The sequence below is a fragment of the Xenopus laevis genome, chromosome 6S (assembly GCF_017654675.1).
Source record: "Xenopus laevis strain J_2021 chromosome 6S, Xenopus_laevis_v10.1, whole genome shotgun sequence".
Classification (NCBI taxonomy): domain Eukaryota; kingdom Metazoa; phylum Chordata; class Amphibia; order Anura; family Pipidae; genus Xenopus; species Xenopus laevis.
In genome coordinates this window covers 38,117,980-38,178,927 of record NC_054382.1, presented here as the reverse complement: position 1 = coordinate 38,178,927, position 60,948 = coordinate 38,117,980, and the positions used below count along the sequence as shown (strand labels likewise).

At 38.4% G+C, this 60,948-nt stretch overlaps 1 protein-coding gene across 4 annotated transcripts; it reads right to left on the bottom strand.

The window, feature by feature from the left end:
• Positions 1-564: 564 nt before the first annotated feature.
• Positions 565-31,437, bottom strand: rab5a.S (RAB5A, member RAS oncogene family S homeolog). 4 transcript variants are annotated; one of them, XM_041567524.1, is made up of 7 exons: positions 31,271-31,437; positions 17,417-17,608; positions 16,568-16,827; positions 11,196-11,347; positions 7,152-7,274; positions 3,010-3,103; positions 565-1,887 (listed from the first exon to the last, which is right to left on the bottom strand). In XM_041567524.1, exons 3-7 carry the CDS (start codon positions 16,731-16,733, stop codon positions 1,772-1,774), a joined length of 651 nt encoding a protein of 216 aa, XP_041423458.1. In that variant the 5' UTR covers positions 16,734-16,827; positions 17,417-17,608; positions 31,271-31,437; the 3' UTR covers positions 565-1,771. The 4 variants fall into 4 exon arrangements, with proteins under 4 accessions (XP_041423458.1, XP_041423459.1, XP_018124763.1 ...); XM_041567525.1 differs by lacking the exon at positions 17,417-17,608 and having other exon boundaries at positions 31,258-31,437; XM_018269274.2 differs by lacking the exon at positions 17,417-17,608.
• Positions 31,438-60,948: the final 29,511 nt, after the last annotated feature.

Sequence of the window (60,948 nt, the reverse complement as noted above, 5' to 3'; positions counted from 1 at the left end):
TCAATTATAGCAGGTGGAGAAAAGCAAAGACAGGTTTCAGTTCCCTATCAGGTCAGCCTATCTGCTGATTGGTTCCTATCCTACAGTGCAGTGAACGGAGTGCCACAGCCAGAGAATTTAGGGTGCAGGAAGTAGAAGAGAAGGGAGGGATTATTAGGGTTTTGTGCAGTAACATTCATTTTACACACCTGAAACCCAACTTTTTAAAGCAAAATTCTTCTAAGGGAGTATAATGCACTGGCACATTCTTGTGTTTTACACAAAATGTCTCCTTTTAAGTCACATGATATCAATATATATTTTTTTTTAAATTCATTAGTATAGAACGGAAAAAAAAAACCACAAAGATAAATCCAACTTTTAAATCGTTAAGTCTTTATTAAGAAATAACTTACCGAAACTCCGCTTGCGCTCCTCTTCCATATAGGAGATAGCCAGGGAGGAGAAATCGAGAGCGCTAGCGGAGTTAAAGTAAGTTAATTCTTAAAGAAAAATGCAAAGAAACTCAAAGTTTAATATAACAAAAAGAAAATGCTGCAGTAAAAAGCAACGTTACACACGCAATTTCTGGTTTAAATTACCACGGTTTGATTTATTGAGTGTCAATCACCAAAGAGCACTTAACTGTAATACCTTTTAAAGGTTTCAAAGCTAAAATAATTGTATAACAAATCTTAACATATTAAAACCCAATGCTCAAATGTTTCACCATGCTTTAATACATACAGGGAGTGAATTGTTACAGTGGTAAAAGAAACACCATAAGCCACATAGGAGGAAATCAGGATAGAGGGGAAAAAAAAAAGTACATTAGCTTTTTATTTTTATCATTTTAGTAACTGTACAATTTTAACCAAATCTTACAAGTAACAGAACATATTAAACAAATGTAGACTACAGTACCCTATTTACATTACAATTTTACCATCCAATTTTAAGATAGCTAAATGGAGGATACATAATTGCATTTTGTTTTGTATTTGTATTGGGTAAAACTGCATACAAAAATAAAAAAGGAAGGAAAAAAATAGCAAAAATTAGAAGCAGAATTGTGAGAGTTTGGGGTACTCTGAAGATGGCAAGAGATGAAAATAAAAATCACCTTGGTGTTAAACATGATTCTCGGTAATGGTTTATTAAATAAAAACCAAGAATATCCCCCTAAACATCAATGGGTTATTGGTGTACTTATCGTTTGAAAGCAGCAACATTAGTGGCTAACAAGTTATAAATTAATAAACGGAATGTAGATCTGGATTTTGGAGAAGGTGATTTTGAGCAAACACTGTAAAGAAGAGATGAAATAGATTTTATACCCTGCTTGTATTATCTTAAAAAAAAAAAAAAAAAGTTAAAAGTTCCACTTTGGGCTAATTGTCACCATCATAATATAATATAACCATTTCTACGTTGCACCCAGAAGTTTGCAATGCATTGCAGATACAAATATTGTTCTTAACAAGGTCCTGAGTCTTTACAATACACCAGTCTATTCCTCCACACCGAGAACGGCTTGTAGAACATAATGCATGCATATTGAAAAAAAGAAATCAGAATTAGCAGTAAACAAACTCTGTATTATGTATGAGACCACACTGCAAGTCTCTCTTTATTAGTTTTCTCAGGGCCTAGTTGAACATACTGCCATGGAGGCTTGCAATGCATCTGAAGGGCTGGCACTAAGGCCAAGACAGGATTAAACACTAAATTGTTATTAACAATTAGGAAGCAAGATAATATCCATACAGTTTAAAGAACAAAAAGCCTTTATTTAGTTACTACAGCATTGGCTTTTGGTAGGTTGTGCTGTTTCAGTTAGGTCTACTCCTCTTCCTCTGATGGTGTTGCTTCCACCAGCCTGTGGTTCCGTCTTGGGAAGCTTTTTAGCTTTAAAGAAAAAAAAAAAATTGCAGTGACAATAATGGGCAGAATTATCAAAGTTCAAATTTCAAATTCATGTGAATTTTCTTTTTACTGTAATAAATTTTAATATACTCACAACTCGAATGGGAGGTTATTTAAGAAAAAATTCAAAAAGTCTATTATTTGGTCGAAAAGGAACGATCCGAAAATTAGATTCATATTCAATTGGAGTTTTCCCTCCTAAAAAAACTCGAATGTCAGGAAGGCTATGAATATCTCCAAATGGCTCAACGGACTTGTGCTATTGACTTGTACATGAACTCAGCAGGTTTTAGGTTGCGAATATTCAAATTAGGACTGTTTCCATGGTCGAGTTGTGATAAATCTCACATTTAAATTTACATTCGAATAGGGGGGTTTAAAATTCGAATTTACTAATCAAACCCATAAAGGAAAATGATACCCCCTGAACAATGTAGGTCTCTATAAAAAGATATTGCATAAAACAACTCATATGTAAAACCCTGATCGATGTAAAACTATTTTCTTAATAATATACTTTTTTAGTAGTGTGTTTTATTGGGTAATCCCCGATAGAAAATTGCCATTTTAAAAAAAATAAGGGCCGCCCCCCCTGGGATCGTATGATTTACTGTGCACACAAACATACCAAACAAACTATACAAGTTAGGTCAGATGAGCCAATTAAAAGACAGTCTTTTGCTTCCACACATCTTCCTGTTACAGTTAGAGCTGTAGTATTTCTGGTCAGGTGATCTCTGAGGCAGCACACAGACCATCACAAAATGGCGGTTAAAGGCCAGAGATGTAAAAGGGCAATATTTCCTTAAATATATATATCAGTTTGGTACGATTCTTTAATATGCCACTTAATATGTTTATTAACTATCTGTTGCTTAAATATTCCTATTGGGGCTAAAGGTTTCCTTTAATAAATCTGCCTCTAAATGTACCCATAACATTTATGGAATATGTCGGCATTAGTGATGTGCAGGTCAGAAAAAAACGCAACCTGCACTCTCTGTATCCTTCTTCTGCATGGACCTCTGGATCCAAAACAGGAGAGGGGGGGGGGGAGTACTAAGTTAGGGTGATATAAAGCACAAGAATATAAACTGTTATTACCTATGGCCATGAATATCTCATTCACATTCACTGATGTCTTTGCAGAAGTCTCCATGAACAATAAGCTGTTGTCATCTGCATAAGCTTGAGCTTCCTAAAAGCAAGAACATTGTGTAAGGACTCAACTAAACCAGCACTATTTATAAGATTAAGAATTCAATATAATTCTAAATATTCTGCATAATTCTGCTTTAATTAAAAAAAATGCAAACTGCTAGAAAATAAATCCTTTGTTTAGGATTATTTTTAAAACACACAAAAAAAACCCCAATATTCATTTGCCATTAATAAAATATTAAAATTGGAAACTGATGCTGTACTTTTCTCCTTGTGCCTTCTCTACCTGGAAACCACTGTATGCGCAGTAGAAAGAAAAGAAGAAAGCAATCTGACCATGTGATAATGGTCTTGGAATTAATTAAAGTAATTACAGCAAATGCATGGGTTACAATTTGTCAAGTTAATTGACCCAGCATTCAAACTTGGCCTTTTGCACAACTGCTTTACAAAAAAGCTTGGATTAATAGATACTGGCACCCAAAGAAAGATTGATGTACAGTCCAGTCCTGTTCTTTGAAATCCATCATGAAGATGGTTTCAAAGAGAACAAAGCATGAGCAATATCAAAGGCACGTGCAAGTCCATATGCAGCATTTTTCTCCAGAATTCCACCTTAATATTAGGCTCTACTATTAACACACAATCAGTGGCGGAACTACAGGGGGAGCAGGGGGTGCGAGCAGGCCACGGCCCACACCCCCTCAGGGCCCCCGGCAGCGCCGCACACCACTGAAATCCCCAATAAAAATCGGCCGTCCGGAGGGGGACAGGGCCCGGCTGCACGTCACGCAACAGGGCCCGCCCCCCTCTAGGAACGTTACTGCACACAATGTTTATTCTTTGGCACTAATTTGTGGCTTTATTGGTAAATCATGCATAAGCTGTGATACCACTGTCTATTAGCATAGGTGCATTATTTTTCTGTTCCGCTGCTCTGAAAAAACGGAAGTTTCTAGGAACAAAGGCTCGACCGCAGGAATAATTTTTTGCATACGTTTGTCTTTATGTGCCAATCAACAAAATATGCTACAAACGTACATTTGGTATATACCAAAGTATGGCACAAACTTGCTCCACTGATGTACATGGTACTATAAACATCATTAGCTTGGGATTTATAAGGAACAAACATTAAAGTGGACCTGTCACCCAGACACAAAAATCTGTATAATAAAAGTCCTTTTCAAATTAAACATGAAATCGAATTTCTATTTTTATTAAAGCATTCATAGCTGTTGTAAGCTCATTTAAAAATCTCAGCTGTCAATCAAATATTGTCTGGCACTACTCTATGCCCTGGGCATAGAGGTGGGGCAGACAATTACTTTCACTTTCCATTCAGCACTTCCTAGATGTCACTGCTCTCCCCACATTCCCCCCTTCTCTTTATCATTTAATTGTGTAGCCAGGGCATGTGGATGGACATCAGGTCCCCCATTCTGGTGCACAAACAACATTCTGTGATGATGCAAGGCTTGCCTTAATAACAGTGTCCACAAAATGGCTCCTGCCTGCTTGCTATAATTTTGAAATCCCAGACTGAAGGAAGCAAGATTCAAATAATTTATACAGTGTAATTAAAGTTAATTTTGCCTAATGTGATAAAATAGGATTTTGAATACATTTTTTTGGGTGACGGGTCCCCTTTAAAGTGTTTGGAGGAGAGAAAGAGGACATAAAGCATCAAAGACAGCAGAAAAAGCAAAGAAAAGGAGGAAGCAAAGCTGCTAGTTAAAATGCAGATTCCTGTGATTTACAGAAAGTGATCAGCAATAGCAAAATTATTTTCAGATTCATGAAAACCTGTGCTACCAAGTGGATTTGGGGAATGGAACGTTAATGAGAGCATCTTATAGGAAGTGAGAAAGGCCAGTTTATAAAATCGAATGTGTAAAATGTGTCGGTTAAAATGATCTTTTGGTGAAGGAGAACCAGGCCGACAAAATACACATGCTAAATATGGGCATAGTAGTGAAATGACTGGTGTGAACGCGTGGGAAGAAATGAGGAACTAAAAACAAGCAGCTCTCCTCACACAAGAATGAGCTGGAATGTTGGAGATCTTGCATTCTCAGCTAGATTCATGCAGCACTGAAAACTACACAGTTATCTATTTTGAGAAAGGATGTCGTTTTGGTGAGCCGCCCAACGGATTACATTTTGCGTACATCAGATACCATGATATAAAATGGCAGTCTCAATTAGGTACATGATGCGGATATAGCCAATGAGGTTGTTAGAAGGACTCTAGGGCATTTAGCTTAATGAATATGGTCTCACAGATCTCTATAAATACACCAATATAGCCAAAATAAAATTGCTGATCTGCACTACTAACTTTCAATGTGATTACATAACTAAAGTAATTATAGGTTAACGCAAGTTGGGTGTGTTCGGGCTGACCAATTGCCCCACAAGCAGGTTGCCGAGATGTAGAGAATGGAATTCACTGCTAGCCCGACAATTTCCCAACCTCTCTACGTGGTTCCAGGCCCCACTGTGGCGATTATTTATGTAATCACGATTAGCCCACCCCTCTGATGATGCCAGACAAGGGGCAGGTTGGACACAATGTTGATTGTAGGTGGAATTTTTTTTCGAACCACACCATTGTTATTCAGGTACAGAATTAAATTAGGTGTTCAACCAAACAGGCCCAAAAAAAAAAAAATCCTTATCCAGAATATCCAAAAAAAAAATCCTTATCCAGAATAACCTGATCCCAAAAATACATGATGACGAGTGAGAAATCTGTTTTCACTGACCTTCACAGTGATTCTGATACTCACCCAAAAACTTAAAGTAAGGCTGCATTCAGATTAGGACAGACAAGTCTGAACAGTAACATTTAAAGGCAAAATTCTGCCAAAATGAAAAAATATGAGCTATATCTGTTTAAAATAAAAACTTTATATCTCAATTAAAGGGGATGTAAAGGTAAAAAAAAAAAAATCCCACGTCTACTTTCTTTAATGAAAAAGAAATCCATCTCCAATATAGTTTAATTAAAAAATGTGTACTGTTTTTATAATAAATATAGTATGCAGTGAAATTCCCCCTTTGGTTTACTTGCTCTGACAGCTAGATAGGAAAATTCATTCGGTCCTTAACTGCTCTGCAGGGAAACAATCATACTTTCAAACGGCAGGACTTCCCAGAACTCAAGCAGCTTTGCTTGTTTCCCTATAAAGCAGCCGGTGACTGTGTAGAGATTGGTATCCGCAGACCCAGTGCAGTCTGCATATTCAGATTATTAATCAGTCTTGCTGTATCGGCTTCTATGGCAGATATGATTTGACTTGTGCTGTTTGATAATTTATGACAATACCTAAGCTGAAGCCCAGACCACACTGAGCATGTGCATGGTCTTGCAAAGATGTTTAACAAAGTTACAAGATGACATCCTCCTGCAGCCAACTTTGAAAGCATAAATCATTTGTTTAATTAGGCTTCTGCTGCAGTAAGTTCATGTTTATGTTTAGTATGCAAAATAAAGCATTTCTAGCATTATTCTATTTTAGACTTTAGTTCCCCTTTAAAAATGAATGTTTTGATAGGAGAAAAATATCATATTTAGAAGCCCCTCTCAACAACTGGTCTCTCTGTGTGTAGGAGTTAGGTCAGCTTTTGATTAGCAGTTAGTTTAAATCCATTGGCATGCAGTTCCTGGCAATAAGGCTCATTTCCCAGAAGTATTTTGTTTTGCACCCTGCCATTATCCCACAATGAACTCTGCTGCAGGTCTCTACACTTCATTTCAGAGCATAGAGACCCGTAGCTGACCTTATTAATGCAGTGCTGCCTGAGTTTTGCCATGCTGTATTCTTGATGTAAGGAAAAAAAAAATGCTTTTCTGTAATAACTGTAAGACATTACCCTGAGACGGTACCCAGAGTCTCAGCTGCATAAATCCATATTGGTAGCATTGCAGGTAACCAATCCCATACTTGTTTCTTATTTTCATAAAACATAATCTTAATATTAAATTTCCATATTTGCAATAGTCCCTACCATCAACAGTCAAGCTGGGGTTGAATTAATTTTCATCATGCAATTAAGAATTAGAAAAAGCCTTTACTTACTTGAAAATCCACAGCTCTCTTTGTGGCCAGATCAGCTTTGTTACCAGATAAAGCTATCACAATATTGGGGCTTGCCTGTCTCTGCAGCTCTTTTACCCAGTTCTTTGCTCTTGCAAATGATTCCTGTAAATAAAAATATAAAAAGAGAGTCTCGTTGGCTAGCATAAGCCTGCTCCAGGAAAAAAAAAAAACGTAATCTTCGTAAATGATAAAAATCTTCATTTTACGGCTCATACACACAAGCAAAAAATCAATGGATTTAAAGGACAAGAAAAGTGCATTTTCATATTAATAACATTGGGATCAAGCTTAATTTTTACCGGCCGGTAAAATACCGGGCAGGTGGCAACCCTAAGGCCAGCACATAAATTGTAGTGCACACAAAGAAATCTGTGTGAAAATACTACATTTTGCATTTATTCTGACCTGCCAGCGTGATGTCATTTCATTACTTCGCCGATTTACTAATGGGCGCTGTCGTAAATCCGCTAGCGAAGGAGATAGACTTTAGCGCTACTTCGCACTCTTACGCCAGGCGAAACTTCGCTCTGGCGAAAGAGCGTTACTTTGCAAATTCACTAAAATGTGCATTTTACTGAAAGTTACCTGTTCCGCCAGACTTGCCTTCGCCACATCAGACCAGGCGAAGTGCAATAGCGTAGATAGGACTTCCCCAAAAAATAGTTGCAAAATAGACCCAAAAACCACTGGCGACTTTTCATTTTTCAGGGAGATAGGCTGCAAAAGATCGTAAATTTTTTCTGGAGTACCCGGCTTCCCCCATACATTTCCTAACATATGGCACATAAACTATACACTGGGCTCATGTGTAGGGCAATATAACAACTCTATTTTATTAAAGTTTCCCGGGCTTGAGTAATATAATGTATTTGCTGCAACATACACGTCCATTGAACTTTGACTTCCCGTTGTATGCAAATTAGCCAACGCTAGCGCAACTTCGCCTCGCTTGCCGCAGTAACGCTATCGCTACTTCGCCACCATTCAGCGCCCTGGATGCAAATTCGTATTTTAGTGAATTAGCATTGTCCTGGCGAATCTATGCCTGGCAAAGTGCTGCCATGTGAGCGAAGCCGTCACTGGCGAATTTTCAGAGGTTAGAAGTGGAGATCAATGTGTGGGGTCCCTCTCTGAACGAGCAAGTGCACCACAGTTGGTTTAAAATAAATCTGTGAAAAATTTTATCCTCCATCAGTATTTATGCTTCAGCCCACTGGTTTTTATCAGGAGCAGTTTGATACCTTTTCCACTTTTAGCAAAGATCGTTTGGTAAATGTCAGTGAAATTGCAATTTACGTTCAAACACCGAGGGGGTTATTTACTAAAGTCAGATTTTTTTTTTCTGGTCGCACTTTTAAAGGGGAAAACACAATTTTTTCTTATTAAATTTCATGATTTAGTTGGAGTAATAAAAAAGTAGTCTAAATCAGATCTGCCAAGTTCATGTAGAAGTCAATGGCAGATGTCCCATTGACATTTTAAAGGAATAGTTCAGTGTGAAAATAAAAACTGGGTAAATAGATAGGCTGTGCAAAATAAAAAATGTTTCTAATATAGTTAGTTAGCCAACAATGTAATATATAAAGGCTGAAGTGAACAGATGTCTAATAAAACAGCCAGAATCCAACTTCCTGCTTTTCAGCTCTATAACTCTGAGCTAGTCAGCGACTTGAAGGGGGGCCACGTGGTACATTTCTGTTCAGTGAGTTTGTAATTGATCCTCAGCATTCAGCTCAGATTCAAAAGCAACAGATATGACCCCTGTGGCCCCCCCTCAAGTCTCTGATTGGTTACTGCCTGGTAACCAGGGTAACCAGTCAGTGTAAACCAAGAGAGCAGAAAAGCAGGAAGTAGTGTTATGACTGACATGTTATACATCAAATCACTCCAGCCTTTATACATTACATTTTTGGCTAACTAACTATATAGAAACATTTTTTATTTTGCACAGCCTATCTATTTACCCAGTTTTTATTTTTACACTGAACAATTCCTTTAAAGATATCCTGATCAGCACTGGGTTTCATTCAATAATCTAAGATTTCGTGGTTTTCAGGCGATAATCCAAATTGCAGGTTTCAAGCATCAAATCCTGAAAAAGTCACAGTCTTCTGGGGTCAAATCCAAAAGACTGTACGATTCAGATTTTTTCACGGTTTTTTGAGTCTTTTCCCACACAAGAAACTTTCATGAAAATTTATTGATAAATAGGGGTGAAAAGTCCGTGCAGATTTGGTCGGAGTGGTTTTCAGAAAATAGTGAGAATTTTTATAAATAATCCTCCTAGTTTTGCACATGTAAGCCCTTCAATGCCTGTTTTAAATGCCATTCTATAAGGGGATATATTTTATTCTACATGCCAGCATTTTAATAGACTGGAAGGGGGGGGGGTGCCATTTACACACAAAAGAACCTTTGTGACCACTGTACTTGGATATGTAACTAAATACTTTCCAGTGATAAAAACCCATTGTTCACAAGAATCCTGCCTAAAACAAGCTGGGAACCCTGGAAAAAAATATAAAGCTATCCATTGTGGTAGAAAATGAATAACATTTACAAAGTAAGTGTATCAGGATAGATCGACAGTGAAACATAAATTGAACCAATTAATGCAAGAATGCAAAGTAAACCAGAAAATCCATTCAGAGGCCACACAGGTGCACAATGTTCACAGAATTACATTAATGTCTGACCAAACTTTATAATCACTTGTAAGGGCCCTCCAAAAAAACAGGACAGATATCGACCAGCCAAAATGCAACTGAAGATTAACCAACCGATAACCTGCACTAAATGGGTGGTTCACCTTTAAAGGTGTTGTTCACCTTCAAACACTTTTTCCAGTTAAGTTGTTTTCGTACAGTTGACAAGAAAATATAACATTTTCTATTTGTGATCGTTTTTCTAATATTAAAGTGTAAAGTTTGATTTTTCACCTTCTAAAGCAGCTCCAGGAGGGGGTCACAGACTCTTTAACTGTTCTAAATTGATACATTTAGTTGATACATTTATTATCTTTGTCCCTGCTGAGCAGAATCCCTGAGCTTCAGGCAGCTGTTAGAATTGATACAACAGTTACTAATATTGCAAAGATACTGCTGAGAAATGTATCAACCAATGTAGTGGCTAATTGTATTAAATTGTAGCAATTAAGAATCAGCTCCTGTATTATTGAGCTGCCAGACTCAAACACCAGAGACCGGAACATTCAACTTTAAACCTGGAACTTGGAAAAAGAAATAAAAATGAAAAGCAATAGAAAAAAATCTTTACTCCTTGCGAGCAATCTGAAAACCACTGAACTGGAAAAAGTTTTTGGAAGGTGAACAACCCCTTTAAGTTAACAATTATTATAATTGCTTTTTTGTTTATCAGGATTAAAAACCTCCAACGTCTTGAAAACCTTATATAATTTCATATTATCTTATATAAATTGCAAAATGCTCAGAAGAGCATGCTGACCTATATAACATTAATTTGTTTCAGGGTATTTAGTTCCCCTTTAACTACAAATGTAAAAACTTCATTCTAATTGGAAGGATGTGTTTTACATATTCTGAGTGATATTCTTAGCTTTTAATTCAGCAGCTCTATAGTTTGCACTGACTGCCATCTGGTTGCTAGGGTCCAATTACCCTAATGCACTGATTTGAATAAGACACTGGAACACTATAAGGAGAGGGCCTGAATAGAAAGAAATACAAAAAACCTAGCAATAACAACATAATTTGTAGCCTTACAGAAACTTGTTTATAGATGGGGGTCAGTGACCCCTATTTAAAAGCTAGAGAGTCAGAAGAAAAAGGCAAATAATTAAAAAATAAATCATGAACACCAATTAAAAGTTGCTTAGAACTAGTCATTCTAGAACACAAGAAAAGTGAACCTAAAGGTGAAACACTCCTTTAAATATTTACCATTAGATATCCATGGCCCAAACCTTGTCATTGTCAAGTACAGGAGGAATATATTGGACTTGCCAATTATATAAATATACAGAATGAAGAAACATTGTCATACCTCATTTGTGATGTCATATACAACTATTGCAGCTTGGGCTCCCCTGTAGTACATTGGAGCCAGGCTGTGATATCTCTCTTGACCAGCTGTATCCCAAATTTCAAATTTTACAGTTGTATCATCAAGACAGACTGTTTGGGTAAGGAAAGCAGCTGTAAAAAAAGAATAAAAAAACAAGATAAGTTAAACACATGGCAGTTATGTGCTTTGATGCTACAAATGATCTCTTGTAAATTCCCAAATAATTACCAAGTTGTTAGATATGGGCTACCTACACCACTATCATGGCAAAGTAAGAAGCCAATTTATATGGCCCATATGTGGGCTGATTATTAGAGTGGGCTCAAAGATCTATATTCATCCAATTTGGCCCAATACATAGCTGGTCAGTCAGGAAAAGTCAGTTGTTTAGCACCTTACAAGAGCAACTGCATATTCCCATATATCACCTGCATTAGCCTAATACAAACCCTGGTATTGATAAATATTCTTAAAGTAGAAGAAAAATTACGTAAGCTTCATCATAACGGTCTATATAAATACACCAGTAAACCCATAAACAAGTAATGCTTCTCTGAGTCCTCTGTCAAAAGAAACACCACATTTCTTTCCTTCTATTGTGTACACTTACTGTTTTCAACCTAAATCTCCAGGGCTAGGGCATGCTCAGTTTGCTCCTCTCTCCCCCTCCCTGCTGTATTCTGAGCCCAGAGCTATGAGTGAGTCTCTCAGGCAGGAAGTGATGTCACACCAAGCTAATATGGCAGCTGCTATACTAAACAAACAGAGAGCTTCTAGAGCAGTTTACTCAGGTATGGCATTCTAAAAATAAAAATGGTGTTCTAGCTTGCACTATTGTGGCTAATCTATTGGCAATAAACTGCTTCGGTAGCTTTCCTTCTCTCCTAATGTGAAATCCGAGGAATCGTGAACGGTCTCCTCTGAGTTTAAATATAAAACCAAAAAAACATCCAAAATTGGGTGTGGTTGTCACAGAAGCAGCGCCTTGTGTATAGTGTATAGTGTGGGAAGCCGTTTGGGGAGATTGGTCGCCGCAAAAACCTGGCAATTAGTCCCCAGGCAACCAAATCTCCCCAAAACGCCCAGTGTGGCCTGACCCTTAAATGCATCAAACTTAACTGTCCATTTTAAGTGCTTTAAAGAGGTGGTTCACCTTCAGGTTAACTTTTACTGTGTTATAGAATAGCCTATTGCTGGCATCTTTTCAGTTAGTCTTCATTATTATATATATTACATTACATTATTTTATATTACATTAATATATTTTTAGTTTTTTTAAATTATTTGCATTCCTCTTCTGACACTTTCCAGCTTTCAAATGTGGGTCACTGACCGCAGCAGACAAAACCTAATGCGCTCCGAGGCTCCAATTTTATAGTTAGTTATTTTTGATTACTTAACTTTCTATTTAGACCCTTCTCTATTCATATTCCAGTAATTCTTTCAAAGCAGTGCCTGTTTGCTAGATTAAATTGGACCCTGGCAACTAGATAGCTGCAGAAAATTGAAACTGGAGAGCTGATGAACAAAAATCCAAATCATTAAAAAACTGAAAAAAAAAAGGAAGACCAACTGCAAACGGTCTCAGAATAGAGCACTGTGCATCAAACAAAGTTAATTTAAAGGTAAACAGCCCCTTTAAAGGTGGTGTATAATGATACAAACTGCTAATCTATATTCCTGGTAGTGTGAGCACATGGGTGATAAAATGTAATCTGATTCTAAGAGTACAGACCTCAGATTCTGACTGAAGTGCTAAAGATAAAGTGTGTGCAAAGCAGACAAAAGGAAAGTTACACTTTCATTTGAAGTTTTCCACCTGATTAAGTATTAGGTCAAATCTAGTGCTACCAGATGACAGCACAATATCACAATGAGAAAGTGCAATGAAACATTCTATATTAAAGGGAATCTTTAACCCAAAAAATTAAATGATATAAATGTATCAATAGTGTTTCCAAGAGTACTTTTGCTGCTGAGCTGAAACCAGCCTGGCAGTGTAAAACTGCGAATATCTCAGAAAAAATAATGTACTCTGAATACATTTACATCAATTTTACATTTTGTTTTTCAAGAATAGAATCTATACAAGTAAGGCAAAGAAACATCCCCCTCACATTCCCAACTATGCCCAGTATTGGCTGGTACCTTGTGTTCAGCGCTGAACATCAGATAAACCAACACTTTCAGGGCAAACCTGGCGAATTGGGAAGATTTAGTCGCCGAACGCCTTCCCTTGAGGCAACTTCGGCTACTTTGGAATACGAATCGCCGCGTGTGCCAATGCCGCAGGCGACTTTTCATTATAGCCGGCACAAGACAGAGGGAAGAGGCGATTAGTCGCTGGGCGACTAAATCTTCCCGAATCGCCAGGTGTGCCCTTACCCTAATGTGATATTCAGCAGTTCAGTCAACAGCTGATGTGTGCATTTCTGCAATATCAGCAGTGAGACAGCAGTTTACCTGCCCAGCCCTCACCCAGCAGCTCACACCAAATGACCTAATAACTCATATGACTTTAGCCTTAAAAGTATCCTCCATCCGAAAACAATTTTTATATGGTAAAAGGAAATAAAATTCTGAGCAAATTTTTCCAATATGCATTACATTCACAGATTTCAGTGATTTGTAAATGCAATTGCTGTTAAAAGCAGTTTAACCATTTCAAATTGTATTCTTAAATCAACAAATGTATTTTTTAGTAATATTGGTGCGGAGGCAGCCATCTTAGTGGCCAATTCAGAGCTTTGAGAAGGAGCCATCGCTTCAGGATGGAACTGCTTTGCGATGGCTATTGTTTCTCCCTTACTTATTGTACTTCAATACGACCCAAGTCATACTCCCTAAGGGTTTCCTGCTTGGGTTCCTGTGCCTGGCTTGGAGATGGATTAAGCAAGTATGGCATCGAGAGGTCTTGCAGCAATTGAGCGGACCTGAACAAATAAGCAGAATTTTGCTAGTGGATTTAAGCTTTGTGCCTGCAAATGGTGTTATGATATGACAGAAGGGATCTGAATTGGCGGAGGTAATACTTATGGGACGTGAAGTGTATAGTAAAGGGCAATTATTGTAATTGCATAAGGTCACATGGCATGGCCGGTGGGAGTTTGAATATTCCCAAGGAATTGAGGAGTAGATTTCGTGGATGTAGACGGGGGAGGAAACGACAATTGCAAAGGAAAGGATTCCGGACGTTTTTACCATCAATTATTATGTGAAATGTGGTTGGGTTGACTCAGAGTGAAGTAACTTTTCAAGAGGATTCGATTATGTGCTTCACAGGCATGGCCGCATGATAATATACTTGATTTGATGGTCTTGCAGGCTACCAATTGAAATGACTGGATAGAAACAGTAGTAAATGTAGTAAGAAAGAGAGTGGGGGATTGGGAATATATGCAAATAATAAATGGTGCCATCCTAGACATATGACAATTAAGGAATGTGTATGTAATCCGGACATGGAGGTGCAGTAAATTTTCACCCAGCCCATATTTGCCTATAGAGTTTTCACAGGTCATTATGATTATGGTTTACATTCCCACTATGGCTAATGCAGCAAGTGCTATTGATGGTGTTAGTTCTGTGATAGCTAAACTACAGACACCGAATGCATTTATGGCAATTTCTGGGGATGTCACCTTGACTAAAGCCTTGCCAATCTTTAAACAATTAGTAAACTGTTGCACATGGAATAACAAACAGCCAAACAAGTGAACAACACTCCAGGAGGTAGGCATATCGATATCCAAGTCTACCATAAAGAGAAGACTGCATGAAAGTAAATACAGAGGGTGCACTGCAAGGTGCAAGCCACTCATAAGCATCAAGAATAGAAAGGCTAGATTGGACTTTGCTAAAAAAAAAAATCTCAAAAAGCCATCACAGTTCTGGAAAAACATTCTTTGGACAGATGAAACCAAGATCAACCTCTACCAGAATGATGGCAAGAAAAAAGTATGGAAAATGCGTGAAACAGCTCATGATCCAAAGCATACCACGTCATCTGTAAAACGGCAGAGGCAGTGTGATGGCTTGGGTGTGCATGGCTGCCAGTGACACTGGGACACTAGTGTTTATCCATGATGTGACACAGGACAGAAGCAGCCTAATGAATTCTGAGGTGTTCAGAGACATAAGCTGGCCATAGACGCAAAGATCCGATCGTACGAATGAATGTACGATCGGACTTTCCGATCTCCTGACCCGCCACTAACCATTCAGATCAAAGTCTTACCATTCCGATCAAATAAAGTAGTAAAAGAACAGATCAGCCAATGTTCTAACTCTGACAGCAATCGTACGATAGTTATGTCTGATAAGCTAGTGACAGTCTCCCACTGAAAATCGTACGATCGGCAATACACGCAAAGATATTATCGGCAGGCGACAGAAATTTTCTAACCTGTCCGATCGACCAAACGGCCGATCTCCGCCGGACAAAAAATGTCGGGACTCTCCACACAGTCCGAAAATCGTACAAAACCACGATTCGTACGATCGGATCGTTGCGTCTATGGCCAGCTATACTGTCTGCTCAAATCCAGCTAAATGCAGTCAAATTGATTGGGAGGTGTTTCATAATACAGATGGACAATGGCCCAAAACATACAGCCAAAGCAACCCAGGAGTTTATTAAAGCAAAGAAGTGGAATATTCTTGAATGGCCAAGTCAGTGACCTGATCTGAACCCAATTGAGCTGCATTTCACTTGTTGAAAACTAAACTTCGGACAGAAAGGCCCACAAACAAAGAGCAACTGAAAGCCGCTGCAGTAAAGGCCTGGCAGAGCATTAAAAAGGAGGAAACGCAGAATCTGGTGATGTCCATGAGTTCAAGAGTTCAGGCTGTCAGGGGTTTCAACCAAGTATTGGACAACATTTTATTTTAAGTTTTTTAATTGTCCAATTACTTTTGAGCTCCTGAAATGAAGTGATTGTGTTAAAAAAGGCTTTAGCTCCTCACATTTTTATGCAATCTTTTTGTTCAACCCACTGAATTAAAGATAAAAGTCTGCAGTTCAACTATATCTGAGTTGTTCCATTTAAATTACATTGTGGTAATGTACAGAACCAAAATAAGAAAAAAAAAGTTGTCTCTGTCCAAATATTTATGGACATAACTGTGTATATACACCCAAGTTATTGCTGTGGATATATATATATATATACACTCCACTGGTACCTTGAGAAAGGCCCCAGTGGGGACTGAAACATTACGTTGGCTAAGACATGCTTCACTAAATATACATCTTTTGTTTTTGAAAATATCCCGATGTTGCTGGTTCTTTTTGAAAAATATACACATAAATATATATGTTCAATCACATATAGCTATACAATTTCTCTGACCTCCGATTGTGCTTTCTTGGAATTCATGAAACTGTCCCTTTACGAAGCGAAGCACTAAACTGGACTTTCCGACTGCAGATTCTCCTAAAAGGACAAGTTTAAACTGACAGATTTTATTCCCCGCATTCGGTCCATTCGGTCTGGTAGCTCCGCCTCGGTTTGCCATGTTTAAGAGTGGACAAAAAGTCTGATGGTTGCAAAGCTGGCAGTAGCCCAAGAAGCAAAGGGTTGATTGGATGCTCTTTTATCCTTCCGGCAATCTATTAAATGAGAACATAAGATAGCATGCATTAATATACAAACATCAATCAATGATTTTATAAATCTTATTTTCGGAGGTTCCAGAGAACTCCTTACACAAGTTGAGCACTAGAAAGATAACTAAAACATTCATACACCAACTGAGAAAAGGGCAAACACTACAAATATAATCAAAACCACAAAGTTTGCCAGGGTTTTGGAACTCACCGAAGTTTATAATAGGTTATTACACTACGAGCAAACAGAGGCTTCACATACCCACAGATATAAGTGTTCCATGTCATATCCATGAAGTATATCAATTTTGGGAAGTGAGAGAAAATAATGAAGAGTAAATAATGAGGAGTGAGTTCAGGCAATAGCTATGGAATATAAAGATCTGTGGATGGGGATGACAGTGTCATCAGACGAGGCTGCATCAACATGCCAATATGGTCCCTCTGTCAGATCATTGCCCAGATATCAGGGGCCCCATATATGTGCCATGTAAGGTCACATTAACCTTAAGAACTAAACCATAAATATATGGGTAAAAATGTTTTAGGTCACATTCATATAAAAATATACATCACCACTGTAAATATTCACTTGATATTGTTGTTTGAGTCGGTCCCTAAGCTCAGTAAGTGACAGAGCATGTGCAGTGAATCAGCAGAAAAGAAGATGGAGATTTTAGATCCAAAGGGGCTGTGGTCACTTGTGGGCTGGTACGGAATCTCAAAACATAATGTGCACCATTTGTACCCTACTTCATTGTTAAGCTTTAGTTCTTCTTTAAGTCTGTGGAGACATTGGACAGACAGGGGTCATGAAAAGCACTAAGAAGGGCCTCAGGACATCCAGCTGTACGCCAAAGAAGTATTTTATATCCCAGAGCACTTCCAAAGCAGTCCATATGCATCAATCCTTTTTAAAGGAGAAATAAACCCTTAATTTAAAAAAAACCCTACCACCTACCCTACATACACACCATCCCTGCTCCTCCCAGCCTAGCCGTTACCCCTGTGGTAAATGCCCCTAACTCTTTACTTATCCCTCATGCAGATTCAGGGCATCAGATTTCACGGGCGCCATCTACTTCTCATCGGTAATCTTCGGTCTTCTTACAGCAGTTCCACAATTTCCATCAATTTAAGCGCAGTTGTCAAAAACCGAAGACTACTCCAATTGCTCATGTGCGGATACGGCACTTACTTCCCGAACAAAACCGAAGAGAAGATGGCGCCTGTGAACTCCAATGCCCTGAATCTGCACCGAGGGGTAAGTAAAGAGTTAGGGGCATTTACCAGGGGTAACATCTAGGCTGGGGGGGGGAAGCAGGGAGGGGGGTCTATGTAGGTAGGGTTTTTTTTTAATTAAGGGTTTAGTTCTCCTTTAAAGACATACCTCCCACAATGAATATACTTCTAATACAAGTGGAAAGGAGAGCACTCCAACAAGCAGGTTAACTGCTAAAGTGAGGTCTATTTAAGACTAACAGACACTATCCAGCTGTACAATCCATGCCTAAAACACAGATAACCAAAGAAAATTGAATGACACAATGCTTGTGTGTAAAAGAGCAACACAAGGGTCAGCAAACAGGTCTAAACTCTGGACGAAGGCTTCATGAAAATGAATAATACGGAGGTAAAGTAGGTCTCATATGATTATTTTCAGTGGGAGTTTTTGGCTTTAGATTTTAAAAGGCATACGGCTTCTAATAGTACAGCTGTCACTTAATCCTCTCTGGACAAAGTCATTACAACACCAACAAACAACTTGTTATAAAATGGTTTATTTAAGTCAGTGGTATTCTGACTTTTGGGTTAAGCCCCCACTTTGTAATCAAACTTGCTATAAAATGGCTTATTTACATGATTATTTAAGTCAGTGGTATTCAGACTTTTGGGTTAGCCCCCCACAGGGGCCATAGAAGCATTTGAACAGGTTGCTAAGGTCAGCAACCTTAGCAACAAAGAAGCATTTTCGTTGGTAACAAAGAAGCCAAATATTAACATTATAGGTATGGGACCAGTTATCCAGAAAGCTCCGAATTATGGAAATTCTTTCTCCCATAGACTCCATTTTAACCAAATAATCCACATGTTTAAAAAATTTTTTTCTAAAACAGTAGCTTGTACTTGCTCCAAACCAAGATATAATAAATCCTTGCTGGAAGCAAAACAAGCCTATTGGGTTTATTTAATGCTTAAATGATTTTCTAGTGGACTTAAGGCATGAAGATCCAGATTACAGAAAGATCCATTATCCTGAAAACCCCAGGTCCCGAGCATTCTGGATAATAGATGCCATACCTGTATACAGAAAAAATACTCCAAATGCATGGGGCTTTAATTCAGTAAATAGAGGGATAGCTTAATTCAAGTTCTCTGCATTTCTATATGCATAACTAGAAGTGGGAGCTTTTCAATATACAGGTATGGGATCCATTATCTGCAATCCCGTTATGCAGAAAGCGCCGAATTACGGAATGCCTCCCATAGACTACATTTTATCCAAATTTTAAAAAACAATTTCCTTTTTCTCTGTAATAAGAAAACCGTACCTTGTACTTGATCCAAACTAAGATATAATTAATGCTTATTAAACTCAGAATCAGTATATTGGTTTTATTTATGTTTATAAGATTTTCTAGTAGAATTAAGGTATTACCAAATTAAGGAAAGATCCATTATCTGGAAACCCCCAGGTCCCAAGCATTCAAGTTACCAGATCCCATACCTGTACCACAATATGACTACACACATCTATTAAATAACACTATGGATGTGGTTAAAATTATAATGGAGGTTTGTCAATGCAACATATTCACACATTGCTATACTGTGTTACTGACTGCCACCTATATTCATCCCTCTGCGTCAATGAAAGCGGAGGATTAATTTATTTATTACCTACTTTGGGGGGTAAATTAAGTGCTAATGTACTTTTGGTCTTCAGTGTTATTTTTAAACCTGCGTGAAAAAACAGAACATAGTATAGTTTACTTTCTATGGTTCAGAGATTTAAGAGTTTCCTCGTAATCATGTGACTTGTAATTCTTTTCAATTCCTAGTTGTGGTCGGACAGGGCAGGACCAGTCACAGAGTTAAAGGGGCAATATCTCTTAAACATTCGGGGAATAGGACTTGTGCTTAAACATTTTTCCTACTGTTTTAATTATAAATAAAATCTATGGCTTCAGGCAAAAGATTATCAGTGCACAGATAATCTCCCTGCATAATGGACTCTAGCTAACAAAGTCACAACAAAGGAGGCGGGGGGGGGTTATACTGGTTTTACTAATCATATAATTATATGCCTTGGAAAGAGAATTTATCATCATTAACGTAATGGGCAAAAAGTATATTCAGAACAAGCTCTATTCATTGAACTCAAGGGGATACATCTCCTTTAGGGTTTAAGCACACGGGCAGATTTGGGGAGATCTAGTCGCCTGGCGACTAATCGCCTCTTCTGTAGGGCGTCAATCTCCCTCTGCCTGCTATAATGAAAAAACACCAGCGCCAATGCGCTCGCGGCACTTTGATTTTCTAAGTTTCTTCGTGAGGCAACTTCGGAAATCGAAGTGCCGCGATTGCATTGGCGCTGGCGTTTTCTCATTATTGCAGGCAGTTCGGGGATATTGTCGCCCCGCAGAAGAGGCGATTAGTCGCCAGGCGACTAAATCTCCCCGAATCTGCTTGTGCGCTAGCTCCCTTAAGCATCAAAGAAGTAAAGAAAGAAATTTTAAAGACTGTATTTTAATAGTATTTTAAGCTTTAATTGCATTCTTCCTATCGAGTTGTAATGTAATCATATTAAACAATGTAAATCCTGCATTAAGCACAGTTCATGTCATTCCCCAGTTCTTCAAATAGAGGTTTATTCTTAAAGGGGCACTGTACACCATATTGTATATCTTAGCAGAATACAAAAAATAAATTCTATGGTCCTTTAAAGGAGAACTCAACCAAAAAATTAAAGCCCCTACCTAGTAAGCAAAATAGTTTCCCTCCCTGCATCCCCTCGCAGAGTTCAATATGTCTGAAAAATGTCCGTAACATTTTTCCCAGCTAACAGCGCAGAGTAAGTATAGCGGGTCTTGTAGGTGCCATTTTCCAGATTGTGAGTCTTCATCTGTTATAGAGCGCAATATTGGCACATGCGCAATAGGAGCAGTCTTCCGGAGCGTACAGGCTGCACATGGGCCAAAAGTGTCGGAAAGGACCTGAAAAAAACCCGAAGATTCGGAAGATGTCGCCAACAAGCTCCACTGCACTTACGGACATTTTCAGAGTGGAAGCAGTGAAGGGGACTATCTTGCTTACTAGGTAGGTGTTTTTTTTTTTTAATTCTTGGGTTGAGTTCTCCTTTATGCCAACCCTGCTCAACTTTTTAAGCCTGACTGATTGACTGACCGACCGACCGACCAACCAACCGATAACCACTGAACACAGATATCAGTGACAGACTTCTCAGTCCAACATACATGTTCTGGAAATTTCATGAAACTCCGTACCACTCTTTAGCCATTTAACTTGAGTATGGCAAAAAGGCACATCAGATAAAACATAAGCTCTTGAACTGTGTGTGAGAGTTCTTGGTGGAAAATGGAATATCCAATACACATGACTCTACTACATTCCCCAATATTAGTTTCATTTTAGCAGAAAAAACATTGCATTGGCAAAACAACATGTATTTTAAACTATTTCAGAGACCTTCCAATATCGCAAATTCCAACGTTTCATGTTTCCAGTACTGTGCTGATGAATGTTATCAGCAAAGTTAGGTTAAGCTGTGACAGTCACTGCTGTACCCTTCATTAGCCGAATTCTCTCCTTCAAGAAAGTCAGTTGCCTTGCTGATTGAGAACAATAGGTATGTTCCTTCAGATAGCACTGACTGAGTACTCTAGCATTTAAAGCTCTGATTAAATAAGAGATTTTATTTAAGTGGGACATAAAAGATTTAGAGAGAGACAACATTCTGCACCCATAAACACTATATTTTTATAATAAATGCTTTATGATTAAGCCTATACATCAGGGGTGCCAAAGATGTTGATCACGGTCTACCAGTTGACCACTTTAAAGTTCCTGGTAGACCACAGAAAAAATTGTTGAGCATAAAAAAAAAACCTGTCACGTGTATAAAAAAATTGTTGCGTGAAAAACTCGCAATGCATTTTGGCAAATTGGGCTACTGGGGTATTTATTTATGGAATGGTCCCTGTGTCATCCTGCTATGAGTTCTAAGGTAGATCTCATGATGGCGTCAGGTGGAGTCGATCATGATGTGACAAAGTCTGGGCACTCCTGCAAAACATAAATCAAAATACCCTACCCTCTTCTCAGATACAGTAAAGAAATAATTTTGGTGCCCCGTGGTTTATATTAGGGATGCACCCAATCCAGGATTCGGTTCGGGATTCTGCCTTTTTTCAGCAGGATTCGGCCAAATCCTTCTGTCCGGCCGAACCGAATCCTAATTTGCATATGCATATTAGGGGCGGAGAGGGAAATTGCGTGACTTTTTGTCACAAAACAAGTAAGTAAAAATGTTTTCCCCTTCCCACCCCCTAATTTGCAAATGCAAATTAGGGTTCGGGTTCGGTATTCGGCCGAATCCTTCGTGAAGGATTCGGGTGTTTGGCCGAATCCAATATAGTGGATTAGGTGCATCCTAGTTTATATATGAAAAGTAGTCTTACTATCAATATGATGGGTCGGCACTGCATCTGCACAGTTAATCCATTGTTAATGCATTTGGGGGCCTATTTATCAGGCTGCGTAAATTGATTAAAATACAAAAAACAAGTGTAAAATGCATGGCAAAGTTATCAATGTTTATACTGCCTGGTCGCCAGATTTGACATCATTTACAACACATCAGACCTTGCAAAACCCATTAAGTCAATGGGAAAATGAAGCAGCAAGTAAGTCCTGCTGGTATTTGCTCTAGAACACAAAGCTTGGCAAGTACACAATTTTTTACATGGCGATGTGTGGTGTATTTGGGAATTTTTTTTTTCTATATTACACAGCATGATACAATTTTGCTGTACCTAAGTAAGCAGTGCACCATTTTGCCTTCTGCCATAACAAATATAATAGAAGAGAACACGTAATTTGCCTACACAAATTTCTATACAAATCTTAGCAAAGCTAGACATAAGCTCATCTCAGTGTTCATGTAGTTACAGGATTTTTATATTCATTACACTTCAAATAATGAGTCATCTCCATAAATCAAGTACATTCTTAGAAAAGTATTCATAAGGACTCTCACGCTTGGGTGCATCACAGCATTGCATTTAGATTTTGATTTCTCCTGTGTTGATTGACAAATATACACAGGGCTGCGATTTTTTAATTCTGATGCTTGGGCCGGTCTTAAATCTATTCAAAACATTTAAAACGCCCAGCTAAATTGTTAAGTATCAATGTGGATTGTTAGTGACCAATTATAATTTATTGTCTAATTTTTACAAACCACACGTCAGGGCAGAATGAAATTTTGTAATTACATTGTGAGGGCAAGTACCAAACGTCCACATGGGTACATCAATATCAATAAAGACAATCAAATGCTAAGCTCATTTTGAAATATTTGCAGTCACCTTTAGGGTAGGGGCAGACAAAGCTCCTCTTCTTTGGGGTGACTAATCTCCCCAATCTGCCTTCCACCAGCTAAAATGAAAATCGACCTGGGAGCAGGCACCCGGAGCGATTCGTTTTCCGAAGTCGGACTGGCGACTAATCTCCCCGGATCTGTCCGTGTGCCCCGAAATTTAAGATGTGGCATAAAGATCACTGATTGCATAGGACTGCAGGTAGAGTCCTGCGCGGGTCCATTTTTTGGGACCCATACCCGCATTCTTACCTTGGACCCGCTACCCGACCCGCAAGTACCTTATCTGCAACGCGGACCCGCTGACCATCCAGAATCAGGAAGTGCTGTCATTGTAAACTGGAAGTGACATAATCGGAATTAGACGTGATCAGAAAAAAAGAGTAAAAATCGCTATTGAGAAGACCCGCAGCCTGACCCGCGTCTATACCCGCACCCGAAACTTCAACCCGCAGGGTACCGCAGGTTTTTGCGGGTACCCGACCCATTGCAGGACTCTAATTGCAGCAATTAATAATGCCTACAGCGAATGCGTGCATTTAAACAAGTGAAGTAACAAATATATGCCAAGGTATTTTAAACTTTAATGTCCCTGCTGGGCTTCCTCAGACTGGATAAGAGTAGTCATGATTCTACTTCTATATGATGGCCTGGAACAGAATTCTACTATTTTATGGCTGTTTCCCCTATCATTTATCTATACCTAAAAATATACTGCAAGCCTGATAATGCTCCTACAGTTCATTTACATGTGTTGCCTGCCTGGAAGAGGGATACAGTCTCCCATCACTTGGGATATGACTGTCCAAAAGCAGTCAGTCATTGCAAAGAACAGGCAAAGAAAGCAGTAATTGGAACATCCTTGAATGCTTGGTCATGGCTTATACAGACAGATACTAGGTCTATCTAGCAATGAAGACCGGGGTCATGGTAAATGGTACAGGTATGGGAAATATTATCCAGCATGCTCAGGATTTGGGGTTTTCCAGATAATGGATCTTTCTGTAATTTGGATCTTCACTCCTTAAATCCACTAGAAAATCAATTAAACATTAAATAAACCCAATTGACTGGTTTTGCTTCCAATAAGGATTAATTATATCTTAGTTGGGATTAAGTCAAGGTACTGTTTTATCCTTACAGAGAAGAAAAATAAGATCATTTTTAAAAATGTGGATTATTTGGATAAAATTGAGTCTTTTTCGTAATTCTGAGCTTTCTGGATAATGGGTCTGATACCTGTATTGTAAGTACAGAAACCTCAACATACCACATGGTTAAACATTGTTTTTTGAGACATGGAAGTAGGACATGACCAAAAATCTTTGTAGTTGCCTGACTACTGAAACTACAGGCTTTATTAAAAGTATATGTATGACACCTTGCAGCAAGAATTCCAAGACTAGAATCTGCATAAAGTATCAGCTGCTGCAAATAAATTGTTAAGTAGTTACATTATATCGAGTAAAAGAAGGTAAACATATTGCATATACTTTATGGTTGGTTAATAACAAATTGCTAAATACCATCACAAATATAAAGATATAACCGCTGGACTGAATCGTTTATGTTGAGAAATATTTCCTGAGAATTCTGCCAACAGTTGGAAAATGTTGTTTGAAGGGACAAGTCTTTAGTGTTCTAGTTATTATTAACAACATGTATTAATATAGCGCCAACATATTGCGTAGCACTGTACAGCAATGCATTTTACACAGACAGATATAAATGTTAAATATATAACGTCCAAGTAGCTTGATTGGTTTTCACTATTTTATGCTTCCAATATACATTCTTTGCAAATGTAACCAGTTATTAAAAGTCATCTGAAAATGTAATTGCTTTTGAAAGCATCTGTCACTGCCAGACAGAAAACGAACATGGCCTGTAAAGCAGCATGCAAGGAATTGGGAGAGTCTTGGATGGAGAAGAACAGACTTTTGCTATATTGTTTCAAGAGTCAGAACCAAGACTGCAAAAAAAAAAAAAAGAGGCAAATGTGTTTTTTTTTCAGCTTCTGATCAGAGAAATTGCTGTTAGTTGCAAAGTGCATGAGAGCAAGTTTAAAAATACAAAAACAAACTAGTGTGCCTTAGGGAATATTTATTCTCCAGCACTGATTCCTTCATTAGCGAGGGGAAACCTATGTGTGGAATTACAAGAACACACTCTCAAACAGGATACATATTGTATTATTTGTTGCGACTTGCACTTCCTTGAAAGAGAATGTGATTTTTGCATTGCACTGAAATTCTACTGGGGAAATCAGCCCGTATCCCTTAACCTGCTGAACAACAATTCCAAAAACTTGACACTGACATTACAGTTTTGACCAATATGAAAACACATGCAAATTTCTAGAAATACAGACTAGTGCCATTCTCATTGTGTTTTACTCGTCCTAAACACCCTAGACATTTGCTTTTTCTGCATCTCACTTATAAAAGAAAAGTAACAAGCACTTACGGAACCAGATCTTCACTTGTCAGTGCCTACGTAAAATGAGCTGTTTGCAATAACAATGTACATATTAGCTGTTCCAGGAGCTCAAGGAGATATTGCAGCTATAAAAGGGGACAGCACACATTAATCAAGACTGCAGCATTCCTACCTATAACTTTAAAAGAAGCAGCAGTTTTCAGCTGCATTTTATTAGGGGTTGGGTAAACCAAAAAATTAAGGGTTGGTTAAAGGGAAATTTGTTCCTCTTTTTAAGACCAGACTAAAAGTAATCAAGAGTGCCCCGAGGGTAACATAAACAGTGTAACAGCAGCTGACCAATTTGCACAACAAACCTAACCACTTAAAAAGTGGCTTCTAAATCCTTCTAATGCATTATAGCTTTTCATTCAATTAAAAAAAACAAAAAAAAAACAACTTATATTTACACCAATATATCAACCTAATTGATAATCCTCTCTCAAATGAAAAACCAGGGCCAAATGATTGATGACTTAAAGGAACAGTTCAGTGTAAAAATAAAAATTGCGTAAATAGATAACCTGTGCAATATAAAAAAATGTTTCTAATATAGTTGGTTAGTTAAAAATTTAATGTATAAAGGCTGGAGTGAGCAGATGTCTAATGTAGCAGAACAGAACACAACTTCCTGCTTTTCAGCTCTCTAACTCTGAGTTAGTCAGCGACTTGAAGTGGGGGGGGGGGGATCACATGGGACATAACAGTTCAATGAGTTTGCAATTGATCCTTAGCATGCAGCTCAGATTCAGTAGCAAACAGTTATGGTTCCCTCAAGTCACTGATTGGTTCCTGCCTGGTAACAGTGGAAACCAGGAGAGCTGAAAAGCAGGAAGTAGTGTTCTGGCTATTATTTTAGACATCCAGTTACTCCAGACTTTATACATTAAATTTTTGGCTAACTAATTATAGTAGAAACATTTTATTATTTTGCACAGCCTATCTACAGTGTATTAACCCAGTTTTTATTTTTATACTGAACAATTCCTTTAAGACAACCATTGTGGCCTTACAGAAGCAAACTCCAGACAAAGGTACTTTCAATTAGTTAAAGGAAAACTATATACCCCTAACAATGTAGGTCTCTATAAAAATATATTGCATAAAACAGCTCATGTATAAAACCCTGCTTGATGTGAATAAACCATTTTCATAATTATATACTATTTTAGTAGTATGTGCCATTGGGTAATCATAAATAGAAAATTGTCATTTAAAAAAAAATAAAGGCCGCCCCCTGGGATCGTAGGATGCACCATGCATACAAACATACCAAACATATTAAGTCACATGAGCCAATTAATAGACAGAGTTCTGTCTTTTGCTTCCACACTTCTTCCTGTTACAGTTAGAGCTGCAGTATTTCTGGTCAGGTGATCTCTGAGGCAGCACACAGACCATCACAAAATGGTGGTTCAAGGCAAGAGATGGAAAAGGACAATATTTACTGAAATATATATACCAGTTTGGAAAGATTCTTTAATATGCCACTGGTATTCTGTTGACTTTCCTAACCGCCCCAGTTACGCAGATTACATGCAAAGATAAAGGTGTTGGACTCGAAGTTGAATGGTTAACATTTCTAGAAAATTTCAGCGTGGTGGATGTAATTCCTAAAGTTTCTTGCCCCAGAGTTATGTAATATGTGCAGCAGTTTTCAGGATTGCATGAAAAGTAATGATATCCTTTCTATATTTAATTTAAAATTATCATTCTTAATATTTATTTAAATAATACAAATACAGTGTAATTCTTATGATTTTATCATAAGCATCAGTCCTGGCCCAGCAAAGCGAACAGTCTAATTTTCCTACTAAACGAGCACAAAGTCAGTTTAACTATAACCAGCATTTTCCTGGACTGCTGAAGGAAACTGGATCATCTGGAAAAAACCCAGATTACTATTCTCATAGGTTTAAAAGGCAGGTTAACCCTCAAGTTACATAGTTATATAGTTAAAATTGTGTTGAAAAAAGACAAAGACCACCAAGTTCAACCACTGCAAATGAAACCCAGCATCCATACACAGACCCTTCCATACCCTCAGGTCTGCAGAGCTGAACAACAAAACCCAAACTGCCCTAGTTTACCTTTAGGATGCTGCTAGGTAAACCCTCTTCCAGAAGTTAACCATGACAAAATTATATGGGCAAAAAAACAGCACTGCTGCCATCTGAAAAGACAGAGGGAAACACTTCTAAACCTACTGTTCTGCCATCGTGGTCATGCATGACAGAGAAAGCAAAGAAACCATATTTAGCTTCATCTTTAGTATCATAAATATATAATATAAATAAAAAAAATATGAGATTTGCACACAAGAGATTCCGTTTTAGTTAATTATAAGAATAACATAACGCAAGCATACATGGGCCAAATGGGTACACGTTCTGTCCGATCAACACATAAGCAGAATGGCCACACACAGTATGACCACCTTTGATCCTCTTCACTTCATCATCTGCCGATGCACCATGAACTGGGAGACAAGGTGCACAGACATAAGATTTTTGAGATTTTCCAAACACCAAACTGACCAATATCTATAGTATATGGATGTTGGTCATGATTAGCAGGCCACTATACATGTACCAAAAATAAGAAACTTGTATTTTAATTTATAACGACGCAAGGAAATCATACATCTGGGTACATTATCTGCCCGATTAACACGCAGACTAAATGGTCACAGATTACACAATATACCATTAACCAGTAATGTTTCACTTCACTTTTTACACAGCATGAGACCCAATAGTATGATTTCCTAATGTTCGATCCTCATCATTTCCTTATCTGCTGATACACCATGAACTGGGAGACACTGTGCACTGGCATAAGATTTTTTTTAACCTTAAAGGGGGGGTTCACCTTTAACTTTAAGTATGTGATAGAATGGCCTGTTCTAAGCAATTTTTCAATTGGTCTTCATTATTTATTTTTTATAGTTTTCTAATTATTTGCTTTTTTCTTCTGATACTTTCCAGCTTTCAAACGGGGGGTCACCGACCCAATCTAAAAACAAATGCTCTGAAAGGCTACAAATATATTGTTATTGCTACTTTTTATTACTCCTCTTTCTATTCAGGCCCTCTCCGATTCATATTCCAGTCTCTTATTCAAATCAATGCATGGTTGCTAGGGTAATATGGACCCTAGAAAGCAGACTGCTGAAATTGCAAACTGGAGAGCTGCTGAATAAAAAGCGAAATAACTTTATTTATTTCCCCAGATATTTCGATTTTTTTGCAGAAACCAAAAGGAGTTGTGGCTGACAAATGTAGTCTGTCATGGCAAACACCAAGCAAAGCAGTAATAGGAACAATGTATAACCTGACCCACTGCATGAAGCACGGTTACGCTTTACTATTCCTTTGAAGTTAAAGAGCAGGTAATTCAAATGGTTATAACAAAATATTTGGCAGACAGCTAGAGAAAGTAAAAAGTAAATCAAACTGGGTATGAGAAATGTATTGTGCCAGCGACACCATAAGTATGAACATTACAGTACAACCTAGTCTAATCTGTAAACGGAGGAATAGAATTTTGAGAGCAAATGTGATGCCCCAACAAGTGACTCACCAGCAACATGCTTGGAGGCAGGCAGACACTAGTGAGAGCCTCCTGCAGACTGGCTGTCCACAAATGGTGCCACAAAATTGCTTATCACATTAGACAACACCCAGGATCCCTTAACAAGTTGGTGTGGAACCTAACCTTTCTACACTTAAAGGGGATCTTATTGTGAAAATGTAATACATGCTTCATCTCGCTGAAAGAAGTAACTTTCTCAATATAATCAATTAAACATTCTCTACTGTTTATGCATAAATAAAGTTACTCTTCACTGTCCCTCTTCATGCAGAAGGTGGAACCAATTTTTGATTGACAGTTAGGTCTAATATGTCCTTTTGAAGATTGCACAAATTTGCCTAGAAGATGTATTCAAGCTCAAAAATTACCAGCTCTGATTGAAACTTTGCTTATTTCAGAGTCAGCTTTTTTTTTTAGCTATTGTTTGTGTTGGAGTTGGATATTTGAGTTAACTCTGAAACGTCTGCAAGCAAAGGAAGCCCGCCCAAAAGGTATATTAGACCTACCCGTCAATCAAAATTGGACCCAGACCTCTGCATGAATGCAGTATGAAGTGAGAGGTTGTTGAGAGCGAGCTACTGAAGAGTAACTTGATTATTGCATAAGCAGTATCCAATTTTAAATGTAATATATTTGGAAAGTTTCTTATTTCGGTGAGATGAAGCTTATATTACATTTTCACATTGGAACCTCTTTAAATGTGGCTCAGAGCCGAAAAAGGTTTGGGGATCACTGACTTAGACCACCATTAAAGGAGACATAGGGGATGAATGACCCTAATTTTCTAGGCAATTATAAGTAATATATGGTGTTGCTTTTACATGGTGCTAAAAATTAATATCTTTAAAAATAGCCCCTTTATTGGTGCATCCTATAGATGTTCTGTGTTTCAAATGAGGGGTGGGTGTGTCCTAAGAGTCCCTGCCAGAAGCACAGTAGGAGGGGGGGCAGCCAATCACAGCCCTGCAGTCACACAAGCACAGACAGGCTAAAGTTCCCTATCAGGTCCTACTAGCTGCTGATTGGTTACTGTCCTACAGTGCAGCGAGCTGATTTCACAGACTGAGAATTCAGGGAGCAGGAAGGGAGGGATTATTAGGGTTTTTGCAGAAATATTCAATAAATCAGCCTGAAATACTACTTTTTAAAGCACAATTCTTCTAGATCTAAAGGAGTATAACGCACTCGTACATTCTTATTTTTAATACAAAAAAAACTCTCCTTAGCGAGCGGATTAATGGGTGAGCATCATAAGAGCAGTAAAGAAACACTAAAAAGTAAAATAACCCCCCCCCCCCGAGGTTTGGTACATAAAGAACATTCTAGGAGGCATTTTATCAAATGTTTACTTGCAGAAGCACCAACACTGCAGTCTATAAATGAACAGGGACTACAACTTTCTGACAGATGTCATCTTAGGGACTCCAAACTGAAAGTGATTTTGGGCAAACCTTCTCCACTGTGATGAGTTGTAAAGCCCAGTTCTCACACCCAGCACATAATGAGCAACATGGAACAGCTTGGGCCTGCACTCAAAAAACAATTCCCACTACAGCTGAAGGCTGAGAGCTGTAGTTCAGGTGACTATTTCATTCCTAGATACTCTGATGCTTATACAGTGAGGATTTCATTTAAGAGTAACCAGGGGGAGCTCTAGTTGCAAAGACCCTACTGTGGAATGTAGAATGTTTATGTACAAGTCCTCCCCGTGTGAGATTTCTTTGTTGCCCAATTCAAACCTCTACTGCATACCGCCAAACAAGCCAGCTTTCCGCGGGACAGTCCCGATTTTCTTAGCACAGGCCGCTGTCCCGGATCACTGCTGAAACGTCCCGCAACGCCGTTACAGTCCAGCTTCTCGGTTCCTGCCGGACAGCTAATACAGCCGTCACAACTCTCATCTCGCGAGATCCTGGCGTCACAGCTACGAGTATATAAGCGCGATGACGCGGCACGTAGTAGAGATGTAGGAGTACTTGGGTATGATGGGTGGAAGCCTTTAGTGGGTGCGGGAGTCCGCTCATGATTTTGCCTCCTGCTCGCAAGTCTTTTTGGAAGAGAACATCAGAATAAATAACGTGGTGGTTACTATTTGCCATTAAAGATTACTCTCCCAGTATTTGGCCGCAACGAATTCATTGTTTTTCTTGCTTGTGTCAGGGAGCAAACAAATTAAAGGGCTTGTTCAAATTTGAGATATCTTTTAGTATGATGTAGAGACTGATATTCTGAGACAATTTGCAATTGGTTTTCATTGTTTGTGGTTTTTGAATTATTTCGCTTTTTATTCAGCAGCTCTTCAATTTGCATCTTCAGCAATTTGGTAGCTAGGGTCCAAATGCAACCATGCATTTATTTGAATAAGAGACTGGAAAATGAATAGGAGAGGGCCTGACTAGAAGGATCCTTAATAAAAAGTAACAATAACAATTCGGGGCACATTTACTAAGAGTCGAAGTGAATTTTCGAATTTCAAAGTATTCTTAGGGTATTTCGACCATCGAATAGGCCAAATTCGACTTCGATTCGAATTGAAAATACTTTGAATATTCGACCATTCGAAAATCGAAGTACTGTATCTTTTAAAAACTTTGACTTCGACACTTTGGCACTTTAAAACTGCCCGAATTGCTATGTTAGGCTATGGGGACCTCCTAGAACCGATAGCCGAAATTTGTCGAAGTATTTTTTTTTTGAAAATCAATCAATTAAATCGTTTGTTTCAAACGTTTTCTACCATACATCGAACGATTTTGATTGACCGAAAACGGCCGAAAAAATTCAAAAAGAAAAGTTTGGCCAATTCGATGGTTGAATTTCGAAGTTTTTTAACTTTGAAATTTGACCCTTGATAAATCTGCTCCTTAGGAATGCACCAAATCCACTATTTGGGATTCGGCTGAATCCTTGGTGAAAAATTCAGACGAATACCGAACTGAATCCTAACTTGCATATGTAAATTAGGGTCAGGATAGGGAAAAAGTGGAAAAAATTCTTCTTTTGTGACAATATTCACCTGTTTGGTTTTGATCTGAACAGTTCGGTTTTTCTAAGGCCTGTTAGGGTCTCAACTTTCTGTTCGGTTTTCAGTCCTGTGAAACCCAAACAATAATCTGCCCAATATATGAAAACCAATTAAATACCAAGATACTCACCCTGACATGGCTTAGTTATTATCAAGTGCAGTTCATTTCTTGTATGCGAAATAAGCAAATCAATCAAAAATATTTCTTCTAAATGAGCATTGCTGTAACTGATTTCTGCATAACAGATCTCATACCTGATTGGTCTTACTCATCGCACAGAATAGATAGATGTAGGGTTTCCAATTGCATGTAGGTGATGTAATAACCCTGACCCAGCATCATAACTCTGCGACATCATCTCTGATGTCATCATGCCCACCAAAATTTCACTGCTCCACCCCAAATGCTATCTGCCCGCCCCCTTTGTTCGGGTTTACCCACCGGCAAAGGTGGCAACCCTATACCCACCCTTAATTTACATATGCAAATTAAGATTCAGAGTCAGTTCGGCCAGGCACAAAGATTCGGCCGAATCCGAATCCTGCTGTTAAAGGCTGAATCCCGAACCGAATCCTGAATTCGGTGCATCCCTGATAATAAATTTGTAGCCTTACAGAGCATTTGTCAGCGACACCCATTTGAAAGCTGCAAAGAGTCAAAAGTAAAAGGCAAATAACTATAAAAAATAAATAATGACATTGCCCACAGAAATTCAAAAAACTATGGACTCCTTGGCTGGACTCACCCGCAACAACGATCCAATAACCCTATTTAAGAATAGTCCAACATGTCCTCTCCATGTCTACTTCTTCCTTCTTACTATACCTTCCTTCTATATTTTGTTTATTAATAGAAATATTATTAATAAAATAAATAAAATAAATATTATTAACCCTTTAAGTGCCAGCAGAATTTCACATTTTGGTTACACGAAATGCCAGCCGTTTTTGAAACATTTTGTGCTCTCTCACTTTAGGGGCATTTTCTGAGGGGAAACCTATAGTTTACCTAGGAAAACTATACATTGTTTTTTTCAGTAGAAACTGAGCTTTCTAAATCTGCCTGAGTTTTCATGTATTTCCACCTGTGCAAAAAAATTTATAGTGCTAAATACCAAAAAAAAAAGAAAAATTACCATTTTTCTTCGTATATCAATTTATACCAGAAAAATATTTCATTTTACGGATGAAAATCCAACTGATTTGGAAAGCCTTATGTCTCTCGAACGTGCCAATACCAGATATGTATAGTTTTAGGGAGATTTAGGACTTCTGTACCTCAAAAACTCCCGGCAGTATATTGCCGAATTTTGAAAGCACTAAGGCAGAAAACGGCATGCTTTAGATTCCAAGGCAAAAACTCCTGAAACCGTAGGTTTACCCCAGAAAACCATACATTTTTGAAAAGTACACATTCTGCCGATTACAAAATGGGTAACTATGTCTCTCTACTCCCAACTACCAAACATAAAAGCTTGTCTGAACATAGCGGTTCTTCAAAAAAAAATTCAAAATTCTGAAAAATCATTTCAAAGGTTTTATTTTGCTGCTCCGCATATCCCAAACTATATTAGGTACCAAGAAAAAGCACCTGAAATATGATTGCCAGGGGTCCACTGAACAGTTTGATACCCATTATGCATAGGTTTACCAAAGTATCTGGCATTTAGAGACACCAATATGAAGTTAGCACATCCAAATTGATCAGGACTTTACTTCAGCTACTGAGAAATCAACACATTGACTGCATTTTTTTTGGGGTAAAAACACAGAAATATATGTTTACCCCCCAAACCCATATATTTTTGGAAAGTACACATTCTACCGAATCTAAAATGGGTACCCATGCCTTTCTGCTCCAAACTACTGAGTCGCAAGGCTTTCCCACAATTGTCGGTTTTGGTGAAATATGTGAAAATTGCCTCAAACCTTCAACTTCTCAGCACCATATCACCCATGTATCGTTATGCACCAAGAAAAAGCACCCTAAATATGATTGCCAGGGTTCCTCCAAACAGTTTGGTGGCCATTGTTCATAGGTTTACCAAAGTATCTGGCATTTAGAGGCCCCAAAATGAAGTTAGCGCATACAAACAGTCCCGTGGGTAACTTCAGCTAATGAAAAATCAACACATTGACTGCATTTTTGTGGGGTAAAAACACAGAAATATATGTTTACCCCCAAAACCCATATATTTTTGGAAAGTACACATTCTACCGAATCTAAAATGGGTACCCATGCCTTTCTGCTCCAAACTACTGAGTCGCAAGGCTTTCCCAAAATTGTCGGTTTTGGTGAAATATGTGAAAATTGCCTCAAACCTTCAACTTCCCAGCACCATATCACCCATGTATCATTATGCACTAAGAAAAAGCACCCTAAATATGATTGCCATGGTTCCTCTGAACATTTTGGTGGCCATTGTTCATAGGTTTACCAAAGTATCTGGCATTTAGAGGCCCCAAAATGAAGTTAGCGCATACAAACAGTCCCGTGGGTAACTTCAGCTAATGAAAAATCAACACATTGACTGCATTTTTGTGGGGTAAAAACACAGAAATATATGTTTACCCCCAAAACCCATATATTTTTGGAAAGTACACATTCTACCGAATCTAAAATGGGTACCCATGCCTTTCTGCTCCAAACTACTGAGTCGCAAGGCTTTCCCACAATTGTCGGTTTTGGTGAAATATGTGAAAATTGCCTCAAACCTTCAACTTCTCAGCACCATATCACCCATGTATCGTTATGCACCAAGAAAAAGCACCCTAAATATGATTGCCAGGGTTCCTCCAAACAGTTTGGTGGCCATTGTTCATAGGTTTACCAAAGTATCTGGCATTTAGAGGCCCCAAAATGAAGTTAGCGCATACAAACAGTCCCGTGGGTAACTTCAGCTAATGAAAAATCAACACATTGACTGCATTTTTGTGGGGTAAAAACACAGAAATATATGTTTACCCCCAAAACCCATATATTTTTGGAAAGTACACATTCTACCGAATCTAAAATGGGTACCCATGCCTTTCTGCTCCAAACTACTGAGTCGCAAGGCTTTCCAACAATTGTCGGTTTTGGTGAAATATCTGAAAATTGCCTCAAAGCTTCAACTTCTCAGCACCATATCACCCATGTATCGTTACGCACCAAGAAAAAGCACCCTAAATATGATTGCCAGGGTTCCTCCAAACAGTTTGGTGGCCATTGTTCCTAGGTTTACCAAAGTATCTGGCATTTAGAGGCCCCAAAATGAAGTTAGCGCATACAAACAGTCCCGTGGGTAACTTCAGCTAATGAAAAATCAACACATTGACTGCATTATTGTGGGGTAAAAACACAGAAATATATGTTTACCCCCAAAACCCATATATTTTTGGAAAGTACACATTCTACCGAATCTAAAATGGGTACCCATGCCTTTCTGCTCCAAACTACTGAGTCGCAAGGCTTTCCCACAATTGTCGGTTTTGGTGAAATATCTGAAAATTGCCTCAAAGCTTCAACTTCTCAGTACCATATCACCCATGTATCGTTACGCACCAAGAAAAAGCACCCTAAATATGATTGCCAGGGTTCCTCCAAACAGTTTGGTGGCCATTGTTCATAGGTTTACCAAAGTATCTGGCATTTAGAGGCCCCAAAATGAAGTTAGCGCATACAAACAGTCCCGTGGGTAACTTCAGCTAATGAAAAATCAACACATTGACTGCATTTTTGTGGGGTAAAAACACAGAAATATATGTTTACCCCCCAAACCAATATATTTTTGGAAAGTACACATTCTACCGAATCTAAAATGGGTACCCATGCCTTTCTGCTCCAAACTACTGAGTTGCAAGGCTTTCCCACAATTGTCGGTTTTGGTGAAATATGTGAAAATTGCCTCAAAGCTTCAACTTCTCAGCACCATATCACCCATGTATCGTTACGCACCAAGAAAAAGCACCCTAAATATGATTGCCAGGGTTCCTCCAAACAGTTTGGTGGCCATTGTTCATAGGTTTACCAAAGTATCTGGCATTTAGAGGCCTCAAAATGAAGTTAGCACAGACAAATAGTCCTGTAGGTAACTTCATCTAATGAGAAATCAACACATTGTCTGCATTTTTGTGGGGTAAAAACACAGAAATATATGTTTACCCCCCAAACCCATATATTTTTGGAAAGTACACATTCTACTGAATCTAAAAGGGGTACCCATGCCTTTCTGCTCCAAACTACTGAGTCGCAAGGCTTTCCCAAAGTTGTCAGTTTTGGTGAAATATCTGAAAATTGCCTCAAAGCTTCAACTTCCCAGCACTATATCACCCATGTATCATTACGTACTAAGAAAAAGCACCCTAAATATGATTGCCAGGGTTCCTCTGAACATTTTGGTGGCCATTGTTCATAAGTTTACCAAAGTATCTGGCATTTAGAGGCCCCAAAATGAAGTTAGCGCATACAAACAGTTCCGTGGGTAACTTCAGCTAATGAAAAATCAACACATTGACTGCATTTTTGTGGGGTAAAAACACAGAAATATATGTTTGCCCCCCAAAACCCATATAGTTTTGGAAAGTACACATTCTACCGAATCTAAAATGGGTACCCATGCCTTTCTGCTCCAAACTACTGAGTCGCAAGGCTTTGCCAAATTTGGCGGTTTTGGTGAAATATCTGGAAATTGCCTCAAAGCTTCAACTTTCCAGCATCGTATTGTCCATGTATCATTACCAGCATAAAGCATCCTAAATATAAACATAGGGGTCTACTTAACAGTTTGATGCCCAATGTGCATAGATATACCAAACTTTGTGGCGCACAGAGACCCCCAAATGACAATATGTATAGACATTTTCACGGAGGACGCGCTTGCTGCTTCAATATAACCACCTGGTGTGTGTATTATGCGACATTAGACCACCTAACAGTACAGAGACCCCAGAAAACCATATATTTTCAGAAAGTACACATTCTGACGAATCCAATATGGGTAAATAAGTGTTTCTACTGCAAACTGCCAAACTGCAAAGCAATGCTGAAAATAACAGTTTTTATCAAATTTCAGAAAATCGTCACAAAGCTTGAATTCTACCCCATTATATGCCACACATTTCGTAACTTATCAGCATAAAACATCCTAAATATGAACGCCAGGGGTCTACTGAACACTTTGATGCCCAATATGCATAGATATACCAAACTATGTGGCGCACAGAGACCCCCAAATGACAATAGTGTATATACATTTTCACGGCTGACGCGCTGGCTGCTGCAATATAAGCACCTGGTGTGTGTATTATGCAACATTAGACCCCCCTAACAGTACAGAGACCCCAGAAAACCATATATTTTCAGAAAGTACACATTCTGACGAATCCAATATGGGTAAATAAGTGTTTCTACTGCAAACTGCCAAACTGCAAAGCAATGCTGAACATAACGGTTTTTATCAAATTTCTGAAAATCGTCACAAAGCTTGAATTTTACCCCATTATATGCCACACATTTCGTAATGTATCAGCATAAAACATCCTAAATATGAACGCATGGGGTCTACTGAACACTTTGATGCCCAATATGCATAGATATACCAAACTATGTGGCGCACAGAGACCCCCAAATGACAATAGTGTATATACATTTTCACGGCTGACGCGCTGGCTGCTGCAATATGAGCACCTGGTGTGTGTATTATGCGACATTAGACCACCTAACAGTATAGAGACCCCAGAAAACCATATATTTTCAGAAAGTACACATTCTGACGAATCCAATATGGGTAAATAAGTGTTTCTACTGCAAACTGCCAAACTGCAAAGCAATGCTGAACATAACGGTTTTTATCAAATTTCGGAAAATCGTCACAAAGCTTGAATTCTACCCCATTATATGCCACACATTTCGTAACTTATCAGCATAAAACATCCTAAATATGAACGCCAGGGGTCTACTGAACACTTTGATGCCCAGTATGCATAGATATACCAAACTATGTGGCGCACAGAGACCCCCAAATGACAATAGTGTATATACATTTTCACGGCTGATGCGCTGGCTGCTGCAATATAAGCACCTGGTGTGTGTATTATGCAACATTAGACCCCCCTAACAGCACAGAGACCCCAGAAAACCATATATTTTCAGAAAGTACACATTCTGACGAATCCAATATGGGTAAATAAGTGTTTCTACTGCAAACTGCCAAACTGCAAAGCAATGCTGAACATAACGGTTTTTATCAAATTTCTGAAAATCGTCACAAAGCTTGAATTTTACCCCATTATATGCCACACCTTTCGTAATGTATCAGCATAAAACATCCTAAATATGAACGCCAGGGGTTTACTGAACACTTTGATGCCCAATATGCATAGATATACCAAACTATGTGGCGCACAGAGACCCCCAAATGACAATAGTGTATATACATTTTCACGGCTGACGCGCTGGCTGCTGCAATATGAGCACCTGGTGTGTGTATTATGCGACATTAGACCCCCTAACAGTACAGAGACCCCAGAAAACCATATATTTTCAGAAAGTACACATTCTGACGAATCCAATATGGGTAAATAAGTGTTTCTACTGCAAACTGCCAAACTGCAAAGCAATGCTGAACATAACGGTTTTTATCAAATTTCGGAAAATCGTCACAAAGCTTGAATTCTACCCCATTATATGCCACACATTTCGTAACTTATCAGCATAAAACATCCTAAATATGAACGCCAGGGGTCTACTGAACACTTTGATGCCCAGTATGCATAGATATACCAAACTATGTGGCGCACAGAGACCCCCAAATGACAATAGTGTATATACATTTTCACGGCTGATGCGCTGGCTGCTGCAATATAAGCACCTGGTGTGTGTATTATGCAACATTAGACCCCCCTAACAGCACAGAGACCCCAGAAAACCATATATTTTCAGAAAGTACACATTCTGACGAATCCAATATGGGTAAATAAGTGTTTCTACTGCAAACTGCCAAACTGCAAAGCAATGCTGAACATAACGGTTTTTATCAAATTTCTGAAAATCGTCACAAAGCTTGAATTTTACCCCATTATATGCCACACATTTCGTAACGTATCAGCATAAAACATCCTAAATATGAACGCCAGGGGTCTACTGAACACTTTGATGCCCAATATGCATAGATATACCAAACTATGTGGCGCACAGAGACCCCCAAATAACAATAGTGTATATACATTTTCACGGCTGACGCGCTGGCTGCTGCAATATGAGCACCTGGTGTGTGTATTATGCGACATTAGACCCCCCTAACAGTACACAGACCCCAGAAAACCATATATTTTCAGAAAGTACACTTTCTGACGAATCCAATATGGGTAAATAAGTGTTTCTACTGCAAACTGCAAAGCAATGCTGAACATAAAGGTTTTTATCAAATTTCGGAAAATCGTCACAAAGCTTGAATTCTACCCCATTATATGCCACACATTTCGTAACTTATCAGCATAAAACATCCTAAATATGAACGCCAGGGGTCTACTGAACACTTTGATGCCCAGTATGCATAGATATACCAAACTATGTGGCGCACAGAGACCCCCAAATGACAATAGTGTATATACATTTTCACGGCTGATGCGCTGGCTGCTGCAATATAAGCACCTGGTGTGTGTATTATGCAACATTAGACCCCCCTAACAGTACAGAGACCCCAGAAAACCATATATTTTCAGAAAGTACACATTCTGACGAATCCAATATGGGTAAATAAGTGTTTCTACTGCAAACTGTCAAACTGCAAAGCAATGCTGAACATAACGGTTTTTATCAAATTTCTGAAAATCGTCACAAAGCTTGAATTTTACCCCATTATATGCCACACATTTCGTAACGTATCAGCATAAAACATCCTAAATATGAACGCCAGGGGTCTACTGAACACTTTGATGCCCAATATGCATAGATATACCAAACTATGTGGCGCACAGAGACCCCCAAATGACAATATGTATAGACATTTTCACGGCTGACGCGCTTGCTGCTTCAATATAACCACCTGGTGTGTGTATTATGCGACATTAGACCACCTAACAGTACAGAGACCCCAGAAAACCATATATTTTCAGAAAGTACACATTCTGACGAATCCAATATGGGTAAATAAGTGTTTCTACTGCAAACTGCCAAACTGCAAAGCAATGCTGAAAATAACAGTTTTTATCAAATTTCAGAAAATCGTCACAAAGCTTGAATTCTACCCCATTATATGCCACACATTTCGTAACTTATCAGCATAAAACATCCTAAATATGAACGCCAGGGGTCTACTGAACACTTTGATGCCCAATATGCATAGATATACCAAACTATGTGGCGCACAGAGACCCCCAAATGACAATAGTGTATATACATTTTCACGGCTGACGCGCTGGCTGCTGCAATATAAGCACCTGGTGTGTGTATTATGCAACATTAGACCCCCCTAACAGCACAGAGACCCCAGAAAACCATATATTTTCAGAAAGTACACATTCTGACGAATCCAATATGGGTAAATAAGTGTTTCTACTGCAAACTGCCAAACTGCAAAGCAATGCTGAACATAACGGTTTTTATCAAATTTCTGAAAATCGTCACAAAGCTTGAATTTTACCCCATTATATGCCACACATTTCGTAACGTATCAGCATAAAACATCCTAAATATGAACGCCAGCGGTCTACTGAACACTTTGATGCCCAATATGCATAGATATACCAAACTATGTGGCGCACAGAGACCCCCAAATAACAATAGTGTATATACATTTTCACGGCTGACGCGCTGGCTGCTGCAATATGAGCACCTGGTGTGTGTATTATGCGACATTAGACCCCCCTAACAGTACACAGACCCCAGAAAACCATATATTTTCAGAAAGTACACTTTCTGACGAATCCAATATGGGTAAATAAGTGTTTCTACTGCAAACTGCAAAGCAATGCTGAACATAAAGGTTTTTATCAAATTTCGGAAAATCGTCACAAAGCTTGAATTCTACCCCATTATATGCCACACATTTCGTAACTTATCAGCAAAAAACATCCTAAATATGAACGCCAGGGGTCTACTGAACACTTTGATGCCCAGTATGCATAGATATACCAAACTATGTGGCACACAGAGACCCCCAAATGACAATAGTGTATATACATTTTCACGGCTGATGCGCTGGCTGCTGCAATATAAGCACCTGGTGTGTGTATTATGCAACATTAGACCCCCCTAACAGTACAGAGACCCCAGAAAACCATATATTTTCAGAAAGTACACATTCTGACGAATCCAATATGGGTAAATAAGTGTTTCTACTGCAAACTGTCAAACTGCAAAGCAATGCTGAACATAACGGTTTTTATCAAATTTCTGAAAATCGTCACAAAGCTTGAATTTTACCCCATTATATGCCACACATTTCGTAACGTATCAGCATAAAACATCCTAAATATGAACGCCAGGGGTCTACTGAACACTTTGATGCCCAATATGCATAGATATACCAAACTATGTGGCGCACAGAGACCCCCAAATGACAATATGTATAGACATTTTCACGGCTGACGCGCTTGCTGCTTCAATATAACCACCTGGTGTGTGTATTATGCGACATTAGACCACCTAACAGTACAGAGACCCCAGAAAACCATATATTTTCAGAAAGTACACATTCTGACGAATCCAATATGGGTAAATAAGTGTTTCTACTGCAAACTGCCAAACTGCAAAGCAATGCTGAAAATAACAGTTTTTATCAAATTTCAGAAAATCGTCACAAAGCTTGAATTCTACCCCATTATATGCCACACATTTCGTAACTTATCAGCATAAAACATCCTAAATATGAACGCCAGGGGTCTACTGAACACTTTGATGCCCAATATGCATAGATATACCAAACTATGTGGCGCACAGAGACCCCCAAATGACAATAGTGTATATACATTTTCACGGCTGACGCGCTGGCTGCTGCAATATAAGCACCTGGTGTGTGTATTATGCAACATTAGACCCCCCTAACAGTACAGAGACCCCAGAAAACCATATATTTTCAGAAAGTACACATTCTGACGAATCCAATATGGGTAAATAAGTGTTTCTACTGCAAACTGCCAAACTGCAAAGCAATGCTGAACATAACGGTTTTTATCAAATTTCTGAAAATCGTCACAAAGCTTGAATTTTACCCCATTATATGCCACACATTTCGTAATGTATCAGCATAAAACATCCTAAATATGAACGCCAGGGGTCTACTGAACACTTTGATGCCCAATATGCATAGATATACCAAACTATGTGGCGCACAGAGACCCCCAAATGACAATAGTGTATATACATTTTCACGGCTGATGCGCTGGCTGCTGCAATATAAGCACCTGGTGTGTGTATTATGCAACATTAGACCCCCCTAACAGCACAGAGACCCCAGAAAACCATATATTTTCAGAAAGTACACATTCTGACGAATCCAATATGGGTAAATAAGTGTTTCTACTGCAAACTGCCAAACTGCAAAGCAATGCTGAACATAACGGTTTTTATCAAATTTCTGAAAATCGTCACAAAGCTTGAATTTTACCCCATTATATGCCACACATTTCGTAACGTATCAGCATAAAACATCCTAAATATGAACGCCAGGGGTCTACTGAACACTTTGATGCCCAATATGCATAGATATACCAAACTATGTGGCGCACAGAGACCCCCAAATAACAATAGTGTATATACATTTTCACGGCTGACGCGCTGGTTGCTGCAATATGAGCACCTGGTGTGTGTATTATGCGACATTAGACCCCCCTAACAGTACACAGACCCCAGAAAACCATATATTTTCAGAAAGTACACTTTCTGACGAATCCAATATGGGTAAATAAGTGTTTCTACTGCAAACTGCAAAGCAATGCTGAACATAACGGTTTTTATCAAATTTCGGAAAATCGTCACAAAGCTTGAATTCTACCCCATTATATGCCACACATTTCGTAACTTATCAGCATAAAACATCCTAAATATGAACGCCAGGGGTCTACTGAACACTTTGATGCCCAGTATGCATAGATATACCAAACTATGTGGCGCACAGAGACCCCCAAATAACAATAGTGTATATACATTTTCACGGCTGACGCGCTGGCTGCTGCAATATGAGCACCTGGTGTGTGTATTATGCGACATTAGACCCCCTAACAGTACACAGACCCCAGAAAACCATATATTTTCAGAAAGTACACTTTCTGACGAATCCAATATGGGTAAATAAGTGTTTCTACTGCAAACTGCAAAGCAATGCTGAACATAAAGGTTTTTATCAAATTTCGGAAAATCGTCACAAAGCTTGAATTCTACCCCATTATATGCCACACATTTCGTAACTTATCAGCAAAAAACATCCTAAATATGAACGCCAGGGGTCTACTGAACACTTTGATGCCCAGTATGCATAGATATACCAAACTATGTGGCACACAGAGACCCCCAAATGACAATAGTGTATATACATTTTCACGGCTGATGCGCTGGCTGCTGCAATATAAGCACCTGGTGTGTGTATTATGCAACATTAGACCCCCCTAACAGTACAGAGACCCCAGAAAACCATATATTTTCAGAAAGTACACATTCTGACGAATCCAATATGGGTAAATAAGTGTTTCTACTGCAAACTGTCAAACTGCAAAGCAATGCTGAACATAACGGTTTTTATCAAATTTCTGAAAATCGTCACAAAGCTTGAATTTTACCCCATTATATGCCACACATTTCGTAACGTATCAGCATAAAACATCCTAAATATGAACGCCAGGGGTCTACTGAACACTTTGATGCCCAATATGCATAGATATACCAAACTATGTGGCGCACAGAGACCCCCAAATGACAATATGTATAGACATTTTCACGGCTGACGCGCTTGCTGCTTCAATATAACCACCTGGTGTGTGTATTATGCGACATTAGACCACCTAACAGTACAGAGACCCCAGAAAACCATATATTTTCAGAAAGTACACATTCTGACGAATCCAATATGGGTAAATAAGTGTTTCTACTGCAAACTGCCAAACTGCAAAGCAATGCTGAAAATAACAGTTTTTATCAAATTTCAGAAAATCGTCACAAAGCTTGAATTCTACCCATTATATGCCACACATTTCGTAACTTATCAGCATAAAACATCCTAAATATGAACGCCAGGGGTCTACTGAACACTTTGATGCCCAATATGCATAGATATACCAAACTATGTGGCGCACAGAGACCCCCAAATGACAATAGTGTATATACATTTTCACGGCTGACGCGCTGGCTGCTGCAATATAAGCACCTGGTGTGTGTATTATGCAACATTAGACCCCCCTAACAGTACAGAGACCCCAGAAAACCATATATTTTCAGAAAGTACACATTCTGACGAATCCAATATGGGTAAATAAGTGTTTCTACTGCAAACTGCCAAACTGCAAAGCAATGCTGAACATAACGGTTTTTATCAAATTTCTGAAAATCGTCACAAAGCTTGAATTTTACCCCATTATATGCCACACATTTCGTAATGTATCAGCATAAAACATCCTAAATATGAACGCCAGGGGTCTACTGAACACTTTGATGCCCAATATGCATAGATATACCAAACTATGTGGCGCACAGAGACCCCCAAATGACAATAGTGTATATACATTTTCACGGCTGATGCGCTGGCTGCTGCAATATAAGCACCTGGTGTGTGTATTATGCAACATTAGACCCCCCTAACAGCACAGAGACCCCAGAAAACCATATATTTTCAGAAAGTACACATTCTGACGAATCCAATATGGGTAAATAAGTGTTTCTACTGCAAACTGCCAAACTGCAAAGCAATGCTGAACATAACGGTTTTTATCAAATTTCTGAAAATCGTCACAAAGCTTGAATTTTACCCCATTATATGCCACACATTTCGTAACGTATCAGCATAAAACATCCTAAATATGAACGCCAGGGGTCTACTGAACACTTTGATGCCCAATATGCATAGATATACCAAACTATGTGGCGCACAGAGACCCCCAAATAACAATAGTGTATATACATTTTCACGGCTGACGCGCTGGTTGCTGCAATATGAGCACCTGGTGTGTGTATTATGCGACATTAGACCCCCCTAACAGTACACAGACCCCAGAAAACCATATATTTTCAGAAAGTACACTTTCTGACGAATCCAATATGGGTAAATAAGTGTTTCTACTGCAAACTGCAAAGCAATGCTGAACATAACGGTTTTTATCAAATTTCGGAAAATCGTCACAAAGCTTGAATTCTACCCCATTATATGCCACACATTTCGTAACTTATCAGCATAAAACATCCTAAATATGAACGCCAGGGGTCTACTGAACACTTTGATGCCCAGTATGCATAGATATACCAAACTATGTGGCGCACAGAGACCCCCAAATAACAATAGTGTATATACATTTTCACGGCTGACGCGCTGGCTGCTGCAATATGAGCACCTGGTGTGTGTATTATGCGACATTAGACCCCCCTAACAGTACACAGACCCCAGAAAACCATATATTTTCAGAAAGTACACTTTCTGACGAATCCAATATGGGTAAATAAGTGTTTCTACTGCAAACTGCAAAGCAATGCTGAACATAAAGGTTTTTATCAAATTTCGGAAAATCGTCACAAAGCTTGAATTCTACCCCATTATATGCCACACATTTCGTAACTTATCAGCAAAAAACATCCTAAATATGAACGCCAGGGGTCTACTGAACACTTTGATGCCCAGTATGCATAGATATACCAAACTATGTGGCACACAGAGACCCCCAAATGACAATAGTGTATATACATTTTCACGGCTGATGCGCTGGCTGCTGCAATATAAGCACCTGGTGTGTGTGTTATGCAACATTAGACCCCCCTAACAGTACAGAGACCCCAGAAAACCATATATTTTCAGAAAGTACACATTCTGACGAATCCAATATGGGTAAATAAGTGTTTCTACTGCAAACTGTCAAACTGCAAAGCAATGCTGAACATAACGGTTTTTATCAAATTTCTGAAAATCGTCACAAAGCTTGAATTTTACCCCATTATATGCCACACATTTCGTAACGTATCAGCATAAAACATCCTAAATATGAACGCCAGGGGTCTACTGAACACTTTGATGCCCAATATGCATAGATATACCAAACTATGTGGCGCACAGAGACCCCCAAATGACAATATGTATAGACATTTTCACGGCTGACGCGCTTGCTGCTTCAATATAACCACCTGGTGTGTGTATTATGCGACATTAGACCACCTAACAGTACAGAGACCCCAGAAAACCATATATTTTCAGAAAGTACACATTCTGACGAATCCAATATGGGTAAATAAGTGTTTCTACTGCAAACTGCCAAACTGCAAAGCAATGCTGAAAATAACAGTTTTTATCAAATTTCAGAAAATCGTCACAAAGCTTGAATTCTACCCCATTATATGCCACACATTTCGTAACTTATCAGCATAAAACATCCTAAATATGAACGCCAGGGGTCTACTGAACACTTTGATGCCCAATATGCATAGATATACCAAACTATGTGGCGCACAGAGACCCCCAAATGACAATAGTGTATATACATTTTCACGGCTGACGCGCTGGCTGCTGCAATATAAGCACCTGGTGTGTGTATTATGCAACATTAGACCCCCCTAACAGTACAGAGACCCCAGAAAACCATATATTTTCAGAAAGTACACATTCTGACGAATCCAATATGGGTAAATAAGTGTTTCTACTGCAAACTGCCAAACTGCAAAGCAATGCTGAACATAACGGTTTTTATCAAATTTCGGAAAATCGTCACAAAGCTTGAATTTTACCCCATTATATGCCACACATTTCGTAATGTATCAGCATAAAACATCCTAAATATGAACGCCAGGGGTCTACTGAACACTTTGATGCCCAATATGCATAGATATACCAAACTATGTGGCGCACAGAGACCCCCAAATGACAATAGTGTATATACATTTTCACGGCTGACGCGCTGGCTGCTGCAATATGAGCACCTGGTGTGTGTATTATGCGACATTAGACCCCCTAACAGTACAGAGACCCCAGAAAACCATATATTTTCAGAAAGTACACATTCTGACGAATCCAATATGGGTAAATAAGTGTTTCTACTGCAAACTGCCAAACTGCAAAGCAATGCTGAACATAACGGTTTTTATCAAATTTCGGAAAATCGTCACAAAGCTTGAATTCTACCCCATTATATGCCACACATTTCGTAACTTATCAGCATAAAACATCCTAAATATGAACGCCAGGGGTCTACTGAACACTTTGATGCCCAGTATGCATAGATATACCAAACTATGTGGCGCACAGAGACCCCCAAATGACAATAGTGTATATACATTTTCACGGCTGATGCGCTGGCTGCTGCAATATAAGCACCTGGTGTGTGTATTATGCAACATTAGACCCCCCTAACAGCACAGAGACCCCAGAAAACCATATATTTTCAGAAAGTACACATTCTGACGAATCCAATATGGGTAAATAAGTGTTTCTACTGCAAACTGCCAAACTGCAAAGCAATGCTGAACATAACGGTTTTTATCAAATTTCTGAAAATCGTCACAAAGCTTGAATTTTACCCCATTATATGCCACACATTTCGTAACGTATCAGCATAAAACATCCTAAATATGAACGCCAGGGGTCTACTGAACACTTTGATGCCCAATATGCATAGATATACCAAACTATGTGGCGCACAGAGACCCCCAAATAACAATAGTGCATATACATTTTCACGGCTGACGCGCTGGTTGCTGCAATATGAGCACCTGGTGTGTGTATTATGCGACATTAGACCCCCCTAACAGTACACAGACCCCAGAAAACCATATATTTTCAGAAAGTACACTTTCTGACGAATCCAATATGGGTAAATAAGTGTTTCTACTGCAAACTGCAAAGCAATGCTGAACATAACGGTTTTTATCAAATTTCGGAAAATCGTCACAAAGCTTGAATTCTACCCCATTATATGCCACACATTTCGTAACTTATCAGCATAAAACATCCTAAATATGAACGCCAGGGGTCTACTGAACACTTTGATGCCCAGTATGCATAGATATACCAAACTATGTGGCGCACAGAGACCCCCAAATGACAATAGTGTATATACATTTTCACGGCTGATGCGCTGGCTGCTGCAATATAAGCACCTGGTGTGTGTATTATGCAACATTAGACCCCCCTAACAGCACAGAGACCCCAGAAAACCATATATTTTCAGAAAGTACACATTCTGACGAATCCAATATGGGTAAATAAGTGTTTCTACTGCAAACTGTCAAACTGCAAAGCAATGCTGAACATAACGGTTTTTATCAAATTTCTGAAAATCGTCACAAAGCTTGAATTTTACCCCATTATATGCCACACATTTCGTAACGTATCAGCATAAAACATCCTAAATATGAACGCCAGGGGTCTACTGAACACTTTGATGCCCAATATGCATAGATATACCAAACTATGTGGCGCACAGAGACCCCCAAATGACAATAGTGTATATACATTTTCACGGCTGACGCGCTGGCTGCTGCAATATGAGCACCTGGTGTGTGTATTATGCGACATTAGACCCCCCTAACAGTACAGAGACCCCAGAAAACCATATATTTTCAGAAAGTACACATTCTGATGAATCCAATATGGGTAAATAAGTGTTTCTACTGCAAACTGCCAAACTGCAAAGCAATGCTGAACATAACGGTTTTTATCAAATTTCTGAAAATTGTCACAAAGCTTGAATTTTACCCCATTATATGCCACACATTTCGTAACGTATCAGCATAAAACATCCTAAATATGAACGCCAGGGGTCTACTGAACACTTTGATGCCCAATATGCATAGATATACCAAACTATGTGGCGCACAGAGACCCCCAAATGACAATAGTGTATATACATTTTCACGGCTGACGCGCTGGCTGCTGCAATATGAGCACCTGGTGTGTGTATTATGCGACATTAGACCCCCCCTAACAGTACAGAGACCCCAGAAAACCATATATTTTCAAAAAGTACACATTCTGACGAATCCAATATGGGTAAATAAGTGTTTCTACTGCAAACTGCCAAACTGCAAAGCAATGCTGAACGTAACGGTTTTTATCAAATTTCTGAAAATCGTCACAAAGCTTCAATTCTACCCCATTATATGCCACACATTTCGTAACTTATCAGCATAAAACATCCTAAATATGAACGCCAGGGGTCTACTGAACACTTTGATGCCCAGTATGCATAGATATACCAAACTATGTGGCGCACAGAGACCCCCAAATGGATATATAGTAGAAAAAATTTACAAGGCAAAACAAAATAAGGCAGTAAAGAGTGAAATGCAAAAAAAATCCAATAAAACCACAAAAATCAATGTTTTTTTTTCCAGACTAGTGTTATCGGCCGTCAGAATCACAGTTTGAATATTTTAGCTGGGCCAAACAGGTTATACGGCTAGAAACAAGTGAACACAACATACGCAGAGCTGAAAATGCAATAAAATGGCTAAAAATTCAATAAAATGGCTAAAAATGCACCAAAATACCCAAAATTGCAATATAATCACCGAAATAACATACAAAAGGTATTGCACAGTACGGTTAGCGAATACGCTATTCGTAATGGCAATAAAACATTTTTTTCAGCCAAAAAAAGAAACGATGCGATAAGAAAAAAAAAAAAAAAGCCACAATGCCATGTATGTGCGTGTGCGTGTGTACAAATGGTAAATTACATGTTATGTGCGCGTGTGTGCGTGTGCACGTGTGTGTAAGTGCAGTGAGTGTAAGTGACCCCCCCAATCCCCAAAAATGTATGTGTAAGTGTGTGTAAGTGTGAATCTAAGTGTGTATTACTGTAATAAGTGTGTGTTGGTGTGTTTGTGTGTGTAATTGTTGCACTAACCTGAAAAAGTCGCTGGAGACTGTTGCACACGATCAGGAAGAGCCTCTGGAAGAGATCTGCGCCGTCATCTGTGTCCCTGTGCTGTGGGGGCGGAGATCTCCGGCGCGGTGTAGGCTGCAGCAGCAGGACACGTAAGTAACACGTGCCTGCTGCTGTTTTTGGGCCCCTGGGCGATCGCGCCCCAGGGGCCACTCGATCCCCTGCTCTGCTCGTTGCCTAGGGGCAGGGGATCGTGAAGGAGCGGAGCGAGCGGCTCTAACAGCCGCTCCTCCGCTCGCAAACCCGGAAGTGCTGCAGAACGTAGAATCTACGATCTGTGGCACTTTGGTCCTTTGATCCACAGAACGTAGATTCTACGTTCTGTGGCACTTAAAGGGTTAAAATAAATAAATGAAAACCAATTGAAAAGTTGCTTAGAACTGGCTGTTCTATAACATAACAAAAGTTACCTTAAAGGGGAACCACCCCTTTAAACTTTTGCTTGTGGTTGGTACTTAAAAACAAAAAAAAAGGACACACAAGGATTTTTAAAAGATTATTTATCAATGGGTGAAAGTGAAAGTTCACCCTTTGATAAATATGCCTTTAAAAATCCCATAGAAATGAAATGAGAGTGGCGGAATTTCCCACTTGTTGACTTTGGTGATCTCTAAATTCACTCTTTGATAAATATACCCCTTGGTTGGTTGGGAAGGATGAACAAAATTGACCAAATATAAGCATGTGTGGATAACTTTATTAGTCTTAGTAGCAAATTGAATGGAAAGTGCGTCTGCTTAGAGAATCAATTCCATGTTTATTGTGGTTTATTGCTTTATTTGTTTATTATTGGTTTGTTTTAGTTATTGATAACATTGCTACACACTTTTATAAATAAAACGTGTCTCTTCTCACCCATGTCTGCTTGTCTGTGCCTGCTACTAACTCTACCAGACAATGCAAAGTGGTGGGACAGCAAGAAAGGTCCTGCGGCACTCTTTGCTTCTGTTTGCAAAGCAGCTGAAAAAGCAGGAGAATTTTATATCATGATGGCACATTTGAGGATTATACAGGGACATACAGTTTGCCTGCTTACACTGTGCAAGACTTTTGTGTCTATTGGGCAGACAATCCAGCAGAGTGAGAGACTGTTACTAGGCAGTGAGGAAGTGAAAACATTCAGCAGTTCCCCTGTGTGCTGTACATAGTGAGGCAGTATCTGCCTCTGAGAAGCAATGGCTGAGCTGGCCTCAATCTACCAGGGCAGGTTCATTGATCGCTCCCCGAGTATCTGCTCAGTGAGTAAACCATGAATTGTACTGGCACAAAAACTTTGCATTGTATCAGCTTGAGGGGTCCTTCTGCTCTTTGGGTGGGGCATCCTAATACTTGGTGAGGAGTCAGGTGTACTTAGTGCAGATATAGGGCTATGGATGTGTGTCTCAGAGATACAGTATTGCATGGCAGGACATTTTTCTACTTTGTGTAAATATTTCCATATACTGTAATCGTTTGTTCTAGTGTCACGTGTCACTTATAGAGCACACTGTGTGGCAAGCAGCTTAGAGAAATAGAGCACAGCATTGCATAAGTAGTTTTCTTCGCTGCTTTTACCTTAATGGAAAACCCCCCCCCCCCACGTAGACCCACCTCCATCCTCCCCCCAGCCTAGCTGCCCCCCGGGGAAATGCTCCTAACTTTATACTTATCCCTCGGTGCAGATTCAGGCATTGGAGTCCACTGCAGCAATCTTCAGAGTCTTCGTGTTTTTTTCCGGTGCTTCTGCAATTTCCGTCCATATCAGCGCATGCACCATACAGAGTGCTCGGTGTCTAAACAATACATTGATAGAATAGATGTGGAACAATATAATCATTATATATATATCAATATAATGATAAATAAATATATATGAATCTTTCTATTGGAAAATACAGTGACAGTGCTTAATACAGCTGACACAATGAATTGCATTGAATTGTAGTTAGACCGATTATGCCCAGTTGCTTAAAGTAATCTTTATTATAAAAGTAGCATGCTGCACTGTTTGTTCATAGATTTTACTCTGCTGAGTGGGCATGCTGGAGCCATTACCCTCCATGTCTGACGTGAACCTTTAGGGGGTTATTTATCAAAGTCCGAATTTATCTCAAAATGTTCTGCCAAAAATTCCGATTACATCCACAAGGGTTTTTTTCTGCTTATTTATTATTAGATTTTCCCGAAAATGTGGTTTGCGGTAAAAAATCCGAATTTCACAATTTTTTCGGATTTTCCACCGGAAAATTCAGATTTTGTATGCTTTTTCCCCGAAAACTCAGAAATCTTCGGGGGCATTGCACAAAACACAGTGCACAAAAAAATAATTTTCCTATTGACTTATATGCAACCTGGCATCTCGACAGGTCTGAGATGCTGGATTTTCTGATTCGTACTTTTTTTATCCTCAGGGTATAATAAAATAAAATAATATTTTTTAAAAATTCAGATTTTATACTAAAAAAAATCACGAATTTTTCGAGATTTTTGCATTCAGCGTTTAGTAAATAACCCCCATGATGTGCAAGGTAAATCTACACTCCCAGTACAATTTCCTACTGCTGTCTATATGCAAAGGAGTTGCCCTTTTTTTGTACTTCCTCCTTTAGTAAATAACCTCCTTTCTATAAATTAGGAATTTGAAGTGGTGCATAAACAGTGATTGCCACATTGTAATACATGCTATGTAATTTTCATCATGATCACTATACATTTTTATACATTCTTTGTAGCAGTAATATAATGTTTTTAAGTTGCCTTTTAAAACACTATCCTCCTTATCTTTGTAACAATGAAAGGGATCAAAATATGTATGGGTCAGTGATCAGTCACATAATACGACACATCTCTGATTGTGACATTGATAAACCTAGATTCTTTTGTGATCACTTATTTGAAAGTTCACTTACCATTCGTTCCATACGTAGTTATACATATTTTATACATTTTTCACTTTTAATGGATGAACAATTTCATCTCAATTGACAGAAATACAATGCAGGCTGCTTTTGTATTCTGCATGAGGATCAAAGGTCTAATAAATCAAGAAAAGATGTTATTAAATGTCTGTTCTGTGTAATATTAGTCAATATCTATTTCTTTCTGTATTAGCCAGTTGAGCCTCCTGTCCTTGCAAAAAGTCATTATTTACTTGCTGTGGATTTAGATCTGGAGTGCAAAGTGGTTGGTTAATTATTTTGACCTATTTTGGCACTAATATTTTACAAACTGTCACAGGATTTAATCGGCATGCATTTGTACTGGAGATGCTGCTCCAAAGTAGAAAACAGTATATATCCTTATAAACGGTGAGTTCTGATGTCATCAGTTCTGATGTCATTTCTGTCACATGACTCACCAAAATGTATGTATTATAATAAATAAAGTACCCCCAGTTGCAAAATATCAGGATATTAGAAGTTACCTTGTAGTTCCATGACCTGTATAAAAACACTCAGCCTTCGGCCTCATGTTTTTATATGGTCATGAAACTCCTCGGTAACTTATAATATCCTTATATTTTACAAGAGGGGGTACTTTATTCACTATATATATAGAGACTAAGGTGGGAATGTAATATCGGTCGCTAACGCAAAAATCGTTCACAATCCGAATAAATGTTTACAAAGTGAACTATTTTGCCTTTGCAAACACGTTGCCCCTCACAAAACAGTAAGATAGTGATTGCAAATGTTATAGTTTGTGGTGCGCAGTGTATGTAACACAATTTCGCAATTGCAAACGATTTTTTGAGACAAAGGGGCAAATTCTCTAACCTCCGGAAATTCGCCAGCGACGGCTTTGCTCACATCACCACACTTCGACAGGATAACGCTAATTCACTAAAATGCGAAGTTGTGTTCAGGGCGCCGAATGTTGGGGAAGTTTCGCTATCGTTCATTCGGCAAGCCAATCGAAGTTGCGCTAGCGTTGGCTAATTTGCATATTGAGGGAAGTTCAATTTCAATGGACATATATGTTGCAGCAAATACATTACACTACACAAGCCCAGGGAACCTTAATAAAATAAAATAACATTGTTATATTGCCCTACACATGAGTCGAAGGCAAGTCCGGCGCAAGGGATAACGTTCATTAAAATCCGCATCTTTGCGTAGTTACGTCCATTTGCCAGAGCGAAAATTCGCCTGGTGTTAGAGTGCGAAGTAGCGCTACAGTCTATCTCCTTCGCTAGCAAATTTGCGCCAGCGACTTACTTCGAAGTCACTTCGCCCTTTAGTAAATTTGCCCCAAAATATTTAACAAAACTGCAGAGCAGGTATTATAGGTTCGCAATGTGCAATTAAGATTCACAATGCAATAAAAGCCTAATGAAAATTTTTACATTGCAACAGGTGAATTTTTATTTACAAAGCTTTCAAATTTTATCACATTTCCCCCTAATTTACTATACTTACATGCCTTTAACCCTATATACTTTATATCATATACCAACATCGTTTTACTGATTTGGCCATTATTGTTGATTGTTCTAGTTATATACTGATTTGGGGATTGTCGTTGTATGGCCATCAATTTAGCTACAACAGGGTCCTATAATCTTGGGCACACCTTTAAGAGTAATCTTTGTCACATCTGTTAGCCTTGTTCTTGTTACAGTGAACAATCAATAACCACACCAAGTGGAGTAGAGTGTTGTAGTTCAGCAAGTGTGTCTTTAATTACTTTTTGTTTTTTTATATTGGTGCATAATTAATGCTAGTCCAATATCAACCACTCACACCAGGCAACCCATATGTTGTTGGCTGGATGGTACGTTCAACAACTGGTACTGAAATGATTTTCTACTTTGGCAGAAGTGTTATTATGAGTATGTCCACATGCAAGACCAATACAACTTTTTTTCCCTGCCTTGTTTGCTTGTGGTTACACTAAATTTAGCCATGCTGGGTAATAGTGTTTAGTTTGTACAGTTAAACAACAGTGCACTCAGTTGTGCAATTTCTAACTCTCTACACCAGCTGACTTTCTGTGTAGACTGCTGCATAGTTCTGCCAGCAATTGGTTCTTACTTACATTGATTCTGGTAGTGATTTCAACAACCGCATAGTAATATAGAGGCCAGTGCTTAACCCCAGTTGTGTAGTCTTTGACATGAGTGAGCATGCCAGCTGTTACTAAGGTATTACTTAAATTTAGAGATATTTGTAATCTATGTACCATAATTACATTAGTGTAGTAATAGGCCCTTAAGTATGTGGGACATAAGAAATAGTCACAGGTGTATAAAAAAAAGGTAGGGGTCATTTGTAAAACAAAATGTGTTCAAAGAGCAAAGTAGGCTGCAATCATTCTTTAGAAATAGCTGCAGGTATGTGCACTCCATATCTATCATTTCCAATGAATACAGCACTGCCTGTGTTAGTCCCACCCCTTAACATGCACATAATTGAGATGTGTAGGCCACAATTGGGTCTTATACTTACTACCTGCATTATAGAGACAGAATATAAGAACAAGTTTGAACAGCACCTGAGTTCTTAATTTCAGGTGCTTAAGTGAACACTAAGGGGCACACTCTTGTGCCAATAACTAGCTCTTGCACCCTGGGAATCAGTAAATGATCACTAGTATCTGTGAATTTTGTTGTTTAATGCCAGAAGCAGAGTACTGGGTCCAACTCAATAATGGCCCGCAAAGAACAGAATTCAAATTTGCCTATAGTTATGTATTAGATTACATTCCATGCAGTTTCATCTATGAAAATGATATTACAAGTACAGGCTGTGTGATCATTAATTTTCATTTTGTTACTTTGTTTTTTAGAATGGTGTTGGGAAAATCACTAAGGAGGAGCTGAAATGTGCTTGTTTTCAATTTGGATTGGATCTGCATACTGAGCTCTTTGATTTCATTTTCCAGTATTGTGAAGTAGATAAATATGGTCTGATTAACTTCATTGATTTTATTACATTTGTAAACTGGAAAGATAAAATGACATTTGGAAAACTGGAAAAAAAGATTGTGTACAAACGGTATGTTTCTTTCTGAGACTTTGTGATCTTTGTTGTTCGTTTTAACAACAAAGTATTAATTTATAGTGTTGCCTTTAGAGGGGGCAACTGTACAACAATATTTTCAAGCCCCACCCCAGACTCCGCTCGTCCGACTGGTAGCCAATGCCTCCCGTGCAAGCTAGAAAAATCAATGGTGGCCAGGGCCCCTACAGGTTAAAAAACAAACATTGGTGCCAGGGCCCCCTACACCTTCAAAAAAAACATTGGTGCTGAAGCCTCCTACACATCCATAACCCATTGGTAACAGGGCCTCCTACACATTGAAAAAACATTGGTGCCAGAGCCCCCTACAAGTTAAAAAAAACATATTGCAAATTATATCACATAAAGGGTCACTTACAGCTTAAAGGAAATGTTCATTATAAAAATAAAAACTGAGTAAATAAATAGGCTATGCAAAATAAAAAATGTTTCCAATATAGTTAGCCAAAAATGTCAACTATAAAGGCTGGAGTGACTGATATCTAACAGAACAGAACACTACTTTGTGCTTTGCAGCTCTGTTGGTTCCCACTGATATGTCCCATGTGGGCCCCCTTCAAGTCACTGACTAACTCAGTGTTAGAGAGTTGAAAAGCAGGAAGTTCGTTTTTGTTCTGTTAGATATGCAGTCACTCCAGCCTGTATAGATAACATTTTTGGCTAACTAACTATATTAGAAACATTTTTAATTTTGCACAGCCTATCTATTTACCCAGTTTTTATTTTTACACTGAACTGTTCCTTTAAAATAGAATTACAGTTATTGGATCACTTATCAAGAAACCTATTATCCTGAAAGCCCAAAAATGACAGCAATGCCGTACAGAAAAATTGTGACACAAAAATATGGTGTTATTCTCCGGATTTTGCATCCTGCCTCTCGTGTTGTAAGCAGAAATAGAATCTGCTGTGTTGCCACAATGGTAGTTTTATGTGGGAAATTAAGACTTGCAAAAAACATGGGATTATGGTATGGTATAAGAAAAGCTTTCATGGTGTAATTATCAGCTATATATTTTATATTGAGTCAGTTTTATCAGAAACAAATTTACATGCTCTTCACGTTATCTACTTTTTCCTGTTCAATTCTGAACCGATACTTAAGAACAGACGCCATTAATAAACCTCCTATGGAGTAACTGACCATAAAAACCAAGTGACCTGCTTTTTCTGCTTGAGAAATGCAGAAATCATTAAAGCTTTCTGGAATCACATTTTCTATTCTAGCTGTTTCAAAACTTCTGATTGTATTAGCATATGTCTTTTCTGCATCACATAGCCCATGAAGTACAGTAGCAACTAACAGTAGCTCTTTGGCGTTGTGTTCTCTTATTTTAGCCTTCCATTCCATCAAAATATGTCTTCCTTGTTCATGTTAAAAGACTTTTAAAGGTTTTCATTACACATCTCTTGTTCCTTGTCTCACTGAACCTCTGCTTGTCTTTTAATCTTTCCTAATGTGTAGCAACATGTATAATATTGAACCACGTTATTCTCTTGTCTTTTGATGCTTTTTTAATTATTTATGATATGCAATTTCCAAAATTCTGTTAAGGTATTATAATAGCAGGTTGAAATAATTGGCACTAGATACCTTAACATACAAGGTAGAATATATTCCATTTTGACCTCTTGTCAGCTCAGTTACGGATAATGATAGTTTGTGATTTCAAAGTTAGGTGTTCTCTCGAGTACTAAAGCCAGTGCTGCATAAACATCTAAGGTTCTAACCACTTAATCCCAGTTAAAAACAACAACGCTTAACATTATTATAATATTATTCACTATGAGGTTGTTCCTATTCTAAGAAAATACATTTTTCTAAAAATCTCTTTCATGTTTTGCACAATGTATTTTATGTTGGCTATACAGGGATCCCTTATCCAGAAACACAATATTTAGAAGCTCTTAATTATGCAAAGGCCATTTCCTATAGAGTCCATTTTAAGAAAATAATATTTTTTTCTCTATAATAATAAAATAGTTCCTTGTATTAGATGGTAACTCAGCTACATGAATCCATATTTTTGGCAAAACCGCCAGTATTTGCATGTGGTTTTTGTGGTGTTTACATGTTTTGTAATATACTTTGGCATGGTGATCCAAATTATTGAAAACACATCAACAACTGATGGTATTGCCGTAACAGTGGTTTTCTGCTTTGTTTGCAGGAAAAAAACATGTGACGGTCTCCAGATTCTTTTTTAAAAAGGCACCATAAGAAAACCAAGGAATCAGAAATTGTATACCCTGAGGAAGCAGCTTCTGAAAAATCATTACAAACACTATCAAAAGTAGCAAATGAAGCACTAGATCATTATCGTACAACGTCATCTCAAATCGGTGCAGTTGTGGGAGGCCCAGGTTTTCATTGTAAGTCTTTGACTTTCTAATTTGTCTTAAAGTGTTAGCAGCGATTCCTACTTTTTGACAATATTCAAAGGTAAATGCCCTCCCACAATATTCCAGATATACGGGCATTTTGGCATATTTTCAGTACAGAAGTCTCATTAAGGTGTAGGAGATGCATGGGAATCTGGGGAAGAGAGTGGAACCAAAAAGCTAGGAGAGACGTAAGAGTTCCAGTAGCAATGCAGTCACAAGGGGAGATGCATTTGGCACAGGTGTGCTGTGGATACCGCAATTACAAGGGATTCAACTAAATTAGCACACATTGGACACAGTTACATGGAAATTAATTTGCTGTTATTGCCTATTGATGCTGAAAGCGAAGGGGATCCTGGAGCTACCACTTGGTGGTGGTGGTGGTAGCTCCAGGATTCCCCTGTGTCAATAGTCACAGCAGCACTCAATTCAGAACAAAAAACAGTAAGGAAAATGCAAGGAGCACATTTTGACTCAAGTACAGTACCTTTGTCATTCAAGCCACTGCCTGGTTGCTAGAGTAAATTGTACCCATTCCAGACCTAGAGTTGTTAAATAAAAAATACTTTTAAAATGCATAAAAGAAAAAAATAACACCTAATGCAAATCATCTCGGGATATCACTGCTTACTGTATATCATACGGAAGTTAAATGAAAGGTGAAAAATCCATTTAATGGTTTTATCACAATGTAAAGTGGAACAGAATTTTTCACTAATACAGTGAGAGTGCATATAGCTCTATTTGCCCAAATACATTTCTGTAAAATCTGACAAAAGCCGGTAAAAGTAGTCAGAATACAAAAATGTATGCTTTTATGCAAACAAATTTTCCCTTCAGCAAATGTAATATAGCTTTTGGGAATCAGAAAACTGTTTAGCTACACTTACAAAAGTGGAAGAAAGATTGAGAATTTTATCATTTTCTTATGTGCTAATTGTGCAACATTTGTGTTCTCTGGAGTGAGTAAGCTCATTTTATACCTTTAAAGACTGAAACCAATTAAGAATTCTTTTCAATTCAGATTATCGCCCATGGGGACTACCTAGCATTCGCACAGATATTACCCCTCCTCACATTCGCAAACTAACTAGACAGAAAAAATTATGGAGATGAAGCCAGCATCTTTGGGTTACTTAGTCCATCAATCTTCTCTCAGCACATGATCTATGAAGATGAATTTTTTAAGTCACGCTCAAAAGAAGAGGTATAACATAGCAATAAAACCACAAAGTATTGACAATAAAGGGATATTATATATTTTAAATTTAAGTTTTGGGTTGGAGGTAAGTAATTGTACTTGTCCTTCATTTGCTGAATCAATAAGATATGTGTTAGATGAGATGAAAGCAGATACAAAATTATATTTAAAAGACCAAATTTCTAGTGCCTCATTTGACTTACAAATAAAATAAAAACATTCATAAATGCATACATACTTTGTTATATTTGTGTAGACATAACCATAAGTGAGGATTTAAAAAATGTTTTGATCTGGAACTTATATTATTGTCCACTTTGTTTGGGGGGGGGCTAGCAAAACTTATGAATTATTTTCATACCTGGGGTAAGAATTACCATCCAGCCGACTGGGGAATATGGTTGTCATGGATGTCATATGGTTGTCATCATCTATATTAATATATAGATGATATTCAGAAAGATAAATAGGACAGGTCTTTTTTTTCCCAAACCTTAATCCCATTTTCAAACAATTTAACTAGGATATAATAATAGACAAAAGGAAATTGCCAACTCTCACTGTGGCATTGGCCAGCTTCTAGAAGCACCCTTGTGCCAGTGCTCAGTTTAACCCACATTCCAGCTGCTATAAATGATAAAAGTCCAATATTTGTACACAAAAAAGGAGAAAGATTGTAAGTGCATAGGTTGACTTTAAAATATATATTTTTATTATCTATTATAACAACAGAGGAATTAAAATTGATTATCCTGTTTACATTTCT

Coding starts and splice junctions, on each gene's coding strand:
- rab5a.S (XM_041567525.1), bottom strand. CDS start 16,733: ATGGCAAACCGAGGCGGAGCTACCAGACCGAATGGACCGAATGCGGGG. Junction 11,348..16,567: donor CCAAGAAAGCACAATCGGAG/GTCAGAGAAATT, acceptor CTTTTTTTACAG/CTGCTTTCCTTACCCAAACA. Junction 7,275..11,195: donor TATATGACATCACAAATGAG/GTATGACAATGT, acceptor TTTTATTTACAG/GAATCATTTGCAAGAGCAAA.